Source organism: Toxotes jaculatrix, chromosome 9, assembly GCF_017976425.1.
Source record: "Toxotes jaculatrix isolate fToxJac2 chromosome 9, fToxJac2.pri, whole genome shotgun sequence".
NCBI lineage: Eukaryota > Metazoa > Chordata > Actinopteri > Toxotidae > Toxotes > Toxotes jaculatrix.
The window spans coordinates 13,596,203-13,668,291 of record NC_054402.1 but is presented as its reverse complement, the minus strand read 5'-3'; the positions used below and the strand labels follow the sequence as shown (position 1 = coordinate 13,668,291).

The window sequence follows — 72,089 nt, the reverse complement described above, 5'->3', positions numbered from 1 at the left end:
AGGTTTTTGTATTGTGTTCAAGGAACCATCAAACAACAGTCACAGTTGTCATGAGTACAGGTGTTGACGAGCACATACATCATACCTCACAATCTGTGTGTGGACATGTGTATGTGTGTGGTTATTGATGCTTGCCTTCTTGGATGATAAATTCTTGATTCAACCAGAAATGCAATACATTTCTGGTTCTACATCCACTTTATTAATCTCTTGTTTAATATTTAGCTTGCTGCAAAGGTTAAGTGGATCTTTGTATTTGTTTGTAGTTCTTTCTTTGTTTTTGGTTGTGTGTCTTGCAACTATCTTTGTGTGTACATTTGGGATCTGGCCTTAAGGTTTTTGTATTGTGCTCAAGGAACCATCAAACAACACTAAAGGCTTCCAAGATAGATTTGTATGAGTGTCTTTGGTCCACTGGACCTTATAACGTTCTGTCTTTGGTTTGCTTTTTTGATTAAACTTGCAGTAAAGTGTATTACACAATTTTGACTATTGCACTTTAACAAGAGACAGTCACTTGAATTTTATAACGGAGCAATGTGCATTCAGAAGTAAAATTCAAGTTTCAATTCATTTGTGAAATAAGAATTATTTATTTGTTTGTTCATGAATAATTAAGAACAAAATAATTATTACAGCATTTTGAATGCAGTGTGGGACTCTGCCACTAACAATAAATATTATAATATTTATTAGTTTCTTGCCCTTTACTACTCCTGAATCGTACGCCTGTTTCATTTATTTGGATACTGGGATACGGGGAGTATCCAGCTGAAAAAAACACAATAGAAGTGTTTGACGTATTGTGCTGTAAAAACAAAGGACGCCCTTTTGCAATTATAGTTCCCCCTGCATTCATTCATATGCAAAGTAGTTGCATATGGTTATGAGGTATTTAACCAAGATTAGTAACATCAGCACATTTACAGAGCAGACATGTTACATCCACAGTGTCTAATGTTTTGCAGGAATCGCCATCTGTGGATGTTTTTCAAGCTTTGTGCTTCTGTGTATAAATACAAGAGTGAATGAAAAATGAAAACGACTGGTTAAAGTGCGAAAGGAGCCAAACATGGATTATAAAGCAAAAACGCGTGGGTTGTGTTTTTGTATTGCTGATGACTGGAATATCACTGTATGCCCATGCCGTCTGTCTACTCATTGGAAAGCTCCCTCATGCAGGCAACTCTCATCCCATGCCAGCGCTGATGTCATAAGTGGCCCCATTTCTCTGCCTCCTATTGGTCCATCCAGTGTGACACAGCTCTCCTGTTTGACGTACAGTTAACAAATTCACGTCACTGTAGTAAGTGGTCTGATCTCTCTCTCTCTCTCTCTCCCTTGCTCTCCCTCTCTCACACCTTTCAGCATTTCTATTTCCTTTTCAGTCAGTTGTTTCTGTCCTCTTCTTCTTCCCTACCGCTGCAGTAAAAGGAAACACCCAGTGAGCCATTTGCTGATTGGCTCAGACAAAACCAGCCAATGATGCGTGTAGCTGTCAGAAACAGGAATAGACCTCAGTGTAGCAGAACCCTTGTGTTTGTGTGTGTGTGTGTCCATGTATTCAGTGTTTATATCACAGTTCTCATGAGCACAGGTGCTGATGAGCACATACATCGTACCTCACAATCTGCGTGTGGACATGTGTGTATGTGTGTGGTTATGGGTGCTTGCCTTCTTGGAAGATAAATTCTTGATTCAGTATTGCATTTCTGGTTCTGCGTCCTCTCGTGTATATCATGTGCATTCATGTGCTCCTTTTACAAATTTACAGCAAAAGTTCAGGCTTTCTGAGGGAATCACCAGCAATTCTTCAGTTTAACATTTGTATGAAATAAAATATGTTATGTCTTTTATAAAATATGTATTTTCCAGGTGAAGATAGGTACAAGCTACAGTGTATTTTCTTATTGACTGTATATGTTTAAGCTACTTCAGTCAGGGCAGATGAACAGAAGACATGTTAAAAAGCACATGCATAGACGGGATTAAGACATAGATTGTAGCTGTGCACAGTTAAAATGGACAACACAAACGAGTTTAGTGCCTTTGAATGGGACATAGTAGTGGTGGCTACAAGTTGTTTCAATTCCACTTCAGGAACTGCAGTTCAGTTTTCCCTTGTGTCTCCAGAATGGCCAATCATTCAAGTCAACAACCAGCTAACAAAAGGCCTGCAGGCAAAGACATATTGATCATGTCGTTCAGACTGTGACAGCTTGAGCTGTGTTTTCAAGAAACACTGGGTCCCTTGATAAAAGGGGGGTCACGCTTGAATGCCACAGGACATCTTCACATTATTGCCAATCAAATGGATTGCCATATTGTTGCTTACATTGTGTCCATCTATAGATGTGTTTTTTAGTTAGTGGTGTTGTCCCCCTGGATGATTCTGAAAAGATGTAAGGATTTTAAGAGCTGCATCTGATGGTTTGTACCAACGTTCTAATTTCAGTGGTCCATAATATCCTGTAATGTGCAGTACATTCATATCATATAGCCTGACTCGGTGTCCCGTTCTTTTCAAATGGTTATGAGGAAGACCGCATTATTTAGCTTCAATGCACATGGTTTACCACTGATATTGAGCTGTGTGCTAGGGGAGTGCTGGTGCATTTGTGTGCGTGAATGTTGGAACTTACCCGAGAGCCTCATTGCATGTTGGTCTGTTTCAGCAGTCATGCATATGTGAGTGAATGTTTGCATGGCACAAGATGAGGACATGCATGAGGAAGCACTAGCCTGCAAACTGTAGCCCATATGCAGATGAGTGGTGTTTTTGTTTGTTTGTTTTAAACAGAGCAGGTAATCCCATAAATCTCATAATGTACATTCTAGAATGTAGTTTTATCATGCAGGTAACACCCATTTATATTTTCTCCACATGTTACAGCATTTTTAGGTAAATAGTGTAAATAGTGCTTAAACAGACTTCACTATTGGTTTAGCCAGTCAGTTGGCAGAACATCCTGCAGATGACTGACAACGACTGTTCCTTTTGAACTCAGTGAACCAGGAACAAGCAGGGTAGCTGGTTATACAATTAGAGCACAATGTAAGTATTCATAGAATCAACATTATGTCCAGGTAACTTCTGTTTATATTTGATACGTACTCCACCTTCTGTAATGGTCTTTGTTGTTAACTGTATCATGAAGGTAAAGTGAGAATGTTCCCACTTAAGTTCATTCAGAGTTTCTCAGGAAACTGAAAGCCATTTTTTTGGCCACATGATGGCACTATTGGTGCCACTGTTAACTGTCACATCTGTGCGTCACTATTTCTAAAGCTATTTTTATTTTTTTTGAAAAAGCCCATATAAGATGTTTGATTAAAACTAAACAGTCCACAAAAGAAATAAAAAGATAAACAGGGTTAAATGTAAATAAAGTTTCCAGCTGAAAGCATGTGCAAGCAGTACAGATGAATAGGGGGAAGAGGACAAATAAAGAGGAAAGAGAACAGTCTGTGATGCACATGATAAAAAGAATTAAGGGCACGAAGAATACAGTGTGCTACAATAAATCTCCCTCATGCAGAGGTAAGCATTCTTGCCTCTATTTGTTCTTTGTTATTTTAATTTGTTTGTTCTCAGACTAACATCTAGTTGCTGCCTCAGCCACAGTAGCAGTAATGAGATGCCCCAGGGCTGCTCACTGCTGGAAAGGAAAAAGATTGTGCTTCCCCCTAATGGCAAACTGAAACAAAAAGCAAATGTTTTCAATCCAATATAAACAATTTGACCAACTTATCAGTTACTAATATTATTAACATATTAATATTAAAAGCTCAGTGTTAAGTACAATGCATTTTAAAAAGGACGGGGCCCTTCAAAAATATCATTTCAGCAAGGAAATGTGCTGGGTAATTAGGGACAACCTTTTAAATCTTTCTTTCCAGTTCTACACTTTTATTTCTGTGTTGCCGACACTCAGAGAGTCACCCAAGCATGAAGTGACATTTTCTTGGGTCAGAGTACATCTAACCTAAGAAAATGTCACTGCATTAATCTTTCACAATTCTCAAAGCACCCAAGCCACACATGGTACAGTACTAATGCACATAATGACCGCTTACAGTGTTGTTTCAGCCTTAATGACTTGTCTTTTCCTAATGATTTGTATGTAGACCTTTAGACCTTTAAAATGAACTGGCAAATCAGCTGTATCTCTCAACAGATAAAAAGAACATGAATGTCAACATTTCCTATATTTCTCTCTAGATTTCTATATAATATCTCCAGCCCTTAATGTTTCTTGAAAGTAAAAAGTTATGCTTATTTAAATACAAACAGTTTATTTAGCATTTCATGAATTATAATTTACTTCAGGAAGACACTGAGCTGCAATGACAACTTATATCCACTAGATGATGCTCCAGGACAAAACACACTCATGGATGTCAATGAGCCGTCCTAACTTTGTCTCCAGAAAACAAAGGATGTTACACTTGTTAATAGTTCCCTGTATAACATGTTGCTATTCTGTGGTTAATTTTCTCAGGAATGTGTTTAAAATCGTCATTGTGGCACCCCACAATATGTCACACAAATGTTGTGTAAGTCCTCCAGAGCTGAACCACTCACTGTTTACAACACTGAATCCATGAGATTTAATTGCCCTACTTTTTCCTTCCTTGAATCTTAGAGAAAAGCTACAACAGATTGTTTGTGTGACTCAACCCAGTCTGTTCATGATGGCATTCAGCAATAACAGACCCAATTTTGTTGTTCCAGCCATCAGTTTTAAAACAGATCTGTAGGTCTCTCTATCAACAGACCTGTCATGTAACCCTTCTCCTCCTTTTATTTTGAATTTCAAAAGCGAATCTGTGCTAAATACAAAAATAGACTTTGTGCAAAAGTTTCCTTTGAACAGTTTAAGTGGAGATGTACAGTTAATGACAGGTTTGATTGTCCTTGAGCTAATGTTGTTCATGCCTTCAACAGTCACTTCACATTCACCTCAAGACCAGTTATTTCATAGATTGTAACCATATATCTTTGGAAGTACTTGAACATTTCTTACACCACAAAGCCTTGATATGTTCTTTGCTGTAGAGAAATCTCTATGCTTTGTTATGACTTTCTGAGGAGCGTACTTTTCACTCTGGATTTAAAGTTTTAAAGGACCAGTGTGTAGGATTTAGTGGCATCTAGCGGTGAGGCTGCAGATTGCAACCAATTGCACACCCCACCCATCACTCCTCCCTGTTCCAAGTGTGTAGGTGAACCTTCTGTGGTCTTCAGGTAACGTAAAAATGTGAAAGACCTTCTCTAGAGCCAGCATTTGGTTTGTCTTGGCAACTGTAGAAACATGGTGGTGCAACACGGTGGGCTCTGTGGAAAAGGACCTGCTCCTTATGCTGTTATGAAAGACTCATTCTAAGCTAACGAAAACACAATGATTCTTACTTTCAGGTGGTTACACATTAATAAAAACAATGAATATATGACAGTCGATCAGCCAATTGACTTCAACAGAGACAGAGATTTCTCCATTTATTAATTAATAATTTATTTAATTCAATTCAATATATTTGAAAATATATGAATGATTTAATAATGTACCGCAACCACTTGACTATTGGGCCGTTCCCAGTTGAGTTAAATTTACACAATCAAATTGTGTAAATTAAAAACTAAGGAAAATGTGTATGTTGATGTTTGCTGTCCTGCATGCACAAATAGAAATTTGTATTTTTGAGTAACCTCTTTTAGCAGCAAGGCCTTAATCAAACTGTTGTTATAGCAGCAAATAGGCAGCCTTTCCATTTTTCCATATCATCCAGTTAACTCCCAGTGTGTGTGTGTATGTGTTCACAGTGTCCAAATCAATGAGTGCCCTCATTGCCCTCACTCTTCCCCAACTGTAGACAGCAGCAACACTAACACACTTGTGAATATTACAATTCCCTCTGACACACACACACACACACACACACACACACACACACACACACACTCAGACACTCAAGAACAGCAAGCACAAACGATACTGTTACACCACACACACCTAGATATATGGCTCAGATAGCCGTCATAATTACACGGCAATCTCGGTCCTTTTTATTCGTCATAGCCAAGGCAGGTGGTGAAGACTCTGTGTCTAATTGCTTGTTTGGCTGCAGATGGGATCTTCCCTGCTTCCCTGAGTCCCTCAGTGCTCCCCACCTGCTCTCACTGCTGCCCAGGGACACTAATGAAGTTACGCCACCCCTCATTCAGGCTCTTAAAAGCTCCAGCAGCCACCCTGATGGCAGGCCAAAGTGCTCCCCATTGCTTTGCCTTTGCCCTCTCTTGCCTCAGTAAACAGCCTGTCATTTCACATCAGCCAGCAGACTCACTGCTACTGTGCCTCAACTGTATCTACTTCTCTGTTTCTTTTGTTTTTTTTTCATAGACACTAGTACTTCCAACTTTCCCTCTCTCCCTTTCTCTCTAAATGTCTTTTTAACACAATTATATTCTATTAAATTCTATTATGTTGTTTTTCAGTGTTTAGCTGTTAGGGGATGTATCTCTCACCCAGCATGGTTATTGCACTGTACTACTGGGATATCTGAGAAGGGGCTGCTTGATTTCCTCACCTCTGTCTAAATGGTCATGTCATTTGTAAAGTGTGAGGCTTTTCCTCTACATTTTATATTTAGAGGAGGGTTGGGCTGGTTCAGTGTTGTTTTGCTTCAGTGTTTGGCCCCTAGTGAGCCACAGTGTGGGTGTGGAAAAAGCAATTTGTGTTCTAATTCAAGGTCAGTCCAGTTCTATTGTTTCATGTCACATCTTTTGTATTCATATTTGTCTTTCCCCTGCTGCATGTGGAGCAAGCGGAGAGTTTCCTTTGAAACCATGAAACACATCACAACTCATAGACTTGAATATGCCCTTGAATTCTGCCCTAATATAACTGCTTTAAACCACATTTTAATGCAAGAGAGTACTTTCACAAATCCTTCAACACTGTGAACCCACACCCAACCAGCTCTCTGCAGGAAAGCTGACATTCACGCTACAGTTCTAGGATGTTGTTAATGCACTGCAGGCACCTCAGATGCTGTTAAATAGATTTTACTCTTCTCTACTTGGTGTCCTGCCAGTCCTGAATATATTTAATATGGAAATTAGATTCTAAAAAAAAGGTTGACTGTATTATTACAAGGAACAAGATAAAAAATTAATTTATACAGCAGTCGCTTCCAGTTTGGGGCATTTTCTCAGCTGGATATCTATTCTCTGGGAATAATTACAATATACACAAACATGCTTGATAGACATACGGTACATGATTGGCAATTTCATGCAAGCTTGGTGCAATCCAAGTTTTGAATTGTGTTGCTAAAGCTTTTGCATGGTTCTTTTTACACCATAACAGCACCAACTCACGAAGATTAAGTTTAACTGAGTATGAGAAAATAAGTAATTTGTCTCTTACATCCCTAAAGGCACAAAAATAACATGTTGCTCTTGTAAACTTGATGGATGTGTAAGAGGGAGAGTATGTTTTGCCGTAGTCTCTCACTGACAACAGCCCTCAAAAAGCCTGATAATGGATCTCTGGTTTGTGAGTCCATTAGTTTTTACAATCTATGGCCTATACCATACCTATCTGTCTTCCTAATTGTGGAGCCCTTATCATGCTGTTCAGAGACGCTGCAGGAGAGAGGATGTCTGGGCCATTGCCCGTGGCGAATAGAGCTCTTAGTGAACTGTAGCCCCTTTCCAGTTCATTACCTTGACCTCTGTGGCTCTAACTAACAAGAGGTTTGATTTAGCAGCAACAGCCCAGAGAGGAAGGTTTGCTTTTGTGACAGAATTGTTCCAAGGACTGAAGAAAGACCTTTTTTCTTTTTTCCTATATTTTATTGAATGAATGAGGTGGAAATAAACAGGGAACTGAACAGTAAGTCTGTATCACTGCGCAACCACTGTTAGAAGAGCAAGACCTATTCTTATCTTTGTACAAAGATCATACCCATCCCGTGTGACATTTCATTCTCAATTAAATCTATGTCTGCCCTACTGAATGGCTAACAGAGCATTGCAGTAATAACGTTATGCTATGTATGCAGGCTTTCAAGATAACCTGATACAAAACCATTTTAACATCAAATAGAATATGAGATATTTTCCCTGCTGTTACAAAATGAAAGCACCAAAGATATAATATATCTCATATGAATTAAATATTAGACATTACATTGTCTGTTTTCAGTGTGTGCATTTCCCATAAGTCATTGAGTTTTTGTATTTTTCCCATCATGCCAAGAGCCACTTTGTGCAAATGGGAGTGTGGCATTTTTGCTGAAATCTTAAGTTACATCAGTTACACACATGCTAAAGGTCTTTTACTGATTAACTTACATTTGCAGAGAAATAGGATCTCATCTGGCAACAGCAGCGTGTGTGTGTGTGTGTGTGTGTTCTTGAATGTGCTGCTCTCTGGCAGGTTTTTTTTGGCAATGCAGTGATTCTGCCTTGAAACCTTTTGTGAATGTGAGCAGATTTGTGTACATAATGTATCCTGCTCCATGACACAAACACATTCAACATTAAGATCACACATTGTTATAGGTCACATTTAGGTGACCTTTAAATCTGACACACTGTGTGTGTGTGTGTGTGTAGGTTTGCCGAGATCTCAGTTCACAGTGAGCTACAGCATGTTAATGAACACCTGCTTCTGTGTTGCATCCAAGTGTTTGGTACACAGGTGCATGAATATGAGTTTGGGGTTTTTTTTTTTTTCGCAGGTGTCACTGTGGTGGTAATAGGGAGCTTCCAGGGTCCATGTATTTTAATTTGGATGAATGTTCTCTCTGTCTCTCATGAGCTCAGTGTTTCTCACTCTCACACACACACTGCAGCTGACTTCATTTTCTATTTTGGGAAAGCTGATCTTTTCAGCCAGCGCTCACTCGCTCTAAGATGTTATAAAGTGCATCACTCAGATGTAGAACTCCTTTAATATAATTGATTACGGACAGTGGAGGTCTTTCAAAAAAGGGGCTGTGCATTAAAGCATTAAAGTCAGGATTTGTAACTTTTGAAGGAAAAAGTAATTAATTCTCATCTTATGACAAAAAGATGACTTTCTAAGCTTAAAAAAATAATAACAACATGCTTTTCTCTGCTCAGTACATGCAAGGGTTTTGCTGCTACAGCCTCACTTGGTCTGGTATGACCAGAAGCTTAAGCTTGCCTCCTCTTGCAAAGGGTTGCTTTAAAGTTTTTCTGAATTTTCAGTACTTTGAGCAATTTTCACAACACTGCTTTCATTTCCATAATTACACTATGTGTGGTGAATCTGCCCACAGTATAGCATGACGTGTCACTGGTTGTTATCATGATGTTTCTTGTTTTTTCTGTAGATTTAAAAATATTGTTCTCTTGTTGCTGTTTCCATGTTCTAAATGGTTTCTTGAATAATAACTTATTGTACAAGCTCACCCTGGATGTGGGTGGCAAAGTGTTTACTTTCTCCAAAACAATATAATACTGAGCTCCTGCTGAAACAGACCAGGTCCTTCGTATCAACTGGCTTATCGTAACCTCAGGCTTATGCTGTCATAATGTTAAACACTGTAAAGAGTGCAAGTATTCTCAGAAACTATGGCACAAGGTCAACGAAACCAAGAGAGTGAATTTACCTGGGCAAAAAAACTGTTTTTGAATGTTCTTGGTATCAGATATACACATGGTTTCATTTATCATGTTTTTTGGGGGGTACACCCAAAACACTTAAATAAAACATTGAGTGTCACAGCTGACAGTTGTTTATTATTCATAGCTTAAGCTTTGACCTGCTTCCCTGTAAGTAAACAAGATGAGTCTCATTGGAAATATTTGGTGTTGTTTACTTGAGCTGAACAGTGGAAGCTGAAGTCCAAATAAAGCTGCGTCGCAACTCTCTGTTGCTCTGTTAACCTTGTAAATGTATGCAAAGTAAAACACTGCCCTGGCTATGTATCCTCAACACACTTTTCTTCCTTTTTAGTCAGAGCATCTCTTTCATACACAAACACACACACTGTGTCCATCTATCCATGTGCCACACACGGCTGACCCAATTTTAACAAAACCTTTAATGTGTTATTTTTCCATGCCAACATTTCCTAGATTATATCAGCACAGCAGACAGTAGGCTTCTACTGTAAACAGCCACTATGGAGGTGTGGTGTTTGTCTACATGCAATAGCACTTACTGAATTTTCTGTATAAGAAACTACAAGTCCAAAACTTCATCTCACATGATCTTGCACACATGGTAGAATTAACGTCTCAGTGCATTTGGTGCATGACTGTGAATGTGGTCTGTTTACATATGGGACGTGCAGTGAATAGTGCTCATATCTCTGCTTCTCAGAAATCCTACAGTATTTATCCCTCTGGAGTAAAATAAACCATCTCATTATCACAACAAGCACTTAATTCCCGCTCTGACCCTTGCAGATTTGTGGGATCTGTGTGTGTTTATGCACAGCTTACAGCAGGCTAAAATTTTAATGGGTGCTAAGTGATATAAACATTGTGTCCACAGTGTGTGTGTGTGTGTGTGTGTGTAAAAAGGAACAAGAGCGAGAGAATGTGCATTGTAGAGATACCAGGAAATATTGTTTAGTAAGGCAGGATGCCAACAAGGGCAGTGTCAGCCTTCGTGACAGTTGCACTGGAGTTAGTTTGTTTGTGCTTGTGTGTTTGTATCCACAGCTACATTGTGATTCAATGATTTTTTTTAGACCTTTTGTTGCCACAATTTGCTGGGGTGAATTTGAAATGCAAAAAAATAGAAAGTAGGCTGGCTCACTTGTAACTTAATGGTTAGTTTGATGTGTACAGTTGAGAAATCCAGAACTGTGAAGGCGAATCCACATGGGTGGTTTGAATTTGTGTGTTGCTGCTTAATCTCCTCAATCCCCTGGATCATCTGATAGTAACAGGTTCACTCTGCAAATGTGATACACAGGCAAACTGCTCAAATCGGCAGCAAGTTATTTTAAATAACTTGCATACAAATGCGGCATGCATGAGTAAAGCATATTTACTCAAATACTTAAGTATTGTTTTGAGGACCTTGCATTGTATTTGTTTTGTTTCCATTTAATGCGGCTTACACGTATACTCCACTAAAACATTGTGCTTAATCTTCACTGTATTTATCTCTCAACAATAGTTATGGTAAGTTATAGTTTCACACACAAAACATATACACAGCCTGTAAAACATAATGCATTGTTATAAAGTCAGCTGCATCAGTTTATAGCAAAATGAATTAGCTTCACTTCAACCAGCTACAAGAAATACTGTTTACTCATTAATGTATCTATAATAATAGTCCAAAAATATATTATGACAAATTAGTACTTTTACTTTTGATACATGTAGTACTTCTATACTTCTATGTAAGGGAAATTTTGACTTTAACCTCAGTCATCAAGGTATTGCAGTTTTAAAATGAAACTACTGAGTAGTTCATTTTCTTAGGCAAATATCTGAATTGCAAAAAAAAAGTCAGTGACCTTATATTCAGTTGTTATTTCAGGGTTCATATGTTCTCACACTCTTAAAGGACATACACTGTTTGTCCATCAGGATTATTAAGTAACATCTCAAAGGGCTGTTTTTGTTCAGTATCAGTGCAGCACTGCTCCAGTGAGACCTGTCACTAGAGATAAACTGAGACCACCAAGTGAACATAAAAGTCCCTCTAAAAGTTTTCTGCAACAGAGAAAAGCATTTTTTCTTGTTCTTCAAACCTTGGCTTTGATTCAGGCCCCCATTAGGGCTTTGTGTATGCTCTTACAATGGCTGCAAAGTGGCTGTGTGCTTTTATTGTTGTTTTTCTTATCTCTGTCACATCACTGTTGGGATGGAATGGGCTGGTGTGGCTCTATTGTTGTCTGAGACTCTGTTAAAGGCCATTTTCTATGCGCATTCATCCCTTCATGCTGGGACTTCCTTCCTACCATTCACAGTTGATGTCATCGGTTCTATTTCAAGAGTATGTCACGAACTGTCACGAAACAAATGTTTGGTGATGTACATGTGAACATGTGAGGGGGGGGGGTTAGGACACAAATTTATCTGATCTGGTTTGTGTGTACAAACATTATAAAGCGGAGAGAAAAGAGGAAAAGAAGGGAGAATGAGACGGGATCAACAAGGTACAATAGATACAGTCGTCAAAACAATGTGAAATAAAAACGTGACCCATTCTTTCCTGCAGCTTTTGGAAAATTTTGAATGATTGAAAGAGTGAACTGAAAGAAATTGGAGTGCAAATAACATCTCTGCCCTTCTTTGTTCACAGCTTAATGTTCTAAATAATGGACAAATGTAGGATTAAGTAATACCAGGTTGCAGGAAAGCTGCACAAGCTCTTATCACGTCCTTTATTCACCTTCAGAGTCTGGCAACATTCTGTTATCTGGGCACTGTGTTTGCACAGGTAGCTATAATCAAATCATAAAATGACAACAAATGAAGTACCCAGGATTTATTGGTGACAGTCACAGACCATGTCATGGTCCAATTTAAGTTTGGGCTTTTTAAGCGAGTCATGTATTTCTAGAAAAAGGTCTAGGATGATCAAAGATGTCTGAAAGTACAAAGTTTCAAGTTTCCTCTCAGCACTCTATACATTGTAAAGAGTAAGAGTAAAATCCACAACAATATAGAAAAAACGAAAATAAAAATAAAAATAAATACAAGAAAATTCAAAGCCTTAGAGGCACAAGCTAACATGCTCAAAGAGCATTTTGTTATATCAGCTGTGATTCCTTTCTTGGTGACAGGAAGTAAGGACCACCGGGAGGAGAAATAATCAGTAAATCTGTGTCATTTTACTCAGTGGGTAGATTACTCTAAAATATTCAAGAGACAAGGCGAGTGATGTTTCGGCATTGTGCAAAGACATAGGAATGGTGCCTGACCTCAGTGTGACTTATAACGTTTAAAAAATATGATTACAAAAGAAAAATCTCTTTAATTAAAGAACCGCTGTCATGTTGGTTGTAGAAATAGTTGCCATATAAGTCTGCTTGTTCAGGAGCTAACACACAGCTTGAATGTATTTTTCTCTACAGCCATGAGGCCAGCTGTAATCAGTCTGTCAGTTTCTGTCAAGATTGTCAGATTGTTCAAGATTCAGTGCAGATTTGAACAGCAGTATTTGCACTTTATTAATAAGACTACATAAATAAGTGGGCCTAAAGCCCCAGGGATGCTGATTTGTCCTGTCCTGAGTGCACCAGTTTCCAGTTATGGACTGAGTGAAGATATATACTCAAGTTGCCGTGATTTATATGGGCTGCGCAATATATCAGTAGATTCAGGCAACCTTTAACCTTGCTGATCCTGCATGCCTTTCTTCATTGTCAGGCTTCTTCAGCCAACACTGGGATTGAGGGGTCATGTTCTGTTTACTGTACATTCAGTGCTGGCACAAACAGCACACACGTACACATGCACACACAACACATACACATATAAACAGCACACTGCATCCTCAAAGAGAACCTGCTCAGCTATGTAGCTCAAAGAGAGTGGCCATCCGTGAAACAGACAAACAAAGCAGCTTGGATTTACCAAAGCACCTCAGCTGTAATTGGACGAGATCCAGTATAAACATATGGGATTGACTTTTATCTTGTTAACTGCATATGCTGCCGTGACAAAAGCTGTGGGAGATTTAACGAGCACCATGCTCCCTATGTTTATTATTGCAAATGTAATCCATAGCCATAACCAGGGTAAAGATCAGCTTTGATCTTGACATTGACATTCTATATAGTCCTGAAATGGTAAATTATTATTATTTTTTTAATCAGTTACCCCTGACATGTATACTGTTCCACTGACAGGTAGGCGGCTCCCTTTAAAAGTGAGGTAGCCTCCATCACCATGGAAACCTGCACATCGAGTTCACAGTGTCAGATCCGAATGCCCCCTCACCGATCGGCTCCCTGGAAAAATGGCACCGCCATTCCCAGAGGACCGCATGGGTTTAAAATAACCTTCACTGGAACTCACTGGCTCGACGAAACCAGATACAAATGTAAAAGTATGAGACAAACAGTAAGAAGAAGTGCAGAGGGGAAGTAACAGATGGTGCGTGGACTGTTATGGCAGAAATCAGAATATTTATACAGTGTCTGTGTCGTGACATTATTGTATCAATAAAACATCTCTGAACACTATAAATGTCAGTAAACACCAACAGTCTGTCCCTTACTTTGTGGCAGCCCTTAGCCAATTTGCTATACATCAACATGCTATAGTGTTTCCTTCTGCAATCCCTTTAACCTTAGTAGCAGACAGAGACTGTTATTTTAAACAGGTATTTATTTCACTGCTAATACTACAGCTATGAATAAGAATACATTTTATCAGTTTAGTTTAATAGTATGGTTTTACTTTCACACCAAACCCTTGATTAATGCTACAAAAGGCACAACCACAACTTTTCATTGTGACTTTTTCTTACTGACTAACCCTCTATGGAAATCTGGTCGTGTTTATTAGCGCTATGGGTGAATGAGGCAACATTAGCTGATGAGGCTGTCCTCACATAAAGCATCACTGAGTTACTGACAGCTGATAGGAGGTCTTGATCCAGGCAACAGAAACTCTAATACAAGAAAAAGATTTGAATCAAAAAACAGAATTGCCTCCTTCCATTAATCCAAGTCAAATTTCATTGTATTTAATGAAGATTTGATGCATGAGAGGTAATTCAAATACATGTTGACATTATTAGTCACAGTGTAGGCCTGAACAATCATCTGGCTGGCTGCCTCACTGCATCACACCCGAGCCAATATGGGATTTAGAATCATTCGCTTGACTGACAGCTCTTTTGCAGGTGTTCAAACAATTTTTTTTCAGTGCTTAGTATTCTGTACCAGGTCACCATGAAAACACAAAACCTGAGCTGGTCATTCTCCAAACCTATGATAGAAGTAGTAATAATGGAAAAGAAATGTCCTCCACAGTGCAATCCCAGCGGGTGTCAACATCTTGGGCACACTTTTTGGTGTGATTTGTTATCTCAATTTCCTCATCATCACATGTGCAAATCATCACAGAGTAAATAATAAGTAATTGGTGAACTAAAAGTTCAATAAAGCAATCGATCATGCGGCTTTGCACACACTATAGCTAAATAGAAGTCATATGATTTTCATTATGCTCTAGTTATCAGTTGAACTAATGAGTTGCATAGTGTATTGTTACAATTGTCCAACCATATGCTTGCAATTTAGAATCATCTCATCGGTTTTGGAGGTTCAATAAAAAACAATCAATCAATATTTGTCCAAACACCCAGTTGGAAGTTGGAACTCAAAATGTTTTGACTTGTTCTCTTTTTTACTGAAACAAAGTTGAGCCAAGGACCTTACATTAGCGGACATTTGATATTTTACGAGATCATTCTGTTCCCTGGGCTGCTGCTGCTTTTTCCCAGTTCTGTTTTGACTCATAATCTCAACCAGACAATTAAGATAATATCAAAAAACTGGAAAGACTTTTATAAATAAAACTCAAAATAGTTTCTGCCCCCCTTAAACGCAAGAGTTCAAATGTTCAATGAATGTTTAATGACATTTGGTTCATGTTTACTGATGAGGAGTATTTTCTTTAGCTGATTTATATCAGATTACCCTGCTACATTTCAAAGACCCTGAAACGTTGGTTTAGCATATTCAGGAATTCTCTTTAACATTAAATATTAATTATTGAATATGCAATTCTATGTAAGAGTTTAAGTCTAGAAAACTCACACTGACAGTGAGCAAACAACCCCACAACTGTCATCGGCTTTCTATTGATTCAGATGTTGTTTATTGGTGAAATAAAATGTATGATATCACATTTTTCCAACTGAGCACCAGCTGCTTTTAATAACAGGGAGGAGCAAAGATTTTTTAAAAATCTAAATTATGTAAAACAATCAAAACTGTTTGAACTACACAAAAAGTTATGTTTTCATGTAGAAGTTACTCATTATAAGGAGCTGGCCTTTATTTAAGGGACTTTAAGAAAGGTATGTAAAGCTTCTCACTCAGTGAACCATCAAGATTGACTAATAAAAGAGTCAATCCTGATCACACTGGCATACTTTGACAAAAGCATATGTAGCCTGGCATGGCCTCCTGATGGTTTAGCTGAGAGGAAGAGACTACAGGAATAGCAAGAGAAAAGATCGTTGTACTGATATCCAAGACTTGCTAATCTCCATCTAATCTATTTTCCAAGAGGCAACTCACTCATCTCTACTGAGAAGAAGGTCAAGAGGGAAAAAAAGCAGTCAGGGCACGTCTGAATATTTCTGCATATTTTTTTGTCCCTATCATTTCTACTACCGCACCATTTGGTTTTATCTCTTCCTGTACTCGTGTATCACTTTCTAACTTCTCTCTTATTCCTTGCCTCCTCTCTTTTTCCTCTGTGTTTTATTTTATCTTCTGTTGCCCCCTCCCTTCATTCTTTGACTCTCTACCAACAATCAACAGCTTCTTATCTTTCCTTTAATTTGTAGTCCCATTATTAGAAAGCAAATATGTCTGAGAACAAGTCTAAGAACAGCTTTCCTGTTGACAGGTTTTAAATTTATAACCCGAGCTCTGGCATGCTGCAGTTGATTGGGCTTCTGCTGTACTTGCATTTACAAGATCTGACTCACAGTTCAGACTTACTGTTCAGTCTTTACCTTGATGGTTTAGCCAGCTACATCCCTTCACACACCATTTGCTTATAAGAAAGTTTCACAGGTGGGCTTTTCATGCCTCTGCTAAAATGTTCATTTATATGTCACAGGAAATCTAAATGGGGCAGGAAAGCCGCTACTGAGGATGTGGTCATGTACTGACATGTGCAAGAGAGCAGTAATGCAACACTGTGGTTGGATGGTGCTGCTATAACTTTAGAAAACTGCAGTTAACTTGATAAGTTGTTTTTTTTTTTGGGGGGTGGGGGGGGGGTGGGGGGGGGGGGGGGGGGGGGGGACTTGTGGAGGACAATGTTTATGCTCTAAATTCATATCTGATTTATTGATGTTACTGAAGCAAGTGTGTGAAAATGGAAACATTCGTTTGGATTTGTTTCTGTTTGTCCAGCACTCCTCTCAGCACTGCAGCACATGAAATATCCACCCAGAGAAGTGCACACATCTGTTTGATCATGCATATGACTCAGTCAACACTGGACCTACGTCATAGTCAGGGTTCAGAGGGAGGACATGTGCTGCAACACCACATAAAGAGTTGTTGATGTTTGAATAAAAGTTAAGGCCAACTTAAACATGAGTTCTGCATATGGTTGCAGTTACAGAGGCTGGGTGAGAGGTGGCCTGCTGTAATGTTTCTCCCTCTGTAACAGCCCAGGTGGGAAGTGGGAGTATTCATTTAGAATAAGTTTGGCTCTAAGACAATCAAACATCAGTCTAGAGAAAAGCAAAGCTAGATCTGACCCAAGATGTTGTTCCAGTTACCCTGAATTACAGTAATATGTGTGAGCCTGTGGCACAGTCACTGTTTGTTTTGATGTTAAAGGTTGTGGCTGTGCCATGGTGACAGGGGTGAGGAGCTGAGCCCAGAGAGGAGGGGGAGGGAGACAAGACGGGGCAAGGACACTGTGAGAGCGAAATAGCAGTCTCCACTTTTATAGAGATATACGGGGTCAGACTTTTGAATCTCAATATTAAATCTACTGACAATTCTCACAAATGACTATCGCTGGTTTGCATCCCCACCAAGGAGGCAATGAGAGTAAGATTTAAAATGTGGAGGAGAGATATTTATTTGAGCCCACAAATTAGATCTTAACATAAACCATGAGTCATGAGGCTGTACTGAACGTTCTCTGTCTTCCTCTCCTTGAATTTACTGTTATCAGTGAATCCCCTTCTCTTCTGCTTGTTCCTATGCTCTTTTAGTAGCTTGAATAAAGTCTTTTGTGTCAGTACATCACTGTTAATCATGATGACCGACACATTAAATTGTCATTTACAGATCAGTCAAACATTCAGTGGGTTAGCGGTTACCAGTTGGACCAGGTCCTGACTCATGTCTTTCAAGGATGAGGATTATCTTCTCCTTGGACTAATAGATTCAGGGTCGTCTTACATGTGGGCCAATATTGTGGTGAACTTTGGAGATGCTGGTAGGCTGACTCTGCTTTCTTTGGGCAGACCCATGCTAGTTATTCTCAGTTTTTATGCTAAGATAAGCTACTTGGCTCCAGAGTTATCAGCGTTATCATACAAACATGAGACTGGTCTCAAGCTTTTCTTAACTTTCAGCAAGAAAGTGAGTAGGCATATTTCCCAGAACTTCAAACAAATCTTCTGTTTTTCTGTTCTCTTCCTCATATTGATTGTTACAGTGAAGATGTGTAAAGTTCAGCAGGATCTCAGCCAAGAGACTTCATTCATTAAATATCTAGTAAGAGAAAGTGCAACCTCTGAGCTACATCTTCATTTGGCCCCAGTACTTTTCCTGTTCTGTCAGCACTCTTGGGAATAGGCTGCACGTCAAAGCACAGTGTTTGATTGCGGATTGTGTGTGTGTGTGTGTGTGTGAATTTGTCATCCGGGTCAAAGACTGGTGAAGTAATTGGGTTGGGCCCCTCTTCCCATCTTTCTTCCACGAAAAGCGAAAAGATATTGTTTTACAATCATTTATGTAACTCATGAATGAAAAGAGTATGAAGAATACCCTTCTATTCAGGAAGTGTCTGTGTCTGTTATCTGTTTGTCTTCTCACTTTAGGGTTAACCATGTGAAATTTGGTAAACAAGCTCTTCTGACATTCAAAGACTGCATGTTTCTGCAAACCTCAACCACAGACCCTTTCAACCCTTTTACCTTAGATCTGTGGCTTTAAACCTCCCTACAAGTTGCTGAGAGACCAACATCACAGCCTCTATTGTCGCCACTATTTCTCCGTTTGTGTGCTTTTTTCAGTTGTCAGTAAACCCAAAGATGAGGGTCAGGGTTTTCAAATGCAGGACAGCAATGACTGTCTTGAGAAAAACCTGTGTGACATTTTCCAGCAGGCTTTCACATTGACAAGGGTCTTTGACTGGGTTGTCTCAGGATATAACGACCAACACATTCTACCTGGGCAGTCCAAACCTAATCTAGTCGGCTCTGCTATCTGGTCCCAAAGTTCAAGGTGACTTGTTGACCTTTTTGCTCCTCATCTCTTCTCATCAATGCAAAATGGATTATTGCTGATCATGTTTCTCTATCTCTGGTGACCTTTTAGGAATCATCTATGAGATGAGACTGCATCTGGATAACAGTATTCTGGCGCTTCCTTTAACTCAAAATATTGTCACTACATGTTTCAGTGAGGCAGGTATTAATATAATGTTGTTTTTGAGTACATCTGGCAAATATCTTCCAGGAAATGAAACCAAAAAAAATTTAGATGCAAATTTTCCAGAGCCTTGAGGGGGAACCAAATCAAATCAATGTTATGTAAATAACATTTCTAGGAATAAAGTGTACAGGTTTCTTATTAAAGTTAATGATCAAACTGTTTTATAGGCCACCCCAGAGCCTCTATGATTACATAGTGAGAGATTATATTTCTCTAGGCCTCCAACAACTGAGATGGTTATCACACACAAATGGGAAGTGTCTCATGATCAGTGTTTGGAACTGCATACTGACATAACACAACTCCCCCCATCAGGTCTACAGTGCACCAGGTGTAAACTCTTCTGGCATTAAAAGTGTTTCTGAGGTGATACCAAGGTCCTTTGAGCCAGCCGCTCCTCTGTTCATCTGCTCACCCATTTCTGCCATTTGTTTTCATTTTCCACTGACCAATCCGCAGGAATGGTGTGGCGTTGAAAATTGGAACCCACAATGATCTACTGTCTTGTCACTTTCCGTTCGGGTTTGTTTTCTCTCACTTGCACACACCACTGGTCCACGCTGCAATCAATTTATGTACAGGCCGCGGCACTTTGTTATGCTGCCGTCGGTTAAAAAAAGAGTCCAAAACAACATGTTCCTCAAAAACAGATGGCAAAGCTCACGGCTTTCCATGAAATCCATCAACCTTACATGAGCAGTGGCACTAAAGTCTGTTTGAGACTCATTAAGAAGTCAATTGGATTTTCTGTGGATCTTTAAATAATGTACAATAACAACTATGTGGGTTGAACTCAGAATGTGAAGCTTAATACAGTGTAATTAAAAGTGAGAGTCAAATGTTATTTTAGCCTGCTGCTTTACACATAGACAAAGACTCCTTTGTAGATAATGATCTCCATTTGCCCTACATCCTCCAACATGTTTGATTTACACTGAAAATGCTTGTGATTTCTTGTTCTTTACTTTATTCATAAATGAATATTCCATTTAAAGGGTAATTTTTTAAAAATCTCTTTTGAGTTTCATGGTGGGGGCTGCATCTAACTGGAGGTCATCGTAGTGCATCATAGTTTGCATGTTCAGAGAACACTGGCCTACTTCCACCTTTTTTGTCCAATTTACAGATACAAACCTGCGACATTGAGCAAAAGCTGAAGTTGTTACGTAACACAAACCTGCTTAACAGGTTTCATTACTTTACATGGTCCCCACCAAAAACTGCTGCTGTGTCCAAATCTCGTGCTTTATTAGTCTTTGTCCTCTCTCCCTCTGAATACAAGGTCGCAGTGTGCACGTTACCAAATTCATTCAGAAGGAATTCACTCAAATCTGATAATAGCCATGCGCGTTACACTCCCAGTGACAGCTGTCTCCGTCTCTGGCGCGCGCGCGTCAGAAACAGTGCGCGCTTGCGCGAGAGGGGTGAAAGACGGAGAGAGAGAGAGAGAAAGAAAGAAAGAGAGAGCGTACGTGTAACAAACGCATGAGCTGTACCTCCTTGTACTGGGTGTGCTGGAAGTAATTCAGTGGAAAAGGCTAATAACAGCAGAGATCATCACGTGCACGGAGTACCTGCTCCCTCGGAAGGGGGGCTGGACGTGATGAGAGGCGTTTCCATCGCTGGCAGCGCGTCTCTCATAGACATTTCTTGCGCTCCCAGCTGTTGGGTTGAAGCACCGGTCGAGCGCAGTCAAGTCGATTACTGTACCAACTGGCGTTGGATGCATCAAACACTGGCAGACGCGCCTCGTTTATTGAAAAGTGCCACCAGAGATGGAAACATGATGTCGGGTTTGGAGTGAGCTGAAACAGCAGAAACGCTGCGTAACTGAGACCGCACGCCTACAACAACGAGGGACTGGTGCGCCCTGGCACCGAAGGGAAGCACCAAACTTCAGTGATCAGCTGAGCAGCAATTTAGACAAAAAAACATCACACTGTAAGACTGAGCATGCTTCCGCTAACTGTTTACTCTGATGTAAATGTATAATTACATTACTCTAGGAGTGGAAGCGCCCGTGTTGTGCTCATTTTGCTCACATCATAACCGTGCCAATGCTGGAATGGCTTGTGGCTCTGTGTATTGTGATCCTGGTGGTCTTAATCTGGCCGGGCTCCAAATATTTTGGCACCGATAGCCCACCGGATGCTTTGCTTCAGGGACTGGGAATTTCACAACAGGCAGCGAAGGACAAGACCGGGAGGTGCGTCTCAGACCGAGAGCAGAGCGACGGTGCCCAGACGGCCTCTGCGGGCGCCGTGACCGATGAGAAAGCACGCACCGTGGCACTAATCTGCAAACCATCCGCGCTTGCCAACTATCTCCTGAAACACTGCAGGACTTTCAGTAATTACTCGCCGTGTGTCGGCTGGACGTGGCGGGCCAGCGCTTTTCTCCAGAGTGTGTACGAGGTGTGCTGGCCGTACGACAGTCCGGTCCAGTTCGTGCGGGACAACCTGCAGCTGAGCGATGATGGGCTGGTGGCCTTGGACTGGGCAGTGCCATCTTACCAGAAGCGACGCAGGACTTCCAGTCACTCTACCAGTCCGGTTCTTCTCATCATCCCAAACTCTTTTGGGAAAATCACTAGAAATGTGTTAAAGGTAATCCGTGCGTCCTCACTGCTGAACAGAATGGGTACCCCACCTTTAATAAGATCAAACTTCAGATACTCCACACAAAAGGTTGGAATTTGCAATGTCCATAGTGTCTGCAAGCACTAATAGCATCATAACTTCTGAATCATTACAAACTTAGAAAAATCAATTTCCGTTTTATTGACAAAGGTCAGCATGCGATAATTTATGAACTTTGTAGCTGCTCTGTGCCTCTAATCTGTTACATCTTAGAGTCAGCAGGACTGGGACATTTCATACGCGCTGCTATTTGCACAAAGGGTTTTAAAAGGGAATCTAGTCAAAAGAGAAGTCAGACATTCGATGATTTAACGGAGACATGCTACGGTGCCTGCGCAAATCAACAATAGCCATTTGAGCAAAGGCAGTCAATCGAGTTTAAACCATGGAAAGCTCAGTCGGAAGAAAAAAAAAGAGCAGATGAGGAGGCAGCACCAGTATTTCAATTGCTCTTTCAATACACTGACTGAGGTAATTGAGTGAGGGATTACAAAGCATCGCTTGACTTGAGGGGCCTGGGGAAGTGCAGCTCCGCTCCACATGAATGCCTGTTGGCTCTCACATCACTCTGGGCACCTGGCATCGCGCTAGCTCCTCTCATTCCATACTGTTAGCTCTGTGTGCAAATTTGTCACTGGCCTCCTGTCAGCCCCATGTCAGAAGTAACAGCTCTGCCACAACTGGATACTCTAACACAAGCAAATGTGTTTGATATTAATCTAGAGTGAAGTCCTGAGGTTGATAGAAGGTGACAGAAAAAAGGAGGAAAAGTAGGGAGGAAACAATGATGAGACAAAAATAGGAGCAATAGAGCATTATAAATATGTGGTTACTTTAAGCTTTACCATGGGAAAAAGCAAAATGATGAAGAGATGAAAAGGCACTGTCACATTTAGACAGACATGCTTTATTTTATTTTCTATTTTATTTTTTTGGGGGGGGGGCATGATCATAGTTGAGGGTATTTGTGATGCTGTCAGCTGGTTACGCTTGGGAGGGCTGGAAGCTGAGGCACCACAAGGGATATACACCAATTAAGATTGCTTCTGTCACTGGTGGGATTCACACTGGATAAGCCAGTCAGCGTGCATGTGAGAAAGACAGGGATGAAAAGAGCTCATGTTTGCATGGGTGTATGCACACACACACGGGTGTATATCCATTACACAGTCAGTGAGGAAATGTAGATTTTTTCTGGAGTGTGTGGGCCTGTGCTCCCTGTCCCCCGTCTCTTTTACACAGCACGTTTCAGGAACTCATGAATTTATAATTGAGCCCTCTCCTCTTAAATCATTCATATTTTTACACTTAGTTTGTCTTTTGCTCCTTTGTTTCATTTAGTCATGGCATGATTCCTGTGTATTTACATAATGGTGTAGGCCATAAAATCTTTTCCCTGGCTTCAAATTTGGGTCAGAGTTTGAAATGTGCACAGAAGATACTTTCATTCATCCATTCATTAAGTATTTCAATCACTGAGTTGGTTTGTTAGTTAATTTCCATTGATCTCTCTGTTCCATCTCCGTCCCTCTTCTTGCTGAGAGTTTGATGAGAAGATGGATATCACTCCCATATCTACATATGAAGCTACAACCAACAGACAGTTAACCTAGCTTAGCATAAAGACTGGAAACAGAGGGAAACAGCTAACCTGGCTATGACTGAAGGTAACAAAAAGTCTGCTGATCTTAGCCACCAACACATTCAATTTTTTAACCCATTTTTTATCCTCGACTTCAAAAAGAGGTCAAAGTGGCCGATTTAATGTGATGAAGGTGTGTAAAGACAGTGAGCCCCATATTCAGTGGACTGTGATCTCTGTTTAGAGCAATGTGCCGAAAGGCCATGAATGCTCGCGTAAGCAGACATCCAGCTGTTTCAGACATCTAGTCTCATATGATTAACGCCTGTCACATTTTTGTGACAGAGCAGATAAATTTGTGAGCAGTTTTACTATAACTTTGTGACCTAGTTACAGTAAATTAAGTGAGTGTTTTATTTAGTGAGTGTTTGGCGCTCACACTTAAGCATTTTTCATTCCTTATAGATATGGGGTATGATATAATCTGGTCATTATGTGTAATTTACTCTTCAACACTTCAAGAATTGTTTTTCAGACCATTCCTTTTCACCTTCGGATTGCTGAGAAAGCAGCTTTGGAATTTTCCAAATTCCTTGTGGGATGGGATAATAGCTCAGGACTCGTGCAGTAAAAGTGGGAAAGTTTTAACTTTAAAAGTCATGATTAGATCAGACAGTTAGGGAACAGTGGCAGAAAAATATCATCATTCCCAGATCTGGAAGTTTATATTATGGAAATATTAGCATTTATAGTACATCTGCTGCCCCATTCAAAAATTGATGGTAGTTTGTGGAGTGGACACACGGGATCCAGAGGAAGTTTTCCCCATGCATTTACCAAAATGCAAATTTGTCCCCCCTGCGTTTTCCAGCATCATTGCCTTGCCCTACCTAGAATATACAATCTGTACTTCAGGATTTGGCAGCATTTCTAAGACTCATGGGAGATATTGTTTTTTCTTTGCCATGGTATTAAATTTTTACAAACCTGTATGGTAGTAGATACTCAATTACCTTAGAATAGGGACAAAAAGAGCAATGCCACAATCCCTCCATGAAAAAATCCTTTTTTATGGGGGGCTTGTGGAACATGCACTACCTTGAAAAATGGCTGGGACTTCAGTTCTCTCATATTTTTACTGTGGCGTTATCGTCAATTATTCATAGCTGCTCTCCCTGAATGTATGTCTGTGATGCTTAACGCTTTGAAATTCAGCCAGAGTAATAAACTGTCTTGCAACTGCAAAATATTTTTCTAAAGTCCATCATTTTGTCAGCCTTCATAATACACTGTATCTAGGAAAGTATAGTTTTGTTTTTTTTGCTTTTTTAATGCTCATCACTCTCTTCCAGCAGTGTTGCCATGTTGAATGGAGGGAGAAAAAAAAAGAAATGTCTGCTGTTTGTCTCCTGTAATGCAAGAGATTAAAGAAGAGACATCCTTTGCTTTGTTTAGCTAACTATATTTTCGGTTTATAAAATCAGTTGGTTGGAATCAGTAGTGTACAATAGTTTCATGTTGCAAGATGCATTAGAACATCAAATTATTCAACAAAATTCATTTCCAACAATAAAGGTCCCTCCCTTATATCTACAGCCATTGCCCTGTCCCTACATTTATCTAACTCAGAAGAGCAAATCAATTTCCAGTACATGTATCACAGGCCTGCTGAAGAGTATTTAGGCAAACTATTGACCTGAATAGAGGATAGAGCATTGTAGTGAGATGCTTTGTTGCCTCCTAAAGGCTTTTAATTGAATAACATCCTTATTCGAACCTGATTTGTGGAAACAAGACCCAATGATGCGGCTGAGGTTTGTTTGACATTGGTGCTGTCAGGGAGTAGGCAATATTGTTGAAGTTTAGGAACCCTCTTGTATTTATGTGTTTGCCATTATTTCAGCAAAGATGGAGAGGAGAATAAATGCTGCCTTGTGTGTGTGTAAGTGTGTGTGTGTGTATGTGTGTGTGGGAGGGAGAGTGTGTATGAGAGAGCTGGCATGTTGTCCAGCGTCTGGAGTCACTGCTGAAGGAATTTGTCACTGCACTGACAGTTTATCAGCTATGGCAGAAAACCGCTGTAGAAACTGCTCTTCTTTTTTTTTCTTACTGTTCCTCTAACAAAACCAAATGCACACTGTCACCATAACATATGGCCAGTGTGTGCAAATTTGATCTAGAACAAAGGTCAAGTTCTGTGATTGTTCTGTAATCAATATAAATCTAAAAAATAAAGTCTTGTTATAGAAGTAGTCAGGAATGGCGTTTCCTGTAAGATGCACATTTCTAGTTTAATAATAGTTCAGTTTAATCATTTATCAGATTGTTCAAAAAAAATCTTCCTTGGTAATGAGTCATTGCTTCACTATACCATAAGTAGGTTTGGGTGACAAATGATGTAACAGATTCAGCCTTTGCAATATCTTTGGATTTAGGGAATTCTTCCTCGGCAGGTAACACTGTTAAGAAAAACTTTCATTTTATGTGCCATCCTCAGTGAGTGCTTTAGTATTTAATGTGGTGAAGCTGTTACTCATCACTCACTGAGCCTGTTACTGTGCGTGATTCACACAGGGCATGACCCCATTGTGTGATAATAGTTTACACCGTGTAGCTGTATTAATACCTGAGCAGGCAGGCATAACCAGGACAACACCACTTCACACTGAGTTCTATCTCAATGTTGTTAGGAAATAAGCTAAAGTGAAACATACTGATTTGAGATTGCGCTTCCCTTCTTCTAATGTGTTCCTCTCGATTCACAATTATTGGAGACATTTTTTTTAAATTACAGAAGAGGCTGATGAATGAGTGAATAAATTCTGTTCCTGTGTATTAGCTTTGCTAAGGACTTTCCTGACACTGCCCAGACATGTAACTGTAAGGAGTTAATCCTCTTTTTATATAGACAACCAGAAAGTGGCAAAAAAATACTATTGCAGTCTTTCTCAGCTGGTAAATATTTAATGCAGCAATTCTGCAGCTCTTCCTGCATTCCACTGGGATTTCTGTAGATTAAAAGCAAAATGTAATTCATTTCAAATCTGACAATTTATTTGCACAGGCTACCATAGCTCCCACCATTGTTTCTGACCACAACCCTACACATGAGGAAAAAAGACAGCTTCAGTCTTTTTCTTTGCTTTGTGTTGAAATGAAGCAGAGTGACACTGCAAATTTAGAGAGAAGACAAATTCTCTCCTTGTGTTTCCAGACACTGTAATGGATAATTTATTTTAAAGGTAATATTCAGAGCCTAGACTGGAATAATCTGCCATTTCCATTCCTTCTCTCCATGGAGAGCTTTTCAGGTTTTATATGTGATTGTCATTTCTGCTCTTCTCTGCTTTCAAGGGCCATTTTTCCCAGATTACGTAGTTTGAATTGTGAAGATTTGTGTATTTTTGTGCGTCTGCTTAACTTTTTGGATGTGATAGAAATAAAAACTGCTGAGGAGAATGTGTGGTATTTATGTTACCAACACGTGATGCCACTATCATTGTCAAGATTTTAGTGAATGAAGTGACGTTTACAGCAAGCTAAGCCACAAGCCAAGAAGTTATATATGTACTCTACTTCCTCACCATAACACGAGAGCAGGTACAAGGCTAGTAAACAAGTTTACTGTGCAGTGGAAAAAAAGAACAGAAAAACACCAGCAGAACCATTAGATTTGGAGAGCCAGCTCCTTAAAAGCCTTAAAAGCCAAAAAAGATGATTACAAATGTGTATGGTTTAGCCGATTTTCAAAGATGAAAAGGCTTTTTCATAAATAGAAGAGCATTTTACAGATTCAAAGGACACATATTCAGTCATACCTGCTTTATTGAATTGGCTAATTTGTTATTTGTTAGTTTTAGGTTTTTTTTTTTTACAAAGCTTGATGGAACCACGCGCTAAATTATGCAGTTTCCTTTGAAACGGCTGGCTTATATCATTTCTCCTTCATCCTCCACAGAATTTAAGCAACTGTAAAAATGTTTTTATGCGCTGCATAAAATTTAAACAGAAGTCTTGCCAATCTTCTTACATTCATTCGTTCAGCACCAATGACTCCCCCGCCCAAATATCTCATATTATCACATTCGTATCAAAATAAACATCATAATAATAGCTCACTAGAAGAAACAATGAGTAGTGATATTTCTCTCCAGTGTGCAGCTGACTGAAAGGGAAGCTTTCCTGCCAGGAATATGAGATCACAGGTTTCCACACTTAAGTCCTTTCTGCTCTCCCGTGCCAATTCTGCTCCCAGTCCATTTCAAGGAAAGCTGCACAGTGCAGGTTGACGCTTTTCTTTGCTAAGCAGCTGGATGTAGGCTGCATGGACATCATCTCAGCTAATGACACTGTGCATAATGTTGTCCTTCACCAGTGCCTCCTGTCAGAGGTATTAAAAACTGACGTGGAGTAAAGTTAGATAGTTTGTCCTACTAGTCATTCATAATGATCAAAAATAATTTTAAATATAAGCAATTGGACATTTTTATGTTGACAAGTTGATGTTAACAAACGCCAAGCGAAGGCTGCCAATGCCTGTGATGTTCACGTATTTTGGCCGCTTTCAGGGGGCAGTGTCTCAGGATGTATAACTCTTTGTTTGCTGTGGTTCATCTGTGCAAAACTGTTTTACTATGCAACCTAACATTATGTAGAATAGTTGGTTCCTCAACTGTTTAAGAAAAAACTATGCAATTCAGTGGAAAGACTAAATGTTTACTGTGTTCTTTTTCAATGAACATTGTGAACCGTGTGATTTCACTGTGTCCTCAACTCCCCCAGCAAATGGTTATTTCTTTTTCCATACAATAAAAACTAGTACCATGCATGTTCAGGCATTACAACTGTGAAGAGTTTTAGGGGCACAAACTGGAAACTGACTTGTATAAAAGGAGGCATTGTTTGATTCTGTGGTATTGCAACCAAACCAAATTCGACCATGTGGCCTATTCACAGGTAGGAAAACCGAGGTTTTCTTTATGTAGGCAGAACATATGTAAACTACGTTGTCTACTCTACTACATTGGTCCTTCTTCTATAGTTAAATAAATGGATTAATACCTTTCCCAGCTTGTCCTATGAGTGAAACATCTGTATTTAGCAGGCTGAAAGATTTAACATACTAAATATAGAATTCCCCAGCATCTTCCATAATGCTCCCAATTCACAACACTTGAACATTTTTGAAGACACATTACCTTCTTTTTATTTTTTTCTACCCTCTCTCTTTACAGTTGTGTGAAACGGCACTGTCCCATGGCTACCTGCCAGCAGTCTTCAACCGCCGCAGCCACAACAACACCCCGCTCACCACGCTGAAACTGCAGCAGTTTGGTGACCCTGCAGATCTGCGAGAGGCTGTTCGCTACATTCGCTACAGACAGCCTGCAGGGAGACTGTACGCAGTGAGCGAGAGCAGTGGGTCGGGCCTTCTCCTGTCTTACCTGGGGGAGTGTGGATCATCGAGCTATGTGACGGCGGCCGTCTGCCTGTCCCCTGTGTTCCGCTGCCAGAGCTGGTTTGAGAATGGCCTGTGCTGGCCCATGCAGTGGGCGTTGGTGCTGTACCAGAAGATGTGTCTCAGCAGGTATGGAGAGGGGGGGAAACATTCTGGCACTAATAAGTTAGCTAATGAAAAACAGTGGGAAACATGGTCTTGATAGCTGGGATCAATGACACCACTTTGCTGACTTTTAAAGAGTAGTCCTAGGTTATTACTCCTTGGCTCTTATTTTCATAGTTTCGGCCATCATTCCTATTAGTTGTGGTAATATTGTGCTCACCAAAGTAACTGCTGCGATCTGGAGGCACAGTGATGCTGCTACAACAAAGTCTGACAAGACAGAAACAACAATTTGTCAGAGGATATGAAAAGTGGAGGTGAAAGTGAACAAATATCAGTCCCTCCATATACAAGAAAACTATGTGAAGGGTTTGTCAAAGTAAAACCAGGAAGAACGAGTTTAGCAAACCATGTTTCTTGTCCTTCCTTGCATTTTTTGATGACGTTGCCTCATTCCCAGATGACAGCAGTTAACTTGAGCATTTACCAATGGGAACAATGGCCAGAACTATGATAATATCATGAAAATGAATGGTTTTGACTGGTAAATTAGAGGGGACATTGCAGATGTACAGCACATACAAATCCTATCCTTTTGGAGCATGGTGCATTAGTGTAATAGAGCATAATGAGTTTTGGAAGACAGAAAGAGATAAACAGCTCCCTCTCCTCTTTCAGTTTACTCAGGGGAGTATATCACAGTGTCTAGAAGACGATGAAAAAAAATACAGCTTCATAAGGCTGCTGCATGAAATATGCAATATGAAAATCACAGACACTGAAATAAGGAAAAATTTGAATTCTCAGTCAACCAAAAGGGAGACATGCTGAAAAGGAGATTGAAATTAAAATGGCTACAAGTGCTCAGTAGCCATTTACTGGGAAGGCTCAGACAATTGAGGAAGCAATCAAGTTACTGTAGCAACAGATGGCCTGCTCAGTGTCAAGTCATTGATTCTGAGAGACATCGTGACCCAGGTAACGTTTCTCAAATCAATGCCAATAGGGAATACAAGACCCATGCAGCTCTTCAAAATTGATTTACTGGTTTTCTCTTGTTGTCTTTGTTGACGTGTGTGTGTGTGTGTGTGTGTGTGTGTGTACTCGGATGACATGCATAGGTATAGGACGGTGCTGGGTGAGACCATACAGACCGACATCCTGTTTTCTAGCTGTTCCTTGCGTGGCCTAGAGGAGGCACTGTTCTGTCAGACTGGACATGTGGGCTCTGCACCAGTGGCAGCGTCAACTGGGACCAGCAGTAGCAGTGCTACTTCAGGTGCGTGGGATGCTTACTGGGAGCGCAACGAACCCTTGAGAGATGTGGATGAAGTAGCTATTCCTGTTCTGAGCGTGTGCGCTCAGGATGACCCGGTCCGCGGTGACACCCAATCCACCATTCCCTTGGAACTCTTTGAGACCAACCCACATTTTTTTCTCCTCCTGACCGACCGTGGAGGTCACTGTGGTTTCTCCACCCAGTCCGAGGGGAGTGCCGCTGGTGCATTTGGTGCAGTCGGTTCCGCGGCTGCACCGAGCAGTGGGATGCAGAGCCGCGGGACCAGCTGGAGCCACAGAGCTCTGCTGGAATTCTTCAGGGCAACCACAGACTTCTTCGCTGCTGAGGAGAGAGCAAAGCAGCTCGCTGCAAGGAGGAGGGGGCTGGGGGTAGGCGCAGGAGGGAGGGTTTTCCGCCACCGCAGCGTCAGTACATGTAAAAGAGTGCCAGCTTGTTCCCATAATATCCATGCCATTTACAATTGGCAAAGGTCCTACACACGATGAGCTTAATGGAAGTTAATGGATTGCACTGATGCTTTCTGACATTGTTTGGATTTGGGATGTTAAGCTCTCAGGTTGTACTCTGTCTGTGTGACACTCAGCCACAAAATGTTATGATAACCAAATCTAGAAGTTGTAAAGTACTGAGGTCATGGAGTACTTTTAAGAGAGAGGACGTGTGTTACTTTCGCATGCTCGATGTGAGCCATAGAACACTAGGACTGAAAATAGATCACGACAGGCTACAACCTTGCATACAGTTGTTATGTTTACCTGCTGAACAGTTGACACTAAACTCTCAAAATGGGTGGCTATATATATTTTTATGGACTGATTGAAGTCTCTTCACTGCCAACTGTTAAAACTGAAAGATTCTGTCACAGCTTTATTAACACACATACATTTATTCCTTCATCAATTCATCTGCCTCACATGTAACACAGTTTGCTATATTTGCAACCACAACTGCGTCATCATTTGGTATATTTGAAACCTCAACTCTTAGTTTCTTAGATCTCTTTATCCTTCTTAGATTCTTTATTCAAAGGATATTTATTGGGGAGCAAAAGTGTTGAAAGTCTTGTGCCTAGAGTAGAAGGGGGAAAAAAATCCAGCTTCAAATTAATTTGAGCTTAATGTCAAATGAGTTTAATGAACATATGCAGTGTTATTGTAGACATTAAAGAGAGTTTACTGTGTATATTATAATTGAATGTTCTCTTCTTTATTGGTAGGTGGCCTGTTTTTCCCATAATAGAGGAACTTACATGTGATTGCCACCCAGTCAGCTTTTAGAGGAAAGTCTGTCTGAGGAGGTTATGATATTTTAATGAGTTGGCTGGAATCATTTAGTGAGTTTTCCTGTCTCATCACTTAAACTCAGTGCTCCAAGGTTTCCCTGGCCGGGCTGCTCGGGATCAGAGGGTGGCTGGTTTTGCGTTTCAATGGAGCATTCAAGACTTAGCAGCATAATGTTGTTTGAAATATTTATCAAGTCCTTGGAAATTTAGTTATTTGGGTTCATTCTGGAGCATTAAGCTAATAAATTATACAAACTAAGATACAAAATAATAAACATTCTGTTTTGGTGCTCAGAAAAGAAACACTTCAAAGGGCAGCTCAGCAGGTTAATAAGAAGAGAAGTTTGACAGCTGATCTTTGTCTTCTGTTTTTTTTTTATTTTTATTGCAATACACATGTTAAATGGATTATATTATATGGTGGAATTAAAAATGAAAAGCATAATAAATGAGCCAAGATGACAAACTTGGGGTATCCACTTTGTGTGGGCACTATGTTCTGAAAAATAACACTGAAAAGGTTATTTCCACTATAGGGAAGTAAATTCCTCATTTGTACCAATGTGTTATATAATGTATCTTATTCCAAATTTCTCACTATCTTTACTTACAATCAAGTTCATTTTTAAAGTTGTGATCTCTGGTCTTGTCAAACCCCTGCTGAGTCAACGTTCACAGACACTCCCTATTATAGTACAGTCCCTGCAGCCATTCCCTGCTGTGTGTGTCTGTGTGTGTGACAGTCATTGCAGTGTTTGTCCGCCCCCTGAGCTTTATCCACTCAGACAGCTGGAACATAGCAGTGTACACACAGACACACACAGAATGTGTGTGGCAGACACATCGTCAACACACAACGCCATCACACACACGTACACACACACAAACAGCGAGACCCACAAAAATACACAGAGAAAACACACAGACATGCAAACAAGCTGTCACATAACATGCAGGATATTCTTATGCACACTCATTATCCACAGAAAATTCGCAGTCTCTTACAAAACAAAAACTGCCTGTGACACAGAGACGGTGACAACCACATGTAAATGACACCATTATTAATTTAGACAGTGCATCTATAAAAGTAATTCAAATGTAGTATAAATACCATGTATGACAGTAGCCAAATATATTTAAGTAGTAAGAAAGCCTATGCTAATCATTGCAGACCTTATCACTGGTGTCACAAATTGTGTGCTTTCTCTTAACAATAGGTACACAAACATGCCTACCCAAGATAAATCACATATTCTCTATACTAGTAAAATAACAATTTGTCATTCACACATTTGTAGCACTTTTAGGTATCCTTATCAAGAGCATTTGTTTAATACTTAATGATACATTTATCAGACCAAACAGTAAACCTGTGATTAGAAAGACAAGTCTGTGGTGCCTTATTTCTGGAAATAAATCTGTGCAGCAAAGGCTGAAAAACAGCATAGGTGACAGTAGGGGGATAGTGCAAAAAAAGGGGCTTTATTATACATCCTGTCCTGTTTTGCTGTTGACATTAGGACTCATAATTTATGACCAAAAGCAGACACTTGTCTTGCAATAAACGCTGGCTTTCATTGGCCTCAAGCAAATTAAGCCATTAAAATTAAATTGCCCTTTTCCACATTGCTTATTCAGTTCAGAGCCAATAGTCTGCCTCACTGATCAGAGACTGATTTAATTAAATGATTGATATTTAATTAACAAAGAACCTGACATTCCCATCCCATTACACTAAATCACAGGTTCTCTAAATTGAGGCACACACTTTTGTTGAGGATTTGTTGAAGTGGGGCAGCTAAAAGAAAATACATTAACATCATCTCATAAATACAAAGTGGTTACTGCATTTGAATCTCAGTGGAAATAAAGAGGTGAAAATGGGTTGTGAGGGAGTAGTTAATGCAAACATTCAGTTTAACTCATTCAGAGAAAGTCAGCGAGCCTTTTGGCAATTCACTGCTGTTTCCCTTTTCTCTGCAGAATTTTGATATGTGCTAAAATTTCTTTTGGAAGAAATGAATGAAAGAATGAATGAAATTTGGTCTCATACATACATTACAGGTTGGATACCAAGTGTGTCTTTTACTACACTTACTGTCATTTCCATTTTTTTCCCTGAAAAAGTGTGTTTGTGGCCCTTTGCATCAAGATTATTTTGTTACACTGCAGTCAGATACAGCTGCTGAAATGAGCAAGAACTGTTCCAGTCGCAAATAGTCCTCTTGTCCTTGGGAGTCTGGACTTCAGAGTTGAACTTGCAAAGTTCAAACTTGTAGTTCTAAACTTGGCGTACTCGACTTGTCTCCCCCACTTGTTGTCTTTTGTTTTTTGTAAAGATCAAACAAATAATGTACAGTAAAGTGTTGTAATCAATGAGCTTTAGAGTTGCTGGTGGACAAAAAGCCAGGCTAGCTGTGTCTCTGTTTCCAGTCTGTATGGTAATCTTAGCTGTGTCCTGGCTGTAGTGTACTATTTAGCAGAAAAAATGAGTGCTGTAACAATCTTTTCTTCTAACTCTTGGCAAGAAAGCAAATAAGCACATTTCCCAAAATGTTCAACTATTCCCTTGATGCATTTTTCTCTTATCTCTCAAGTCCAGTGTCTCCACTGAATGTTTTATACAGTCTTAGACAAGAACTGGCTCACTGAGGCTCGGAAGGTCTATTCTGTTTTCAGCACTGAGCCAGTCTCCCCTAAAATCTGTTTATAACTGGTCAGCTTAGTAAATTAATCACAAGAATGTCCACTGCACAAAAAGGAACCATTATCCCTAATAGTTTCTGGATTCCATTGTTAACACGTTTCCTTCACAACTACAGCAGAGCCAGTTTATCTTGTAGCTGATGTGGTCAAAACTTTTCTTGTTCACAGAAAATACCTGGAGTGCCTGAGATTTTGTACAGTCACTTTGGAGTTATTTTAGCTAAAAGGTATTACGTTATCAGAGTCTCTTCAGAGCCAAGACAGCTAAATGTGATCAGAGAGATCCTAGCAACCAGCAAAAGGCCAACAAAAATAGGAAACAGATGTTTAAGGTTTGGGTCATTGACACTCTAATTGTACTGGGTTTGGATGATAATCAGCGAGCGAGGAAAAAGAGTGTTTTTGTGTTTCTTTGTTGGCACTGCTTCTCTGCAAATATCCACAAGAGTTATACTGTACAGGGACAGTGTTTATAGCAGAGGACATCTTGAATATCTGGTGTTTACATGTGTGTACAACTTAAACAAAACACCAGAGATAGTGTAACACAACAGATGTCCTTCCCTCGCTTCTTTTGCTGAATGTTTCAAAGTGTGTTATAGGACTCCCAGTTTTTTGTTTATTGTAAAACATTTTAATCTACTGTGGTATATACAGACGGGTGACAAATTAAAGGAAAAACCAATATAAAGTGAACAACATAAAGATATAAAGAGTCTTGGATTCTGGAAGTCTGTTGGATAGATGAAAGACTATTGCTCTAACATATATTCCCTATACTCAAATGTTTTCCATACATGTTAAACCATTCAGTGACCTAGAACTGCTACAATTAGTTATACCATGTTTTAGTCATACAATTATCATACATGAGAATAAATTGAATATCTTTGGGTTTTTACCCATTGGTTAGATAAAACAAGACATTAGAAGAGGTCAGCTTTCACTCTGGAGAATAAATAAGGGGATTTCTCTCTGTGTTTCAAGGCTCAGGGGATATTTACTCTTTGACTAAATAACAAGTCTTTTGAACTAACATTTTTATTATGAAATTGTAAGGCTGTAAAACATTTATGTTACACTTGAAGTATTTCTAATGCAGTTTTTACCAAGACATAGTTCAGTGAAATTATCCAGTGAGTATGCCCCTTCATGTTTTGTTGAATTAGGTTACAAAGCCTGAGACTGCTGATCCTGCAGGGCTGAAATGGTCCAGTCAGCTGTTCAGAAATCCAGCTGTATCAGAAAAAGGTCAGCTTTATTACCTCTCATTATATGAGTAAAACTGAATTGTCATTTCCAGCTACAGTAAAATAAGATCTCTTCCTTTTGCGATTCATGTTTGGGTTTTGGTCAGGCATTAATTCTGGATGTCCTTGGGATCTGTTCTGTGATTCAGATTTTCCATTTACTTCTTTTAACTAAGTATTTAAAAGCGCAGCCATGTAGCCACTGCCAATACAACTGGAGACAGCTGTCAAAAAATTACTTTGATCTTGTGCACCATCTTGTGGATGTTTGAGGGAACGATATGGGTCTGTCAGGTAACAACTACAGTAGTCTGAATGTTTGTGCTTAACTTTAAGTCCCTCTACTTAGTATTTATAAGTGACCAAGCATGTACTTAATATAATGTAGCTGTAAGCAGCCACAAGGACAATTTAAGAGCTAATTAATGTATCATAAGAATTATAAAGCATCCTTTCCTTCTCATATCATTATCTGTTTAGACAGCAGCCTCCACTTATGGGTACCCACAGGAAGAATTGTAGTTATTAACAATTTCATTAATGATCCCTTGTATCTGCTTACAGCTACATTACAGAGTGTTACAACCTATTTTTTTAAATGTTTATATACTTATTTTAAATGTTAAATAGACTTAAGGACTTAAAGCCCCATTCTATTTGTCAGAAAGATGTATTCCTTTAATATATATTTTACATTATTTTAGTTGTGAGTATATGATAGGGACCATTAGTCATTAGGCTTACAGTATTTTTTTAAAGGGCATAAATATATATATTTTTTAATTTAGCCAACTATACAACCGCAAATTTTAATTTATAAACATGAAGTCAGGAACAAGTTTGAGTCAGAAAAGAATTTTGCTTCCGACAATATAAAGTGGCTTTGGTAGCAAAAGGTAAAGCAAACTACAAGAAGTAAACACAGTCTCATAGTAATGATAGGACATATAACCACTGCACAGTTCTGATTCACGTCACTGTTCAGTAGCTTTACATCCATAAACCTTTAAATAGGTCTGTCTTCTTCCCTGTGACCTGGTTTTACAATGATGCCTTTATCAAGATCACTCGACCTACTTGCCCATCCAAATTATCCAACCATGTCATCTGACGTCGCCATGGAGACCTCCTCCTCTTCCTCCTTTTCCTCCTCTTCCTCCTCTGCTGCAGCTGCCAGCAGATGGCAGCATCAACAAGGTTTCTGCCTGGAATGTTCCATGCTCTGACTTCTTCAGGGGTTGACTCTGCTCTGACAGACACAATGACGCAGCTATCTCTGCTTTTGGCTTGGAAACTGTCTGTATATTTAGCACCTCGTTTAAAATTAGAGCTCAGCACATGGGGAATAAATTTAGCTGGCAGTTTAAATAGATATCTGCCGAGTCATACAAATTGGACTCAGCACACACATGTCCATAAAGACCGAGGCAGATGTAAAGGAAGAAGTTTAACTTTCTGTCCAAGCTTTTAATTTGTTGCACATTCAACAGTGATCCTCAACTGTACTTTTGAGGAAACAATAAGTTGTCTTCCACATAAATTCTGCATTCATGAAATGTGTTACAAAGGTTACTGTCACATGACTCCACAATGAAGAAATGTGAACAAACTGAGCTGTCCATGGTGTACCGATTGGTTTTAACTGTTTGCACTGCTGTAAGCCACATAATGACATTGATTTAAATTTAAACAACAACACAAAAACACATAAGACAGCAGCAAAATCTTTTTGGCAAAATCTCGGTTTCATTTTTTATTCTGTTCAGTGTTTTGTCTGTTTTTGTCTATTTTCAGAACTGATACCTGAATACTAGCCATTATTTTATTTCCATACTCGACTGGTAGTACATGCATTTTTCATGTGTTAGCATTAGTTTAACATCAGCTTGTGTTAACAGTGCATCTTAGAGCTCCTTTTGCATGTTAGAATACCTTGTGGTTGGACTGTGAGCTGCTGGTGCTCACTTTGGATTGTTGCAAATCTAATGGTGACAGTATAGGTTGATAAATTCATATTTAATGCTGTCACTTATCAGCAGTAAAATTAAAAAACCTTAAAATTGGATTTTAGGATTATGCAGTTAATCATCTCTGAAATAAACCTGATCAAAAGTTATGTAAATAAAAATAAATATATATATATTATGTACCTGCATTGTTAAAATACATTTTAATAATAATAAATACAGAGTAGATTTATAATGAGTGAATTCCAAAACGTCTTATCTGTTCTATGTGTGCCAGGTTTCAACAAGGGCAGGTTGGTAAGCTTTCAGCTTTAGTAGATTTAGTAGATTAAATGTTAGTGTAAATCTGAGCTGATCAACTGGTTAATTCCAAGGTCATCAGAAAGTATGCAGTGTTGGGATAACACAAGATAAATGTCAAAGATATTTTGATAAGCTTGGGAATATGAAAAAAGACTAAACTGGATACTGCTCAGGACCATTTCATGCTGAATATATTTGAAAATGTAATATCATCTGCATTCCTGTTGCTCTTTTCTGTTGACTGGTGGTACAGCCTGTGTCGCTCATGTTTCTTAACCATATTTGTTCTTTAAAATGGCCACAGACTTCACAGGTCATGTGACTTTCCAAAGTGGCGTAAGCACTTGAGATGCAGTATCTTGTGATTCACTTTCAAGTTCAATATTATTTGTTTACATTTTGAACATGAAAATTGTTTTAACCGCTCGTTAAGTAAATATTTGTTTCCATCTGTTTTCCAAGTTGTTTGCAGAATATCTGTCTGCATTTCCTGGCAACAGAAACTTCAGACAGGTTTTTGTTGCCTGTGACAACATGATATAATAACTTCTACTCTAAATTTATTCAGATGAAAACCAGTTCTAATCCAGAAATCACTATCTATATTACGAAGGAAACCAAGAGATCTTTGGTGGAGAATCTCACAGTATAATTAAGAAAATACTATACGTTTGCCTGTTTGTTAAGTATTTCAAAAATGCCAGACGTTTATTTAAGCACCTGCAAAAGTCAAAAAAGGATCCAACATGTTGAAAACTGTTTTCAGCAAGCCTGACTCCTGCTCCACAATTTTCCTGTCATTTATACCGCTGGTGACGTACAAGTATCTCAGACTCAGGCTGCAAGTATTTGTGGCTAACCTGCAGCAAATTCCTCAACTGTCACTTTACATGGGTGATGCTGGGTGTGGCCACTCTCAGCTGGCGAGGACCAGTTTAGCTCATCGTATCCACCAGTTTATGTGTGCCTGTTTCAGTCTTGTCGTGCCTGAAATGGACAAGAGAAGGGACAACAGAGACACAACTAAGGGACATGAGGGTGAGAGAGAGAGGGACAAAGACAATCATATTGCTTTTCAGTGTGTGCTGCTCTGTGAGTGTGTGTATCTGGGTCTGCACATGTTGCATGTGTATGCATGTCCTTTTCTCTGTACGATTTGAGGTTGCTGGTATGTAACCACCTCTCCTTCAGGCTAAATTGGAGTCAGCTAACGCTGGAAGATCTAATGCAACATGACAGTTAGCCTGGCCTGCCCAACTGTCTCTGCACACGGTCCAAACAGCCCTGGCAACTCAAACCAAAGCATCTCTTAAGATAACAGCATATAGGACACAAGTCACCTGCAAGCTGGGTCAACCATGCTTTACACAACAAGTTAAAACGATTCAGGGAAATAAAACAATGGCTTTCGTGACGTGTTTTATCTCTAAAATGACTGTCATATGTGAAGCCACCGATACTGTGGTAAATTCTTTCTTTTTTTTCTAAGTTCACTTAAATTTTAAACTAAACTAAGCTGAACTGAGCAATGTTATTACTGTGTACCTGTGAGCAGAATGAGCCAGTTTAACATCAGCCCCCTCCACTTTAAATGCAAAAGACAATTTTACTGTATAATTAGGAAACCTGGTTCATGATAGAACAAAACAATTCAGTAGTGCAAGGAAATTGGCACTGAAAAAAAAAGAAACAGGTTTTTCAGACAGCAGCTGATGTCAGACCACAGTTTAAAGGGCTCATTTTGGAGATCTACGTCAAACCTCTCCTTGATTTTCTTTCATTTGTATTCTCACTCCCATTCTCTCTGCCTGTAATGCTATCTTGTTTTCTCCCTTTCTCTCTCTTTCTCTCTCCTTGTGCAACCCGTGGAGTCTTGTGCAAAGGAGTGTGCTGTATGACAGAGGAACAGTAGATGAGGGCCAGAGAGCAGCAGGTGGGATACCAGGGCGCAGCAGGGCTCATCTTTCCCCTCATCTGCAGCACACCAGTCCTGTACAATATGATCATACAGTGCCTTAATCTCCAGAGAACTCAGTCTCTCTTTCTATCTCTGTCTCTAATTTTCTGTCACTGTCATTTTGTGCCTCCTAAATGCAGACAGACAGAAAAACACACATGTCTGACAGTGCAGCAGTGAGGGCAGGGCCTTTGTCCCGGGCAGCCAGTTTGTTCTTGTTCTGCTGTGTTTTACAGTACAGGCTTACATAAGCAAACAGCCCATGAGCAGCTGCTTTCAAAATGGACTCCAGGATGCATTCTTTTCCACATACAATCACACACATATATGTTGGCACACAGATGCTGAAGCTGTCTCAAGATGTTCATTAGCTGTATGCAAAGAAACAGAGGTTTCTTCCTTAGACATTTTCAGTCTAATATTGTCATGTCAGCGTGCGATAGCGTCACCGGAGGATATTTCCTTGCCCTTGGTGCCTGTCTAGGCTAGACAGCTCTGACGAGGGCCGCAGATGGGGACTGAAGGGGAGGCGGGGAGGCGAACACAGAGCTGGGGAGTGAGGAGGGAAGGTGGGGAAGAGGGAAAGAGTGAGAGGGAAAGGGAGTGGAGAGAAGCATAGGCAAGTAAAGCCGTGAAAAAAATAAAAGGCTAGCTAGAAAGATAAAAAGCAGGACCAAGAGGCTGGACATGGAGACAGACAGAAGCGATGAGAGGAGTGTGTGTGGTAGCAGTGTTTCATGTGAGAGCGAGCCTCACTGGAAAAATACCAGCCTTCTTTCTCACTTCCTTCACTGATGTGTCTCATCACAGTCCATTTGGCTGTCCTGCTGCCCACGCACCCACCCACCCAACCTGGTGGTGGTGGTGGCACCCTGCCCTCCTCCTCTGCCCCCGGTCTTTCGTTCCTTGCATTCTTCTTTTCCCTCCAGGTTTCCGCTTTTCTTTCTCGTTACAGCCATTAGAATGTAAGAAAGTAGCATGGCCTCAAGATGTCACTGTTCTTAATTTGCATTCAAGTGCATCTTGGCTCTGAATGCGTATTATTAGTGTGCTTGGGAATTGAGACGTCTCTGCCTGAGACTTACAGAAAGTTAAATTTGATAGCTTTTGAGAGCTTAAAATCTATTTATTGTTTACCCTCAAAGACAAAACAGTGACACTTTGAAAAAGACCAGTGTAGCTGGTGATAAAAGCAAGAGAACTTCAATCACTGTAGGTTTAAGAGCTAAAACGAACCAACCCTTCCTCAGATCCATGATGCAGAAAATGTCCATATAACCTTTTCAAACTTTACATCCAACCCTAACTTGGATATTAAAAAGGCGTGATTATATTCTGATACTGGATTGAAGAAGTACTAACTACTCCATTTGGTTTAATAGGAGAGAAAAAAGCCTTAAGCTGATTCTTAAGTGTACAGAATATAATAATAATAGAGATGATTCTGTAGCCTTATTGGTACCTCGTGTTCAAGCTAGTGGATAATTGGCTATTAATAGAAGCAGGAAGCAAGCTTCTGATGAGTCACTCCAACTTCCTAAAGAACTCACTGCCGGCCCAGAGCAATTCACAATCTTCCAATTACCCACATACTGTACTGAAGCAGACGAATGAGAGACAAAATAAATACACAATTCATCTTGGAGGGAATAAGAGTGACGGTATGTCTTTGTATGTCACGTCCTAGAGAATGTTCCAGTAAATATTTCCATCAAGATGAGTCATGATTAGGCAACTGGTTTGTTTAGTTACGCTCTCTGCTCAGAATGAACAGGGCTGCAGGACAGAAATTTCTCAGCACAGAGACCACTCAGCTGCTGAGGGTAAACTGACTGGCAGAAATATTCACAAGATTCAGAGGCACTTCTGCAGAGGAAGTTTTAGTGAAACAAACACTTAAATAGGACACCTGTGGTGACTTAATCAGCTTACTGTAATGCGAAGTCAGACAGGTTAATGTGGCAGGAAACCAGGATGGGGTTCACCTCATTCGAGCTCAGTCTCATACTGTAATACTGTCTGATTGTTCGCTTTAGGAACATCACAGAGCTTTGCACGGACACTGCCGTGTGCAACCTGCTGCATCTATTGTGTGTGTGTGTGTGTGTGTGTGTGTTGCCCAAACACAACGATACAGTATGATCTCCTCTCTCTGCTGAAGGCACAACAAGGTTATGTTGTGTATGGAAATACCAGTTAGTAACCCCAGCAACAGCACCTTAAACAACCTCAGAAAGCTGGATGAACAGCAGCCAATCAGAGTATCGCATTAACTGTTAAATTATAATCTTTTTTGGGGGGGCAAGTTGCTTGAAAAAGGTATCAAATTACTCATTACATATTTCTAAAATATGAACTGAAACTAAGTTGAATGAACATGATTTATGTAGGGGAATATAAGCAAGATTTTGCTCATGCTATTGTGCTGACCTTTATTTCCCTAAAATTCAGCTTGAATCCTTTTTAATTAGTTGCTTCCCGTATCATTGTTAATGACTGACAAATATTGTGGTGTGGGGGCGTGAACTTTTTTTGGTCTCTGAAGGGGGGCATTCCAGAAAACGTTTGAGAACCACTGGGTTGTGAGGTACTTGCTGACTGCAAACATTACCTTAACTGTGGTGACAGCAAGCGGCTTTTGAGTTACTTAACTTCTGAGTTACTGGAAGGAGGATTTCTCCTGTTTTAGCAGAAACTAATGTTGCACATATTTAGGGCCCGAGCAGAAAATTTGTGCGAAGCCTTATTGTAACTGAAGGGATTATTATTAGTCTCCTCTTTTATTTTTCTTCCGCCACTTTGTCGGCTAATTTGACCCCCTTAACGCTAAAAAAGTCACCAAATTTTGCCCAACAAAAATTATTGTTTGACACTGTCCGTGCGACCGGGCGCACGGACAATGATGATATTGTCACAGCGCCACCTAATGGCAGTGGTTCATTTTTTTCTTTAATTAACTCCTACTAGAGAAATTATCGGATGATGGGGGTTAGGGTTAGGGTTAGCTGAAATCTTTTTTTAACATTTTGACGCCTTACTAAAGTATGACTTTTTTTTGGCCGATTTTGACGCCTTACTATACTATGACGTTTTTTATGACATTTTGAGGTCAAAAAAAAAATTGACTTTTTTTGTCCGATTTTGACGCCTTACTTTACTATGATGTTTTTTATGACATTTTGAGGCGAAAAAAAAATCGGACTTTTTTTGTCCGATTTTGACGCCTTACTATACTATAAACTTTTTTATGACATTTTGGAGTCAAAAATTTTTTTGACTTTTTTTGGCCGATTTTGAAGCCTTACTATACTATGACGTTTTTTATGACATTTTGGGGTACAAAAAAAATGTTGACTTTTTTTGGCCGATTGTGACGTCTTACTATACTATGACGTTTTTTATGACATTTTGGAGTCAAAAAAATTTTTGACTTTTTTTAGCCGATTTTGATGCCTTACTATACTATGACGTTTTTTATGACATTTTGAGGCGAAAAAAAAATGTGACTTTTTTTGGCCGATTTTGATGCCTTACTATACTATAAACTTTTTTATGACATTTTGGAGTCAAAAATTTTTTTGACTTTTTTTGGCCGATTTTGAAGCCTTACTATACTATGATGTTTTTTATGACATTTTGAGGCGGAAAAAAAATCTGACTTTTTTTGTCCGATTTTGATGCCTTACTATACTATGACGTTTTTTATGACATTTTGGGGTACAAAAAAAATGTTGACTTTTTTTGGCCGATTGTGACGCCATACTATACTATGAAGTTTTTTATGACATTTTGGAGTCAAAAAAATTTTTGACTTTTTTTGGCCGATTTTGATGCCTTACTATACTAATTTTTGACTTTTTTTGCCTGAAAAAAACGCCATACTATACTATGACGGTTTTTTATGACATTTTGAGGCCAAAAAAATTTTTGACTTTTTTTGCCAGAAAAAAACGGCATACTATACTATGACGTTTTTTATGACATTTTGAGGTCAAAAAAAATGTTGACTTTTTTTGTCCGATTTTGACGCCTTACTATACTATGACGTTTTTATGACATTTTGAGGTCAAAAAAAATGTTGACTTTTTTTGTCCGATTTTGACGCCTTACTATACTATGACGTTTTTTATGACATTTTGAGGCCAAAAAAAATTTTGAATTTTTTTACCCGAAAAAAACGCCATACTATACTATGACGTTTTTATGACATTTTGAGGTCAAAAAAAATGTTGACTTTTTTTGTCCGATTTTGACGCCTTACTATACTATGACGTTTTTTCGGACATTTTGAGGCCAAAAAAATTTTTGACTTTTTTTTGCCCGGAAAAAAACGCCATACTATACTATGACCTTTTTTATGACATTTTGAGGCCAAAAAAATTTTTGACTTTTTTTGCCCGAAAAAAACGCCATACTATACTATGACATTTTTTATGATATTTTGAGGTCCAAATTTTTTTTGACTTTTTTTGTCCGATTTTGACGCCTTACTATACTATGACGTTTTTTATGACATTTTGAGGCCAAAAAAAATTTTGAATTTTTTTACCCGAAAAAAACGCCATACTATACTATGACGTTTTTTTATGACATTTTGATGTCAAAAAAATTTTTGACTTTTTTTGCCCGAAAAAAACGCCATACTATACTATGACGTTTTTTATGACATTTTGAGGTCAAAAAATTTTTTGACTTTTTTTGCCCGAAAAAAACGCCATACTATACTATGACGTTTTTTATGACATTTTGAGGTCAAAATTTTTTTTGACTTTTTTTGTCCGATTTTGACGCCTTACTATACTATGATGTTTTTTATGACATTTTGAGGTCAAAAAAAATTTTGATTTTTTTTACCCGAAAAAAACGCCATACTATACTATGACGTTTTTTATGACATTTTGAGGCCCAAAAAATTTTTGAATTTTTTTGCCCGAAAAAAACGCCATACTATACTATGACGCTTTTTATGACATTTTGATGTCAAAAAAATTTTTGACTTTTTTTGCCCGAAAAAAACGCCTTACTATACTATGACGTTTTTTATGACATTTTGAGGTAAAAAAAAATTTTGAATTTTTTTACCCGAAAAAAACGCCATACTATACTATGACGTTTTTTATGACATTTTGAGGCCAAAAAAAATTTTGACTTTTTTTGCCCAAAAAAAACGCCATACTATACTATGACGTTTTTTATGACATTTTGATGTCAAAAAAATTTTTGACTTTTTTTGCCCGATTTTGACGCCTTACTATACTATGACGTTTTTTAAGACATTTTGAGGCCAAAAAAATTTTTGACTTTTTTTGTCCGATTTTGACGCCTTACTATACTATGACGTTTTTTATGACATTTTGAGGTCAAAAATTTTTTTGACTTTTTTTGTCCGATTTTGACGCCTTACTATACTATGACGTTTTTTATGACATTTTGAGGTCAAAAAATTTTTTGACTTTTTTTGTCCGACTTTGACGCCTTAATATACAATGACGTTTTTTATGACATTTTGAGGCCAAAAAAATTTTTGACTTTTTTTGCCCGAAAAAAACGCCATACTATACTATGACGTTTTTTATGACATTTTGAGGTCAAAATTTTTTTTGACTTTTTTTGTCCGATTTTGACGCCTTACTATACTATGACGTTTTTTATGACATTTTGAGGTCAAAAAAAATTTAGAATTTTTTTACCCGAAAGAAACGCCATACTATACTATGACGTTTTTTATGACATTTTGAGGCCAAAAAAATTTTTGACTTTTTTTGCCCGAAAAAAACGCCATACTATACTATGACGTTTTTTAAGACGTTTTGATGTCAAAAAAATTTTTGACTTTTTTTGCCCGAAAAAAACGGCATACTATACTATGACGTTTTTTTATGACATTTTGAGGTAAAAACAAATTTTGACTTTTTTTGCCTGAAAAAAACGCCATACTATACTATGAAGTTTTTTATGACATTTTGAGGTCAAAAAATTTTTTGACTTTTTTTGTCCGATTTTGACGCCATACTATACTATGACGTTTTTTATGACATTTTGAGGCCAAAAAAATTTTTGACTTTTTTTGCCCAAAAAAAACGCCATACCATACTATGACGTTTTTTATGACATTTTGAGGCCCAAAAAATTTTTGACTTTTTTTGCCCGAAAAAAACGCCATACTATACTATGACGTTTTTTGACATTTTGATGTCAAAAAAATTTTTGACTTTTTTTGCCCGAATAAAACGCCTTACTATACTATGACGTTTTTTATGACATTTTGAGGTAAAAAAAAATTTTGAATTTTTTTACCCGAAAAAAACGCCATACTATACTATGACATTTTTTATGACATTTTGAGGTCAAAATTTTTTTTGACTTTTTTTGTCCGATTTTGACGCCTTAATATACTATGACGTTTTTTATGACATTTTGAGGCCAAAAAGTTTTTTGACTTATTTTGCCCGAAAAAAACGCCATACTATACTATGACGTTTTTTATGACATTTTGAGGTCAAAATTTTTTTTGACTTTTTTTGTCCGATTTTGACGCCTTACTATACTATGACGTTTTTTATGACATTTTGAGGCCAAAAAAATTTTTGACTTTTTTTGCCCGATTTTGACGCCTTACTATACTATGATGTTTTTTAAGACATTTTGAGGCCAAAAAAATTTTTGACTTTTTTTGTCCGATTTTGACGCCTTACTATACTATGACGTTTTTTATGACATTTTGAGGTCAAAAAATGTTTTGACTTTTTTGGTCCGATTTTGACGCCTTACTATACTATGACGTTTTTTATCACATTTTGAGGCCAAAAAATTTTTTGACTTTTTTTGTCCGACTTTGACGCCTTACTATACAATGACGTTTTTTATGACATTTTGAGGTCAAAAAATTTTTGCCTTTTTTTGCCAGAAAAAAACGGCATACTATACTATGACGTTTTTTATGACATTTTGAGGTCAAAAAAATTTTTGACTTTTTTTGTCCGATTTTGACGACTTACTATACTATGACGTTTTTTATGACATTTTGAGGCCAAAAAAATTTTTGACTTTTTTTGCCCGAAAAAAACGCCATACTATACTATGACGTTTTTTATGACATTTTGAGGTCAAAAATTTTTTAATTTTTTTACCCGAAAGAAACGCCATACTATACTATGACGTTTTTTATGACATTTTGAGGCCAAAAAAATTTTTGACTTTTTTTGCCCGAAAAAAACGCCATACTATACTATGACGTTTTTTAAGACGTTTTGATGTCAAATAAATTTTTGACTTTTTTTGCCCGAAAAAAACGCCATACTATACTATGACGTTTTTTTATGACATTTTGAGGTAAAAAAAATTTTTGACTTTTTTTGCCCGAAAAAAACGCCATACTATACTATGACGTTTTTTATGACATTTTGAGGTCAAAAAATTTTTTGACTTTTTTTGTCCGATTTTGACGCCATACTATACTATGACGTTTTTTATGACATTTTGAGGCCAAAAAAATTTTTGACTTTTTTTGCCCAAAAAAAACGCCATACTATACTATGACGTTTTTTATGACATTTTGAGGTAAAAAAAAAATTTTGAATTTTTTTACCCGAAAAAAACGCCATACTATACTATGAAGTTTTTTATGACATTTTTAGGTCAAAATTTTTTTGACTTTTTTTGTCCGATTTTGACGCCTTACTATACTATGACGTTTTTTATGACATTTTTTAGGTCAAAAAAAATTTTGACTTTTTTTGTCCGATTTTGACGCCTTACTATACTATGACGTTTTTTATGACATTTTGAGGTCAAAATTTTTTTTGACTTTTTTTGTCCGATTTTGACGCCTTACTATACTATGACGTTTTTTATGACATTTTGATGTCAAAAAAATTTTTGACTTTTTTTGCCCGAAAAAAACGCCTTACTATACTATGAGGTTTTTTATGACATTTTGAGGTAAAAAAAAATTTTGAATTTTTTTACCCGAAAAAAACGCCATACTATACTATGAAGTTTTTTATGACATTTTTAGGTCAAAATTTTTTTGACTTTTTTTGGCCGATTTTGACGCCTTACTATACTATGACGTTTTTTATGACATTTTTAGGTCAAAAAAATTTTTGACTTTTTTTGTCCGATTTTGACGCCTTACTATACTATGACGTTTTTTATGACATTTTGAGGTCAAAATTTTTTTTGACTTTTTTTGTCCGATTTTGACGCCTTACTATACTATGACGTTTTTTATGACATTTTGAGGCCAAAAAAATTTTTGACTTTTTTTGCCCGAAAAAAACGCCATACTATACTATGACGTTTATGATGACATTTTGAGGTCAAAAATTTTTTTGACTTTTTTTGTCCGATTTTGACGCCTTACTATACTATGACGTTTTTTATGACATTTTGAGGCCAAAAAAATTTTTGACTTTTTTTGCCCGAAAAAAACGCCATACTATACTATGACGTTTTTTATGACATTTTGAGGCCAAACATTTTTTTGACTTTTTTTGCCCGAAAAAAACGCCATACTATACTATGACGTTTTTTATGACATTTTGAGGCCAAACATTTTTTTGCCTTTTTTTGCCCGAAAAAAACGCCATACTATACTATGACGTTTTTTATGACATTTTGAGGTCAAAAAAATTTTTGACTTTTTTTGTCCGATTTTGACGCCATACTATACTATGACGTTTTTTATGACATTTTGAGGCCAAAAAAATTTTTGACTTTTTTTGCCCGAAAAAAACGCCATACTATACTATGACGTTTTTTATGACATTTTGAGGTAAAAAAAAATTTTTGACTTTTTTTGTCCGATTTTGACGCCTTACTATACTATGACGTTTTTTATGACATTGTGAGGTCAAAAAATTTTTGACTTTTTTTGCCCGAAAAAAACGCCATACTATACTATGACGTTTTTTATGACATTTTGAGTTCAAAAATTTTTTTGACTTTTTTTGTCCGAAAAAAACGCCATACTATACTATGACGTTTTTTATGACATTTTGAGGTCAAAATTTTTTTTGACTTTTTTTGTCCGATTTTGACGCCTTACTATACTATGACGTTTTTTATGACATTTTGAGGCCAAAAAAATTTTTGACTTTTTTTGCCCGATTTTGACGCCTTACTATACTATGATGTTTTTTAAGACATTTTGAGGCCAAAAAAATTTTTGACTTTTTTTGTCCGATTTTGACGCCTTACTATACTATGACGTTTTTTATGACATTTTGAGGTCAAAAAAATTTTTGACTTTTTTTGTCCGATTTTGACGCCTTACTATACTATGACGTTTTTTATGACATTTTGAGGTCAAAATTTTTTTTGACTTTTTTTGTCCGATTTTGACGCCTTACTATACTATGACGTTTTTTATGACATTTTGAGGCCAAAAAAATTTTTGACTTTTTTTGCCCGAAAAAAACGCCATACTATACTATGACGTTTATGATGACATTTTGAGGTCAAAAATTTTTTTGACTTTTTTTGTCCGATTTTGACGCCTTACTATACTATGACGTTTTTTATGACATTTTGAGGCCAAAAAAATTTTTGACTTTTTTTGCCCGAAAAAAACGCCATACTATACTATGACGTTTTTTATGACATTTTGAGGCCAAACATTTTTTTGACTTTTTTTGCCCGAAAAAAACGCCATACTATACTATGACGTTTTTTATGACATTTTGAGGCCAAACATTTTTTTGCCTTTTTTTGCCCGAAAAAAACGCCATACTATACTATGACGTTTTTTATGACATTTTGAGGTCAAAAAAATTTTTGACTTTTTTTGTCCGATTTTGACGCCTTACTATACTATGACGTTTTTTATGACATTTTGAGGTCAAAATTTTTTTTGACTTTTTTTGTCCGATTTTGACGCCTTACTATACTATGACGTTTTTTATGACATTTTGAGGTCAAAAAAATTTTTGACTTTTTTTGTCCGAAAAAAACGGCATACTATACTATGACGTTTTTTATGACATTTTGAGGCCAAAAAAATTTTTGACTTTTTTTGCCCGAAAAAAACGCCATACTATACTATGACGTTTTTTATGACATTTTGAGGTCAAAATTTTTTTTGACTTTTTTTGCCCGAAAAAAACGGCATACTATACTATGACGTTTTTTATGACATTTTGAGGTAAAAAAAAATTTTGACTTTTTTTGTCCGATTTTGACGCCTTACTATACTATGACGTTTTTTATGACATTTTGAAGTCAAAAAAATTTTTGACTTTTTTTGCCCGAAAAAAACGGCATACTATACTATGACGTTTTTTATGACATTTTGAGGTCAAAAAAAATTTTCACTTTTTTTGTCCGATTTTGACGCCTTACTATACTATGACGTTTTTTATGACATTTTGAGGTCAAAAAAATTTTTGAATTTTTTTACCCAAAAAAAACGGCATACTATACTATGACGTTTTTTATGACATTTTGAGGCCATAAAAATTTTTGACTTTTTTTGCCCGAAAAAAACGGCATACTATACTATGACGTTTTTTATGACATTTTGAGGTCAAAAAAATTTTTCACTTTTTTTGTCCGATTTTGACGCCTTACTATACTATGACGTTTTTTATGACATTTTGAGGCCAAAAAAATTTTTGACTTTATTTGCCCGAAAAAAACGCCATACTATACTATGACGCCATACTATACTATGACGTTTTTGACATTATAGTCAACAACGTCAAATGTCATAGTCATATGACTATGACATTTTGAGGTAAAAATTTTTTTTGACTTTTTTTGTCCGATTTTGACGCCTTACTATACTATGACGTTTTTTATGACATTTTGAGGTCAAAAAAAATTTTGATTTTTTTTACCCGAAAAAAACGCCATACTATACTATGACGTTTTTTATGACATTTTGAGGCCAAAAAATTTTTTGACTTTTTTTGCCCGAAAAAAACGCCATACTATACTATGACGTTTTTTATGACATTTTGAGGTCCAAATTTTTTTTGACTTTTTTTGTCCGATTTTGACGCCTAACTATACTATGACGTTTTTTATGACATTTTGCGGTCAAAAAAATTTTTGACTTTTTTTGTCCGATTTTGATGCCTTACTATACTATGACGTTTTTTATGACATTTTGAGGCCAAAAAATTTTTTGACTTTTTTTGCCCAAAAAAAAACGCCTTACTATACTATGACGTTTTTTATGACATTTTTAGGTAAAAAATTTTTGACTTTTTTTGTCCGAAAAAAACGGCATACTATACTATGACGTTTTTTATGACATTTTGAAGTCAAAAAAATTTTTGACTTTTTTTGCCGGAAAAAAACGCCATACTATACTATGACGTTTTTTATGACATTTTGAGGTCAAAAAAATTTTTGATTTTTTTAACCCGAAAAAAACGCAATACTATACTATGACGTTTTTTATGACATTTTGAGGTCAAAAAATTTTTTGACTTTTTTTGTCCGATTTTGACGCCTTACTATACTATGACGTTTTTTATGACATTTTGAGGCCAAAAAAATTTTTGACTTTATTTGCCCGAAAAAAACGGCATACTATACTATGACGTTTTTTATGACATTTTGAGGCCAAAAAAATTTTTGACTTTTTTTGTCCGATTTTGACGCCTTACTATACTATGACGTTTTTTATGACATTTTGAAGTCAAAAAAATTTTTGACTTTTTTTGCCCGAAAAAAACGGCATACTATACTATGACGTTTTTTATGACATTTTGAGGCCAAAAAATTTTTTGACTTTTTTTGTCCGAAAAAAACGGCATACTATACTATGACGTTTTTTATGACATTTTGAGGTCAAAAAAAATTTTGAATTTTTTTACCCGAAAAAAACGCCATACTATACTATGACGTTTTTTATGACATTTTGAGGTCAAAAAAAATTTTGAATTTTTTTGCCCGAAAAAAACGCCATACTATACTATGACGTTTTTTATGACATTTTGAGGTCAAAAATTTTTTTGACTTTTTTTGTCCGATTTTGACGCCTTACTATACTATGACGTTTTTTATGACATTGTGAGGCCAAAAAATTTTTTGACTTTTTTTGCCCGAAAAAAACGCCATACTATACTATGACGTTTTTTATGACATTTTGAGGTCAAAAAATTTTTTGACTTTTTTTGTCCGATTTTGACGCCATACTATACTATGACGTTTTTTATGACATTTTGAGGCCAAAAAAATTTTTGACTTTTTTTGCCCGAAAAAAACGCCATACTATACTATGACGTTTTTTATGACATTTTGAGGTAAAAAAAAATTTTTGACTTTTTTTGTCCGATTTTGACGCCTTACTATACTATGACGTTTTTTATGACATTTTGAGGTCAAAATTTTTTTTGACTTTTTTTGTCCGATTTTGACGCCTTACTATACTATGACGTTTTTTATGACATTTTGAGGTCAAAAAAATTTTTCACTTTTTTTGTCCGATTTTGACGCCTTACTATACTATGACGTTTTTTATGACATTTTGAGGTCAAAAAAAATTTTGACTTTTTTTGCCCGAAAAAAACGGCATACTATACTATGACGTTTTTTATGATATTTTGAGGTCAAAAAAAATTTTGAATTTTTTTACCCAAAAAAAACGCCATACTATACTATGACGTTTTTTATGACATTTTGAGGCCAAAAAAATTTTTGACTTTTTTTGCCCGAAAAAAACGCCATACTATACTATGACGTTTTTTATGACATTTTGAGGCCAAAAAAATTTTTGACTTTATTTGCCCGAAAAAAACGCCATACTATACTATGACGTTTTTTATGACATTTTGAGGTCCAAATTTTTTTTGACTTTTTTTGTCCGATTTTGACGCCTTACTATACTATGACGTTTTTTATGACATTTTGAGGTCAAAAAAATTTTTGACTTTTTTTGTCCGAAAAAAACGGCATACTATACTATGACGTTTTTTATGACATTTTGAGGCCAAAAAAATTTTTGACTTTTTTTGCCCGAAAAAAACGCCATACTATACTATGACGTTTTTTATGACATTTTGAGGTCAAAATTTTTTTTGACTTTTTTTGCCCGAAAAAAACGGCATACTATACTATGACGTTTTTTATGACATTTTGAGGTAAAAAAAAATTTTGACTTTTTTTGTCCGATTTTGACGCCTTACTATACTATGACGTTTTTTATGACATTTTGAAGTCAAAAAAATTTTTGACTTTTTTTGCCCGAAAAAAACGGCATACTATACTATGACGTTTTTTATGACATTTTGAGGTCAAAAAAAATTTTCACTTTTTTTGTCCGATTTTGACGCCTTACTATACTATGACGTTTTTTATGACATTTTGAGGTCAAAAAAAATTTTGAATTTTTTTACCCAAAAAAAACGGCATACTATACTATGACGTTTTTTATGACATTTTGAGGCCATAAAAATTTTTGACTTTTTTTGCCCGAAAAAAACGGCATACTATACTATGACGTTTTTTATGACATTTTGAGGTCAAAAAAATTTTTCACTTTTTTTGTCCGATTTTGACGCCTTACTATACTATGACGTTTTTTATGACATTTTGAGGTCAAAAAAAATTTTGAATTTTTTTACCCAAAAAAAACGCCATACTATACTATGACGTTTTTTATGACATTTTGAGGCCAAAAAATTTTTTGACTTTTTTTGCCCGAAAAAAACGGCATACTATACTATGACGTTTTTTATGACATTTTGAGGCCAAAAAAATTTTTGACTTTATTTGCCCGAAAAAAACGCCATACTATACAATGACGCCATACTATACTATGACGTTTTTGACATTATAGTCAACAACGTCAAATGTCATAGTCATATGACTATGACATTTTGAGGTAAAAATTTTTTTTGACTTTTTTTGTCCGATTTTGACGCCTTACTATACTATGACGTTTTTTATGACATTTTGAGGTCAAAAAAAATTTTGATTTTTTTTACCCGAAAAAAACGCCATACTATACTATGACGTTTTTTATGACATTTTGAGGTAAAAAAAAATTTTTGACTTTTTTTGTCCGATTTTGACGCCTTACTATACTATGACGTTTTTTATGACATTTTGAGGTCAAAATTTTTTTTGACTTTTTTTGTCCGATTTTGACGCCTTACTATACTATGACGTTTTTTATGACATTTTGAGGTCAAAAAAATTTTTCACTTTTTTTGTCCGATTTTGACGCCTTACTATACTATGACGTTTTTTATGACATTTTGAGGTCAAAAAAAATTTTGACTTTTTTTGCCCGAAAAAAACGGCATACTATACTATGACGTTTTTTATGATATTTTGAGGTCAAAAAAAATTTTGAATTTTTTTACCCAAAAAAAACGCCATACTATACTATGACGTTTTTTATGACATTTTGAGGCCAAAAAAATTTTTGACTTTTTTTGCCCGAAAAAAACGCCATACTATACTATGACGTTTTTTATGACATTTTGAGGCCAAAAAAATTTTTGACTTTATTTGCCCGAAAAAAACGCCATACTATACTATGACGTTTTTTATGACATTTTGAGGTCAAAAATTTTTTTGACTTTTTTTGTCCGATTTTGACGCCTTACTATACTATGACGTTTTTTATGACATTGTGAGGCCAAAAAATTTTTTGACTTTTTTTGCCCGAAAAAAACGCCATACTATACTATGACGTTTTTTATGACATTTTGAGGTCAAAAAATTTTTTGACTTTTTTTGTCCGATTTTGACGCCATACTATACTATGACGTTTTTTATGACATTTTGAGGCCAAAAAAATTTTTGACTTTTTTTGCCCGAAAAAAACGCCATACTATACTATGACGTTTTTTATGACATTTTGAGGTAAAAAAATTTTTTTGACTTTTTTTGTCCGATTTTGACGCCTTACTATACTATGACGTTTTTTATGACATTTTGAGGTCAAAATTTTTTTTGACTTTTTTTGTCCGATTTTGACGCCTTACTATACTATGACGTTTTTTATGACATTTTGAGGTCAAAAAAATTTTTCACTTTTTTTGTCCGATTTTGACGCCTTACTATACTATGACGTTTTTTATGACATTTTGAGGTCAAAAAAAATTTTGACTTTTTTTGCCCGAAAAAAACGGCATACTATACTATGACGTTTTTTATGATATTTTGAGGTCAAAAAAAATTTTGAATTTTTTTACCCAAAAAAAAACGCCATACTATACTATGACGTTTTTTATGACATTTTGAGGCCAAAAAAATTTTTGACTTTTTTTGCCCGAAAAAAACGCCATACTATACTATGACGTTTTTTATGACATTTTGAGGCCAAAAAAATTTTTGACTTTATTTGCCCGAAAAAAACGCCATACTATACTATGACGTTTTTTATGACATTTTGAGGTCCAAATTTTTTTTGACTTTTTTTGTCCGATTTTGACGCCTTACTATACTATGACGTTTTTTATGACATTTTGAGGTCAAAAAAATTTTTGACTTTTTTTGTCCGAAAAAAACGGCATACTATACTATGACGTTTTTTATGACATTTTGAGGCCAAAAAAATTTTTGACTTTTTTTGCCCGAAAAAAACGCCATACTATACTATGACGTTTTTTATGACATTTTGAGGTCAAAATTTTTTTTGACTTTTTTTGCCCGAAAAAAACGGCATACTATACTATGACGTTTTTTATGACATTTTGAGGCCAAAAAAATTTTTGACTTTTTTTGTCCGATTTTGACGCCTTACTATACTATGACGTTTTTTATGACATTTTGAAGTCAAAAAAATTTTTGACTTTTTTTGCCCGAAAAAAACGGCATACTATACTATGACGTTTTTTATGACATTTTGAGGCCATAAAAATTTTTGACTTTTTTTGCTCGAAAAAAACGGCATACTATACTATGACGTTTTTTATGACATTTTGAGGTCAAAAAAATTTTTCACTTTTTTTGTCCGATTTTGACGCCTTACTATACTATGACGTTTTTTATGACATTTTGAGGTCAAAAAAAATTTTGAATTTTTTTACCCAAAAAAAACGCCTTACTATACTATAACGTTTTTTATGACATTTTGAGGCCAAAAAAATTTTTGACTTTTTTTGCCCGAAAAAAACGGCATACTATACTATGACGTTTTTTATGACATTTTGAGGCCAAAAAAATTTTTGACTTTATTTGCCCGAAAAAAACGCCATACTATACTATGACGTTTTTTATGACATTTTGAGGTCCAAATTTTTTTTGACTTTTTTTGTCCGATTTTGACGCCTTACTATACTATGACGTTTTTTATGACATTTTGAGGTCAAAAAAATTTTTGACTTTTTTTGTCCGAAAAAAACGGCATACTATACTATGACGTTTTTTATGACATTTTGAGGCCAAAAAAATTTTTGACTTTTTTTGCCCGAAAAAAACGCCATACTATACTATGACGTTTTTTATGACATTTTGAGGCCAAAAAATTTTTTGACTTTTTTTGCCCGAAAAAAACGGCATACTATACTATGACGTTTTTTATGACATTTTGAGGCCAAAAAAATTTTTGACTTTATTTGCCCGAAAAAAACGCCATACTATACTATGACGCCATACTATACTATGACGTTTTTGACATTATAGTCAACAACGTCAAATGTCATAGTCATATGACTATGACATTTTGAGGTAAAAATTTTTTTTGACTTTTTTTGTCCGATTTTGACGCCTTACTATACTATGACGTTTTTTATGACATTTTGAGGTCAAAAAAAATTTTGATTTTTTTTACCCGAAAAAAACGCCATACTATACTATGACGTTTTTTATGACATTTTGAGGCCAAAAAATTTTTTGACTTTTTTTGCCCGAAAAAAACGCCATACTATACTATGACGTTTTTTATGACATTTTGAGGTCCAAATTTTTTTTGACTTTTTTTGTCCGATTTTGACGCCTAACTATACTATGACGTTTTTTATGACATTTTGCGGTCAAAAAAATTTTTGACTTTTTTTGTCCGATTTTGATGCCTTACTATACTATGACGTTTTTTATGACATTTTGAGGCCAAAAAATTTTTTGACTTTTTTTGCCCAAAAAAAAACGCCTTACTATACTATGACGTTTTTTATGACATTTTTAGGTAAAAAATTTTTGACTTTTTTTGTCCGAAAAAAACGGCATACTATACTATGACGTTTTTTATGACATTTTGAAGTCAAAAAAATTTTTGACTTTTTTTTCCGGAAAAAAACGCCATACTATACTATGACGTTTTTTATGACATTTTGAGGTCAAAAAAATTTTTGATTTTTTTAACCCGAAAAAAACGCAATACTATACTATGACGTTTTTTATGACATTTTGAGGTCAAAAAATTTTTTGACTTTTTTTGTCCGATTTTGACGCCTTACTATACTATGACGTTTTTTATGACATTTTGAGGCCAAAAAAATTTTTGACTTTATTTGCCCGAAAAAAACGGCATACTATACTATGACGTTTTTTATGACATTTTGAGGCCAAAAAAATTTTTGACTTTTTTTGTCCGATTTTGACGCCTTACTATACTATGACGTTTTTTATGACATTTTGAAGTCAAAAAAATTTTTGACTTTTTTTGCCCGAAAAAAACGGCATACTATACTATGACGTTTTTTATGACATTTTGAGGCCAAAAAATTTTTTGACTTTTTTTGTCCGAAAAAAACGGCATACTATACTATGACGTTTTTTATGACATTTTGAGGTCAAAAAAAATTTTGACTTTTTTTGCCCGAAAAAAACGGCATACTATACTATGACGTTTTTTATGACATTTTGAGGCCAAAAAAATTTTTGACTTTATTTGCCCGAAAAAAACGCCATACTATACTATGACGCCATACTATACTATGACGTTTTTGACATTATAGTCAACAACGTCAAATGTCATAGTCATATGACTATGACATTTTGAGGTAAAAATTTTTTTTGACTTTTTTTGTCCGATTTTGACGCCTTACTATACTATGACGTTTTTTATGACATTTTGAGGTCAAAAAAAATTTTGATTTTTTTTACCCGAAAAAAACGCCATACTATACTATGACGTTTTTTATGACATTTTGAGGCCAAAAAATTTTTTGACTTTTTTTGCCCGAAAAAAACGCCATACTATACTATGACGTTTTTTATGACATTTTGAGGTCCAAATTTTTTTTGACTTTTTTTGTCCGATTTTGACGCCTAACTATACTATGACGTTTTTTATGACATTTTGCGGTCAAAAAAATTTTTGACTTTTTTTGTCCGATTTTGATGCCTTACTATACTATGACGTTTTTTATGACATTTTGAGGCCAAAAAATTTTTTGACTTTTTTTGCCCAAAAAAAACGCCTTACTATACTATGACGTTTTTTATGACATTTTTAGGTAAAAAATTTTTGACTTTTTTTGTCCGAAAAAAACGGCATACTATACTATGACGTTTTTTATGACATTTTGAAGTCAAAAAAATTTTTGACTTTTTTTGCCGGAAAAAAACGCCATACTATACTATGACGTTTTTTATGACATTTTGAGGTCAAAAAAATTTTTGATTTTTTTAACCCGAAAAAAACGCAATACTATACTATGACGTTTTTTATGACATTTTGAGGTCAAAAAATTTTTTGACTTTTTTTGTCCGATTTTGACGCCTTACTATACTATGACGTTTTTTATGACATTTTGAGGCCAAAAAAATTTTTGACTTTATTTGCCCGAAAAAAACGGCATACTATACTATGACGTTTTTTATGACATTTTGAGGCCAAAAAAATTTTTGACTTTTTTTGTCCGATTTTGACGCCTTACTATACTATGACGTTTTTTATGACATTTTGAAGTCAAAAAAATTTTTGACTTTTTTTGCCCGAAAAAAACGGCATACTATACTATGACGTTTTTTATGACATTTTGAGGCCAAAAAATTTTTTGACTTTTTTTGTCCGAAAAAAACGGCATACTATACTATGACGTTTTTTATGACATTTTGAGGTCAAAAAAAATTTTGAATTTTTTTACCCGAAAAAAACGCCATACTATACTATGACGTTTTTTATGACATTTTGAGGTCAAAAAAAATTTTGAATTTTTTTGCCCGAAAAAAACGCCATACTATACTATGACGTTTTTTATGACATTTTGAGGTCAAAAAATTTTTTGACTTTTTTTGTCCGATTTTGACGCCTTACTATACTATGACGTTTTTTATGACATTGTGAGGCCAAAAATTTTTTTGACTTTTTTTGCCCGAAAAAAACGCCATACTATACTATGACGTTTTTTATGACATTTTGAGGTCAAAAAATTTTTTGACTTTTTTTGTCCGATTTTGACGCCATACTATACTATGACGTTTTTTATGACATTTTGAGGCCAAAAAAATTTTTGACTTTTTTTGCCCGAAAAAAACGCCATACTATACTATGACGTTTTTTATGACATTTTGAGGTAAAAAAAAATTTTTGACTTTTTTTGTCCGATTTTGACGCCTTACTATACTATGACGTTTTTTATGACATTTTGAGGTCAAAATTTTTTTTGACTTTTTTTGTCCGATTTTGACGCCTTACTATACTATGACGTTTTTTATGACATTTTGAGGTCAAAAAAATTTTTCACTTTTTTTGTCCGATTTTGACGCCTTACTATACTATGACGTTTTTTATGACATTTTGAGGTCAAAAAAAATTTTGACTTTTTTTGCCCGAAAAAAACGGCATACTATACTATGACGTTTTTTATGATATTTTGAGGTCAAAAAAAATTTTGAATTTTTTTACCCAAAAAAAACGCCATACTATACTATGACGTTTTTTATGACATTTTGAGGCCAAAAAAATTTTTGACTTTTTTTGCCCGAAAAAAACGCCATACTATACTATGACGTTTTTTATGACATTTTGAGGTCAAAAAATTTTTTGACTTTTTTTGTCCGATTTTGACGCCATACTATACTATGACGTTTTTTATGACATTTTGAGGCCAAAAAAATTTTTGACTTTTTTTGCCCGAAAAAAACGCCATACTATACTATGACGTTTTTTATGACATTTTGAGGTAAAAAAAAATTTTTGACTTTTTTTGTCCGATTTTGACGCCTTACTATACTATGACGTTTTTTATGACATTTTGAGGTCAAAAATTTTTTTGACTTTTTTTGTCCGATTTTGACGCCTTACTATACTATGACGTTTTTTATGACATTTTGAGGTCAAAAAATTTTTTGACTTTTTTTGTCCGACTTTGACGCCTTAATATACAATGACGTTTTTTATGACATTTTGAGGCCAAAAAAATTTTTGACTTTTTTTGCCCGAAAAAAACGCCATACTATACTATGACGTTTTTTATGACATTTTGAGGTCAAAATTTTTTTTGACTTTTTTTGTCCGATTTTGACGCCTTACTATACTATGACGTTTTTTATGACATTTTGAGGTCAAAAAAAATTTAGAATTTTTTTACCCGAAAGAAACGCCATACTATACTATGACGTTTTTTATGACATTTTGAGGCCAAAAAAATTTTTGACTTTTTTTGCCCGAAAAAAAACGCCATACTATACTATGACGTTTTTTAAGACGTTTTGATGTCAAAAAAATTTTTGACTTTTTTTGCCCGAAAAAAACGGCATACTATACTATGACGTTTTTTTATGACATTTTGAGGTAAAAACAAATTTTGACTTTTTTTGCCTGAAAAAAACGCCATACTATACTATGAAGTTTTTTATGACATTTTGAGGTCAAAAAATTTTTTGACTTTTTTTGTCCGATTTTGACGCCATACTATACTATGACGTTTTTTATGACATTTTGAGGCCAAAAAAATTTTTGACTTTTTTTGCCCAAAAAAAACGCCATACCATACTATGACGTTTTTTATGACATTTTGAGGCCCAAAAAATTTTTGACTTTTTTTGCCCGAAAAAAACGCCATACTATACTATGACGTTTTTTGACATTTTGATGTCAAAAAAATTTTTGACTTTTTTTGCCCGAATAAAACGCCTTACTATACTATGACGTTTTTTATGACATTTTGAGGTAAAAAAAAATTTTGAATTTTTTTACCCGAAAAAAACGCCATACTATACTATGACATTTTTTATGACATTTTGAGGTCAAAATTTTTTTTGACTTTTTTTGTCCGATTTTGACGCCTTAATATACTATGACGTTTTTTATGACATTTTGAGGCCAAAAAGTTTTTTGACTTATTTTGCCCGAAAAAAACGCCATACTATACTATGACGTTTTTTATGACATTTTGAGGTCAAAATTTTTTTTGACTTTTTTTGTCCGATTTTGACGCCTTACTATACTATGACGTTTTTTATGACATTTTGAGGCCAAAAAAATTTTTGACTTTTTTTGCCCGATTTTGACGCCTTACTATACTATGATGTTTTTTAAGACATTTTGAGGCCAAAAAAATTTTTGACTTTTTTTGTCCGATTTTGACGCCTTACTATACTATGACGTTTTTTATGACATTTTGAGGTCAAAAAATGTTTTGACTTTTTTGGTCCGATTTTGACGCCTTACTATACTATGACGTTTTTTATCACATTTTGAGGCCAAAAAATTTTTTGACTTTTTTTGTCCGACTTTGACGCCTTACTATACAATGACGTTTTTTATGACATTTTGAGGTCAAAAAATTTTTGCCTTTTTTTGCCAGAAAAAAACGGCATACTATACTATGACGTTTTTTATGACATTTTGAGGTCAAAAAAATTTTTGACTTTTTTTGTCCGATTTTGACGACTTACTATACTATGACGTTTTTTATGACATTTTGAGGCCAAAAAAATTTTTGACTTTTTTTGCCCGAAAAAAACGCCATACTATACTATGACGTTTTTTATGACATTTTGAGGTCAAAAATTTTTTAATTTTTTTACCCGAAAGAAACGCCATACTATACTATGACGTTTTTTATGACATTTTGAGGCCAAAAAAATTTTTGACTTTTTTTGCCCGAAAAAAACGCCATACTATACTATGACGTTTTTTAAGACGTTTTGATGTCAAATAAATTTTTGACTTTTTTTGCCCGAAAAAAACGCCATACTATACTATGACGTTTTTTTATGACATTTTGAGGTAAAAAAAATTTTTGACTTTTTTTGCCCGAAAAAAACGCCATACTATACTATGACGTTTTTTATGACATTTTGAGGTCAAAAAATTTTTTGACTTTTTTTGTCCGATTTTGACGCCATACTATACTATGACGTTTTTTATGACATTTTGAGGCCAAAAAAATTTTTGACTTTTTTTGCCCAAAAAAAACGCCATACTATACTATGACGTTTTTTATGACATTTTGAGGTAAAAAAAAAATTTTGAATTTTTTTACCCGAAAAAAACGCCATACTATACTATGAAGTTTTTTATGACATTTTTAGGTCAAAATTTTTTTGACTTTTTTTGTCCGATTTTGACGCCTTACTATACTATGACGTTTTTTATGACATTTTTTAGGTCAAAAAAAATTTTGACTTTTTTTGTCCGATTTTGACGCCTTACTATACTATGACGTTTTTTATGACATTTTGAGGTCAAAATTTTTTTTGACTTTTTTTGTCCGATTTTGACGCCTTACTATACTATGACGTTTTTTATGACATTTTGATGTCAAAAAAATTTTTGACTTTTTTTGCCCGAAAAAAACGCCTTACTATACTATGAGGTTTTTTATGACATTTTGAGGTAAAAAAAAATTTTGAATTTTTTTACCCGAAAAAAACGCCATACTATACTATGAAGTTTTTTATGACATTTTTAGGTCAAAATTTTTTTGACTTTTTTTGGCCGATTTTGACGCCTTACTATACTATGACGTTTTTTATGACATTTTTAGGTCAAAAAAATTTTTGACTTTTTTTGTCCGATTTTGACGCCTTACTATACTATGACGTTTTTTATGACATTTTGAGGTCAAAATTTTTTTTGACTTTTTTTGTCCGATTTTGACGCCTTACTATACTATGACGTTTTTTATGACATTTTGAGGCCAAAAAAATTTTTGACTTTTTTTGCCCGAAAAAAACGCCATACTATACTATGACGTTTATGATGACATTTTGAGGTCAAAAATTTTTTTGACTTTTTTTGTCCGATTTTGACGCCTTACTATACTATGACGTTTTTTATGACATTTTGAGGCCAAAAAAATTTTTGACTTTTTTTGCCCGAAAAAAACGCCATACTATACTATGACGTTTTTTATGACATTTTGAGGCCAAACATTTTTTTGACTTTTTTTGCCCGAAAAAAACGCCATACTATACTATGACGTTTTTTATGACATTTTGAGGCCAAACATTTTTTTGCCTTTTTTTGCCCGAAAAAAACGCCATACTATACTATGACGTTTTTTATGACATTTTGAGGTCAAAAAAATTTTTGACTTTTTTTGTCCGATTTTGACGCCATACTATACTATGACGTTTTTTATGACATTTTGAGGCCAAAAAAATTTTTGACTTTTTTTGCCCGAAAAAAACGCCATACTATACTATGACGTTTTTTATGACATTTTGAGGTAAAAAAAAATTTTTGACTTTTTTTGTCCGATTTTGACGCCTTACTATACTATGACGTTTTTTATGACATTGTGAGGTCAAAAAATTTTTGACTTTTTTTGCCCGAAAAAAACGCCATACTATACTATGACGTTTTTTATGACATTTTGAGTTCAAAAATTTTTTTGACTTTTTTTGTCCGAAAAAAACGCCATACTATACTATGACGTTTTTTATGACATTTTGAGGTCAAAATTTTTTTTGACTTTTTTTGTCCGATTTTGACGCCTTACTATACTATGACGTTTTTTATGACATTTTGAGGCCAAAAAAATTTTTGACTTTTTTTGCCCGATTTTGACGCCTTACTATACTATGATGTTTTTTAAGACATTTTGAGGCCAAAAAAATTTTTGACTTTTTTTGTCCGATTTTGACGCCTTACTATACTATGACGTTTTTTATGACATTTTGAGGTCAAAAAAATTTTTGACTTTTTTTGTCCGATTTTGACGCCTTACTATACTATGACGTTTTTTATGACATTTTGAGGTCAAAATTTTTTTTGACTTTTTTTGTCCGATTTTGACGCCTTACTATACTATGACGTTTTTTATGACATTTTGAGGCCAAAAAAATTTTTGACTTTTTTTGCCCGAAAAAAACGCCATACTATACTATGACGTTTATGATGACATTTTGAGGTCAAAAATTTTTTTGACTTTTTTTGTCCGATTTTGACGCCTTACTATACTATGACGTTTTTTATGACATTTTGAGGCCAAAAAAATTTTTGACTTTTTTTGCCCGAAAAAAACGCCATACTATACTATGACGTTTTTTATGACATTTTGAGGCCAAACATTTTTTTGACTTTTTTTGCCCGAAAAAAACGCCATACTATACTATGACGTTTTTTATGACATTTTGAGGCCAAACATTTTTTTGCCTTTTTTTGCCCGAAAAAAACGCCATACTATACTATGACGTTTTTTATGACATTTTGAGGTCAAAAAAATTTTTGACTTTTTTTGTCCGATTTTGACGCCTTACTATACTATGACGTTTTTTATGACATTTTGAGGTCAAAATTTTTTTTGACTTTTTTTGTCCGATTTTGACGCCTTACTATACTATGACGTTTTTTATGACATTTTGAGGTCAAAAAAATTTTTGACTTTTTTTGTCCGAAAAAAACGGCATACTATACTATGACGTTTTTTATGACATTTTGAGGCCAAAAAAATTTTTGACTTTTTTTGCCCGAAAAAAACGCCATACTATACTATGACGTTTTTTATGACATTTTGAGGTCAAAATTTTTTTTGACTTTTTTTGCCCGAAAAAAACGGCATACTATACTATGACGTTTTTTATGACATTTTGAGGTAAAAAAAAATTTTGACTTTTTTTGTCCGATTTTGACGCCTTACTATACTATGACGTTTTTTATGACATTTTGAAGTCAAAAAAATTTTTGACTTTTTTTGCCCGAAAAAAACGGCATACTATACTATGACGTTTTTTATGACATTTTGAGGTCAAAAAAAATTTTCACTTTTTTTGTCCGATTTTGACGCCTTACTATACTATGACGTTTTTTATGACATTTTGAGGTCAAAAAAAATTTTGAATTTTTTTACCCAAAAAAAACGGCATACTATACTATGACGTTTTTTATGACATTTTGAGGCCATAAAAATTTTTGACTTTTTTTGCCCGAAAAAAACGGCATACTATACTATGACGTTTTTTATGACATTTTGAGGTCAAAAAAATTTTTCACTTTTTTTGTCCGATTTTGACGCCTTACTATACTATGACGTTTTTTATGACATTTTGAGGCCAAAAAAATTTTTGACTTTATTTGCCCGAAAAAAACGCCATACTATACTATGACGCCATACTATACTATGACGTTTTTGACATTATAGTCAACAACGTCAAATGTCATAGTCATATGACTATGACATTTTGAGGTAAAAATTTTTTTTGACTTTTTTTGTCCGATTTTGACGCCTTACTATACTATGACGTTTTTTATGACATTTTGAGGTCAAAAAAAATTTTGATTTTTTTTACCCGAAAAAAACGCCATACTATACTATGACGTTTTTTATGACATTTTGAGGCCAAAAAATTTTTTGACTTTTTTTGCCCGAAAAAAACGCCATACTATACTATGACGTTTTTTATGACATTTTGAGGTCCAAATTTTTTTTGACTTTTTTTGTCCGATTTTGACGCCTAACTATACTATGACGTTTTTTATGACATTTTGCGGTCAAAAAAATTTTTGACTTTTTTTGTCCGATTTTGATGCCTTACTATACTATGACGTTTTTTATGACATTTTGAGGCCAAAAAATTTTTTGACTTTTTTTGCCCAAAAAAAACGCCTTACTATACTATGACGTTTTTTATGACATTTTTAGGTAAAAAATTTTTGACTTTTTTTGTCCGAAAAAAACGGCATACTATACTATGACGTTTTTTATGACATTTTGAAGTCAAAAAAATTTTTGACTTTTTTTGCCGGAAAAAAACGCCATACTATACTATGACGTTTTTTATGACATTTTGAGGTCAAAAAAATTTTTGATTTTTTTAACCCGAAAAAAACGCAATACTATACTATGACGTTTTTTATGACATTTTGAGGTCAAAAAATTTTTTGACTTTTTTTGTCCGATTTTGACGCCTTACTATACTATGACGTTTTTTATGACATTTTGAGGCCAAAAAAATTTTTGACTTTATTTGCCCGAAAAAAACGGCATACTATACTATGACGTTTTTTATGACATTTTGAGGCCAAAAAAATTTTTGACTTTTTTTGTCCGATTTTGACGCCTTACTATACTATGACGTTTTTTATGACATTTTGAAGTCAAAAAAATTTTTGACTTTTTTTGCCCGAAAAAAACGGCATACTATACTATGACGTTTTTTATGACATTTTGAGGCCAAAAAATTTTTTGACTTTTTTTGTCCGAAAAAAACGGCATACTATACTATGACGTTTTTTATGACATTTTGAGGTCAAAAAAAATTTTGAATTTTTTTACCCGAAAAAAACGCCATACTATACTATGACGTTTTTTATGACATTTTGAGGTCAAAAAAAATTTTGAATTTTTTTGCCCGAAAAAAACGCCATACTATACTATGACGTTTTTTATGACATTTTGAGGTCAAAAATTTTTTTGACTTTTTTTGTCCGATTTTGACGCCTTACTATACTATGACGTTTTTTATGACATTGTGAGGCCAAAAAATTTTTTGACTTTTTTTGCCCGAAAAAAACGCCATACTATACTATGACGTTTTTTATGACATTTTGAGGTCAAAAAATTTTTTGACTTTTTTTGTCCGATTTTGACGCCATACTATACTATGACGTTTTTTATGACATTTTGAGGCCAAAAAAATTTTTGACTTTTTTTGCCCGAAAAAAACGCCATACTATACTATGACGTTTTTTATGACATTTTGAGGTAAAAAAAAATTTTTGACTTTTTTTGTCCGATTTTGACGCCTTACTATACTATGACGTTTTTTATGACATTTTGAGGTCAAAATTTTTTTTGACTTTTTTTGTCCGATTTTGACGCCTTACTATACTATGACGTTTTTTATGACATTTTGAGGTCAAAAAAATTTTTCACTTTTTTTGTCCGATTTTGACGCCTTACTATACTATGACGTTTTTTATGACATTTTGAGGTCAAAAAAAATTTTGACTTTTTTTGCCCGAAAAAAACGGCATACTATACTATGACGTTTTTTATGATATTTTGAGGTCAAAAAAAATTTTGAATTTTTTTACCCAAAAAAAAACGCCATACTATACTATGACGTTTTTTATGACATTTTGAGGCCAAAAAAATTTTTGACTTTTTTTGCCCGAAAAAAACGCCATACTATACTATGACGTTTTTTATGACATTTTGAGGCCAAAAAAATTTTTGACTTTATTTGCCCGAAAAAAACGCCATACTATACTATGACGTTTTTTATGACATTTTGAGGTCCAAATTTTTTTTGACTTTTTTTGTCCGATTTTGACGCCTTACTATACTATGACGTTTTTTATGACATTTTGAGGTCAAAAAAATTTTTGACTTTTTTTGTCCGAAAAAAACGGCATACTATACTATGACGTTTTTTATGACATTTTGAGGCCAAAAAAATTTTTGACTTTTTTTGCCCGAAAAAAACGCCATACTATACTATGACGTTTTTTATGACATTTTGAGGTCAAAATTTTTTTTGACTTTTTTTGCCCGAAAAAAACGGCATACTATACTATGACGTTTTTTATGACATTTTGAGGTAAAAAAAAATTTTGACTTTTTTTGTCCGATTTTGACGCCTTACTATACTATGACGTTTTTTATGACATTTTGAAGTCAAAAAAATTTTTGACTTTTTTTGCCCGAAAAAAACGGCATACTATACTATGACGTTTTTTATGACATTTTGAGGTCAAAAAAAATTTTCACTTTTTTTGTCCGATTTTGACGCCTTACTATACTATGACGTTTTTTATGACATTTTGAGGTCAAAAAAAATTTTGAATTTTTTTACCCAAAAAAAACGGCATACTATACTATGACGTTTTTTATGACATTTTGAGGCCATAAAAATTTTTGACTTTTTTTGCCCGAAAAAAACGGCATACTATACTATGACGTTTTTTATGACATTTTGAGGTCAAAAAAATTTTTCACTTTTTTTGTCCGATTTTGACGCCTTACTATACTATGACGTTTTTTATGACATTTTGAGGTCAAAAAAAATTTTGAATTTTTTTACCCAAAAAAAACGCCATACTATACTATGACGTTTTTTATGACATTTTGAGGCCAAAAAATTTTTTGACTTTTTTTGCCCGAAAAAAACGGCATACTATACTATGACGTTTTTTATGACATTTTGAGGCCAAAAAAATTTTTGACTTTATTTGCCCGAAAAAAACGCCATACTATACAATGACGCCATACTATACTATGACGTTTTTGACATTATAGTCAACAACGTCAAATGTCATAGTCATATGACTATGACATTTTGAGGTAAAAATTTTTTTTGACTTTTTTTGTCCGATTTTGACGCCTTACTATACTATGACGTTTTTTATGACATTTTGAGGTCAAAAAAAATTTTGATTTTTTTTACCCGAAAAAAACGCCATACTATACTATGACGTTTTTTATGACATTTTGAGGTAAAAAAAAATTTTTGACTTTTTTTGTCCGATTTTGACGCCTTACTATACTATGACGTTTTTTATGACATTTTGAGGTCAAAATTTTTTTTGACTTTTTTTGTCCGATTTTGACGCCTTACTATACTATGACGTTTTTTATGACATTTTGAGGTCAAAAAAATTTTTCACTTTTTTTGTCCGATTTTGACGCCTTACCATACTATGACGTTTTTTATGACATTTTGAGGTCAAAAAAAATTTTGACTTTTTTTGCCCGAAAAAAACGGCATACTATACTATGACGTTTTTTATGATATTTTGAGGTCAAAAAAAATTTTGAATTTTTTTACCCAAAAAAAACGCCATACTATACTATGACGTTTTTTATGACATTTTGAGGCCAAAAAAATTTTTGACTTTTTTTGCCCGAAAAAAACGCCATACTATACTATGACGTTTTTTATGACATTTTGAGGCCAAAAAAATTTTTGACTTTATTTGCCCGAAAAAAACGCCATACTATACTATGACGTTTTTTATGACATTTTGAGGTCAAAAATTTTTTTGACTTTTTTTGTCCGATTTTGACGCCTTACTATACTATGACGTTTTTTATGACATTGTGAGGCCAAAAAATTTTTTGACTTTTTTTGCCCGAAAAAAACGCCATACTATACTATGACGTTTTTTATGACATTTTGAGGTCAAAAAATTTTTTGACTTTTTTTGTCCGATTTTGACGCCATACTATACTATGACGTTTTTTATGACATTTTGAGGCCAAAAAAATTTTTGACTTTTTTTGCCCGAAAAAAACGCCATACTATACTATGACGTTTTTTATGACATTTTGAGGTAAAAAAATTTTTTTGACTTTTTTTGTCCGATTTTGACGCCTTACTATACTATGACGTTTTTTATGACATTTTGAGGTCAAAATTTTTTTTGACTTTTTTTGTCCGATTTTGACGCCTTACTATACTATGACGTTTTTTATGACATTTTGAGGTCAAAAAAATTTTTCACTTTTTTTGTCCGATTTTGACGCCTTACTATACTATGACGTTTTTTATGACATTTTGAGGTCAAAAAAAATTTTGACTTTTTTTGCCCGAAAAAAACGGCATACTATACTATGACGTTTTTTATGATATTTTGAGGTCAAAAAAAATTTTGAATTTTTTTACCCAAAAAAAACGCCATACTATACTATGACGTTTTTTATGACATTTTGAGGCCAAAAAAATTTTTGACTTTTTTTGCCCGAAAAAAACGCCATACTATACTATGACGTTTTTTATGACATTTTGAGGCCAAAAAAATTTTTGACTTTATTTGCCCGAAAAAAACGCCATACTATACTATGACGTTTTTTATGACATTTTGAGGTCCAAATTTTTTTTGACTTTTTTTGTCCGATTTTGACGCCTTACTATACTATGACGTTTTTTATGACATTTTGAGGTCAAAAAAATTTTTGACTTTTTTTGTCCGAAAAAAACGGCATACTATACTATGACGTTTTTTATGACATTTTGAGGCCAAAAAAATTTTTGACTTTTTTTGCCCGAAAAAAACGCCATACTATACTATGACGTTTTTTATGACATTTTGAGGTCAAAATTTTTTTTGACTTTTTTTGCCCGAAAAAAACGGCATACTATACTATGACGTTTTTTATGACATTTTGAGGCCAAAAAAATTTTTGACTTTTTTTGTCCGATTTTGACGCCTTACTATACTATGACGTTTTTTATGACATTTTGAAGTCAAAAAAATTTTTGACTTTTTTTGCCCGAAAAAAACGGCATACTATACTATGACGTTTTTTATGACATTTTGAGGCCATAAAAATTTTTGACTTTTTTTGCTCGAAAAAAACGGCATACTATACTATGACGTTTTTTATGACATTTTGAGGTCAAAAAAATTTTTCACTTTTTTTGTCCGATTTTGACGCCTTACTATACTATGACGTTTTTTATGACATTTTGAGGTCAAAAAAAATTTTGAATTTTTTTACCCAAAAAAAACGCCTTACTATACTATAACGTTTTTTATGACATTTTGAGGCCAAAAAAATTTTTGACTTTTTTTGCCCGAAAAAAACGGCATACTATACTATGACGTTTTTTATGACATTTTGAGGCCAAAAAAATTTTTGACTTTATTTGCCCGAAAAAAACGCCATACTATACTATGACGTTTTTTATGACATTTTGAGGTCCAAATTTTTTTTGACTTTTTTTGTCCGATTTTGACGCCTTACTATACTATGACGTTTTTTATGACATTTTGAGGTCAAAAAAATTTTTGACTTTTTTTGTCCGAAAAAAACGGCATACTATACTATGACGTTTTTTATGACATTTTGAGGCCAAAAAAATTTTTGACTTTTTTTGCCCGAAAAAAACGCCATACTATACTATGACGTTTTTTATGACATTTTGAGGCCAAAAAATTTTTTGACTTTTTTTGCCCGAAAAAAACGGCATACTATACTATGACGTTTTTTATGACATTTTGAGGCCAAAAAAATTTTTGACTTTATTTGCCCGAAAAAAACGCCATACTATACTATGACGCCATACTATACTATGACGTTTTTGACATTATAGTCAACAACGTCAAATGTCATAGTCATATGACTATGACATTTTGAGGTAAAAATTTTTTTTGACTTTTTTTGTCCGATTTTGACGCCTTACTATACTATGACGTTTTTTATGACATTTTGAGGTCAAAAAAAATTTTGATTTTTTTTACCCGAAAAAAACGCCATACTATACTATGACGTTTTTTATGACATTTTGAGGCCAAAAAATTTTTTGACTTTTTTTGCCCGAAAAAAACGCCATACTATACTATGACGTTTTTTATGACATTTTGAGGTCCAAATTTTTTTTGACTTTTTTTGTCCGATTTTGACGCCTAACTATACTATGACGTTTTTTATGACATTTTGCGGTCAAAAAAATTTTTGACTTTTTTTGTCCGATTTTGATGCCTTACTATACTATGACGTTTTTTATGACATTTTGAGGCCAAAAAATTTTTTGACTTTTTTTGCCCAAAAAAAACGCCTTACTATACTATGACGTTTTTTATGACATTTTTAGGTAAAAAATTTTTGACTTTTTTTGTCCGAAAAAAACGGCATACTATACTATGACGTTTTTTATGACATTTTGAAGTCAAAAAAATTTTTGACTTTTTTTTCCGGAAAAAAACGCCATACTATACTATGACGTTTTTTATGACATTTTGAGGTCAAAAAAATTTTTGATTTTTTTAACCCGAAAAAAACGCAATACTATACTATGACGTTTTTTATGACATTTTGAGGTCAAAAAATTTTTTGACTTTTTTTGTCCGATTTTGACGCCTTACTATACTATGACGTTTTTTATGACATTTTGAGGCCAAAAAAATTTTTG

At 35.4% G+C, this 72,089-nt stretch overlaps 1 protein-coding gene across 3 annotated transcripts; it reads left to right on the top strand.

Moving 5' to 3' along the window:
- The first annotated feature begins 20,848 nt into the window (after positions 1-20,848).
- abhd15a (abhydrolase domain containing 15a) lies at positions 20,849-40,527 on the top strand. Of its 3 annotated transcripts, none has more exons than XR_005894603.1 (4): positions 20,849-21,986; positions 28,836-29,188; positions 30,286-31,126; positions 40,511-40,527. XR_005894603.1 is itself a non-coding variant. In XM_041046897.1 (3 exons), exons 1-3 carry the CDS (start codon positions 21,438-21,440, stop codon positions 30,947-30,949), a joined length of 1,566 nt encoding a protein of 521 aa, XP_040902831.1. In that variant the 5' UTR covers positions 20,849-21,437; the 3' UTR covers positions 30,950-35,379. The 3 variants fall into 3 exon arrangements, 1 of the variants encoding a protein (XP_040902831.1); XR_005894602.1 differs by lacking the exon at positions 40,511-40,527 and adding an exon at positions 36,016-36,026 and having other exon boundaries at positions 30,286-35,048; XM_041046897.1 differs by lacking the exon at positions 40,511-40,527 and having other exon boundaries at positions 30,286-35,379.
- Positions 40,528-72,089: the final 31,562 nt, after the last annotated feature.

Excerpts from the sequence above, each read along its gene's own strand:
- abhd15a (XM_041046897.1), top strand. The coding sequence starts at position 21,438 with ATGCTGGAATGGCTTGTGGCTCTGTGTATTGTGATCCTGGTGGTCTTA. Across the intron at positions 21,987-28,835 it reads TCACTAGAAATGTGTTAAAG|TTGTGTGAAACGGCACTGTC; the intron begins GTAATCCGTGCG and ends CTCTCTTTACAG. Across the intron at positions 29,189-30,285 it reads CAGAAGATGTGTCTCAGCAG|GTATAGGACGGTGCTGGGTG; the intron begins GTATGGAGAGGG and ends TGACATGCATAG.